The 72089-nt window shown below is 42.8% G+C and overlaps 1 protein-coding gene across 1 annotated transcript; it reads left to right on the top strand.

Moving 5' to 3' along the window:
- The first annotated feature begins 8073 nt into the window (after nucleotides 1-8073).
- Nucleotides 8074-55278, top strand: IL21R (interleukin 21 receptor). Its single transcript, XM_040356714.1, has 9 exons — nucleotides 8074-8281; nucleotides 16845-16932; nucleotides 20964-21078; nucleotides 26167-26351; nucleotides 33730-33875; nucleotides 33958-34141; nucleotides 36044-36134; nucleotides 39234-39318; nucleotides 53273-55278. Exons 2-9 carry the CDS (start codon nucleotides 16869-16871, stop codon nucleotides 54089-54091), a joined length of 1689 nt encoding a protein of 562 aa, XP_040212648.1. The 5' UTR covers nucleotides 8074-8281; nucleotides 16845-16868; the 3' UTR covers nucleotides 54092-55278.
- Nucleotides 55279-72089: the final 16811 nt, after the last annotated feature.

Consider the following 72089-nt stretch of genomic DNA (forward strand, 5'->3'; position numbering starts at 1 on the left):
GACAAAAGATTAATACCAAGGTATTGTAAACAAGCAACATGCCCCACCCTTCAAGAATGGAAAAGGGAAGTAGTTATAATAATGGGAGCAGAAAAATGGATACATGACATCAGGCATAAACAGGAGAAATTTAAAAAACCTGGGAAATCTGGGAAAATCATAACCAGGAAATAAATGGATAAAACCAAAAGCCTTATGAAGCTCGAAAAAAATAAAAATAAAGTAGATTGGAACTATAACAGAAAGATGGGGAACGATCCACAGCTTTTATTTTTAATGTGTATGTTTTTATGTATGTCTTGTTATTATATCTAAGCAAAGAATGTGATACTAGAAGAATATGGGAAGGTGTTTAACGATCCTCCTCACCTATTTTGGGGGGGGGAGAACGTGTGGGTGTTTTTTCTTTTCGTTTTTTTTCTCTCTTTCTCCTCTTCCCCTTTTTTTGGGGGAGGGGGGGATCCAAAAACACATAATTTAGAAGGGAATACTATAATTATAAATAAGAAGACACATATAAATATAACATTTTAAATGCAACCCCTTTTTTTGGGGGGTGTTTACCCCTCAATAAGGGAGGTAAACCTGAATCACGGACAAATAAATATAAGAAGGCAAAGAGGAACATAATAAATAATAAATATCACAAGTATATAGCACTAGGAATACATATATATTAATACATTTTTTATAGTCACAAACATCTTCCTGCATTCTCCCTCCCCACCCCCTCTTTTTTTCTTCTTCTTGGGGAGGACAGGAAACCACCATATAGTAAAGGATGGTAGTATCGATCTGCCTTTTAAGTGTCAAGGCATGTTAAATGTTATATGTAAAGAAAAAAATTTAATAAAGTTTAATTATAAAAAAAAAAGTCTGTTTATTACGATCCTCTAGTCTCCTGGCTATTTCTGTGCTTGTCTGTCTTCTCTCTCATTGACGTTCCAGGTTCTGAACTTTGGTTTCCCTCTTAGATGTCGCTTTGAGTGACAGACATTGTTTCTGCCAGCTGTATACATTGCCCCAGAGCTAGCAGAATACAAACTCCTTGCCCTGAGCAGAATTCCCTTTCCAGCCATTGCACTTAGCAGTATGGTTTATCATATACTTGGGCCATGTGACCAGATCATCCAGTCCCGTGCCAAGTATTAGAAATGAAACTGAATCTCCCTAATAGAGACACTGTCAGTGGGTGAAAGTACTTTATGGTAACTAGCGCAGACAGTCTTTACGGTATATGCCCAGGAAGACCATACTGTATGACTAATAAAACAATCTGAAAATGTTCAGAGATGCTTGTGTTTTAAAGGTCATTGTCTCACTCATTAAGTATCATCACATTTCAAGACTCTGTATTCACAGGTTTTTCTTTCTATCAGAAGACAGACAATGTAAGTGGCTTTCACCTATATGTGGATTATATAACAGCTTGCTCGTCAAGTCAACATTTTGATGTAATGAAGTCTTGTACTGGCATCTTTGACTTTGGATATGAGCACATTCACAAGGTGTCCCATCATTGCGAGTGAAGGTAAGGGCTAATAAAACACTCCTAAAAGGAAATATATTATGGTTTCTACCTACATGTAAAATATTTTCTTTTTCTGTTTGACCAAATCTAAAGCTGTCCATTTGTGCATCAAATTCTGATTTCCTAAATCGGACAAAATTAACTCTGTTGGTGGCCATGGCGGCAACACCCGCATCAACAAATATAACATTTTCAATTAATTAAATGAGCCAAGTGAAAAATTGTTGGATGTTTGGGTATTCTGAAAAGGGAGATTTGTCTTTCCACCCTTTATAGCATAGATGGAGGAATATGTGAATCTTTGGATTTTTTTTTTTTGCTCACCCTATACATTTATGAACAGCTTACATACTGTCTACATGTTTTACTGTGAGGACTGAGACTCCAACTTTGAATACATGTACTTTCTTTTTATTAAACCTCTACCGCTCTGTAAAAAATTAACCTAAATCATATAACTCAAACAATAATAAATAGTGACAAACAAAGTGCTTTTAATCTATAACAGTAAAAAAAAATATCTCCCATGAAATCAAATCAATGCTAATAAATTCCAGAAGGTGCTAGGACAATACTAGAAACTCAAAGCATGAAGTGTTAAAGTCCATTAAAAAGTCTGTCCAAAAGTCCCACACATAATATAACTGCAAATAGCTGTGTTCCAATCTCGCAGGATAGATGATGTGATTATCCTACTCCACAAGCAATCACCTCAATTGATCACCCTATGCAAGTATTCCCATACACCGGTATGAATGATAATCCAGTGGTTCCTCAGATATTCGGTAATGAAAAGGGAACCTGCATAATGTATTATCATAAAAACATTCAAATGTATTAAACATCCAATAACTACTCACAGTCATAAAGATGTTAAAGGAATATCATACTGTATATCCACTTAGTAGTGCAATTGGCTTTCCCACACATCTTCAGCAACACCTTCAGGGTAATTTGTAGTGTCAGTGCAGATTGCCATGGAGCTGCACCCTGACGCAGCGTTTCATCCATTGATTTTTTTTTTAATTACCAAACTTTCTTTTTGTTGTTGCCTGAGCTCTGTTTCTGAATTCTGTCTATATTTTTGTTGACCCATGTGCTGCATAAATACATGCCTCACCCATACCCTCATCTGAAAAATAAAGCTATTATAGGTAAAGAGTGTAGAGACTTCAGATGTGTTTGTTTGCAGTGAGAGAAAGGACTTTCTATTCCAAAGAGATGCTGTCTTTGGCAGTTTTATGATAAATGCATGGGCTGATGAAAACATAAGCCAGCTAGAATGTTCAGATTTTCAGCATTTCCGTAAAGCCCCATACACACTATCAGTTTTCCTGCAGGTTTTTCTCTTTAGGTTTACCAAAACCATCTAATATGAGGTCAAACCTCAAGAGTTTCAATTTGTATGCAATCAGACAGGCCCTTGCACTACATGGTTTTGGTAAACCTGAAGAGAAAATCCTGCAGGAAAACTGATAAGCCTCGTACACACGGCCGAGGAACTCGACGTGCCAAACACATCGAGTTCCTCGGCCAGTTCAGCCCTGAAGCCGCCGAGGAGCTCGGCGGGACGAGAGCTCCCATAGAACAACGAGGAAATAGAGAACATGTTCTCTATTTCCTCGCCGAGCTCCTCGTCGGCTTCCTCGGCCGAAAGTGTACACACGACCAGTTTCCTCGGCAGAATTCAGCCAGAAACTCGGTCGGAAGCTGAATTCTGCCGAGGAAACTGGTCGTGTGTACGGGGCCTTAGTGTGTATGGGGCTTTAGTGTTAGACCATGCTCACCATAGACAAATGATCTTGACAGTGCAGTTTTTGTTATTTGACCTGTGGTTTCCAGCACGAAACTGAATGGGTTCCAAACCAAAAATCTCAAAAGAAGAAGACAGTGCCAGCAGATTAACCACCAAATAAAAATTCTAATTATTGCATCACAAATGATTGCATCACAGCTGTCTCACACTGCCAGCACATTGTGCTATAAAGAACTGCCAAATATAATGAATATTAACAACAATGTATTAAATCATATACAGTAAACAAATTGAAGTGCATCCAAAAGCCCAAACTTTTTAATTTGGTTAAGGGTAGAGCAATAAGGGGTTATAACCTCCATTTTTATTCTTTTTTTCTTTTTTGTTTGCTGTGTGTCCACGCTTGGTAGATTCATCCTCTGATCTGTGACAGTTGTTTGAAAGTGATGAAAACCAACATTGTGGGTTTTCACCAGAAAAAGAAATAGAGGAAAAACCTTCTAAAGAGGACACATGTTCCAATGACAGTTGTCTAGTGGGGGAATTATCTCAATAATATCAAGCAGATAGAAAATGTTTTTTAGTAGTTTTAACCATGTCCTCCTCTATCCAAAAAAAAAAAAAAATTGGTTTAAATATTTCTTAATTACGGGCAAAAATAAAAGTATCCTGGATAATGTCTCAGGAAAAGATGGTCAGCAGGCTTTTGGACTCCATGCAGAAATGTGAAGCCATTTGGGAACCCTGGGCAACCCACATGCATATCTCCTGAAGCCATGATCCATATGCCAGTTAGCTAATACTACCAAAGTCCTATCGGTCGGTCACTTATGGTCCTCTCCCCATTTTCTAGTTTAGTTTCCTCTCTTTCCTTCTTTTGTCTGCTCTCACTTCTTTTCAACCCCCCTACTGGGTTTTTGCTGTCCACTTTTCTTTTCATATTGGATCAGGATTGCTTTAATTTGAGTTTTTGACCATAAATAGTCACTAGTTTTTAGGTCTATCAGGTCTGCTATGTCCATTGAGTGGGATCATTAGGGACCATGTACTATATGTCTTTTTTATGGTTGTAGGCTCAGCATAATACTGATCCACACAAACTTGCCACATTTAGTTCCCTATTTGTTTGGAAATATTATTTTATTACGTTAAATTTCTACTCAAAACTCTGTTATATAGCTGATCTATCTTCTTGCCGCTTCATTCTTGGAAAGTCAAAAAAAACCTGTATTTGTCGCTCCGAGAAAAGCATTACTCACCCTATTTTCGATATATCAAACCTGGTTTGATTTTGTTTTCATATGTCTGTTTCATATTATTCTCAATAAAAACTTATTGGAAGTAAATATTCCTTAATGACAAAATTAGGGATTACGGTATATCTTATGAGCAGAAAATCTATATCAAGTTTATATAATATCCACATGTGGAAAATATACATTTCAATAAAACAATATAAATAACAAAGAACTCCAGATAGAATACAATTTACTGGCTGGCAGAATTGTGAATGGTGTGTTTGTGTCACTTAGGTTTCTCATATATATTTTCTCCAGGGGTTGATAACTAATATAGATGATATAGAATCTTAATAGAATCTTAATAAGTTCTGATTGGGTCCTGGATCTCAATGACTCTGTAGAGTTCGGCCCAGATCCACGAAGATCCACAAAGAACTTACGGCGGCGTATCTATTGATACGCCGTGTAAGTTCTACGATGCGCCGGCGTATCTTTGTTTTGAATTCACAAAACAAGATACGCCAGAATGTAGGCTAGATCCGACTGACATACGTCTTAGTACGCCGTCGGATCTTAGGTGCATATTTACGATACGCTACGCCCATTTAAATTTACACCTATCTACGTGGATCTGGCCCATTATGTATAAGAAATACAACAATTCATAAATATTCTTTTGGTTAATTGGTGTGACCATTTTTGTGCAAATAATAATAATATGATAAGCCTTTTTACACTGACTGTTAAGTGGTCACAAGCACAATCAGTTAATCATCTTTTGGTGCACCCATCATATTTGATTAAAAAAATCTTTAAATATGCCCAAATATAAAATATATAATTTAGATAGGATTAAGAATACAATGCATACGATATTGCAAATAATATATTGCACATTTTTAAAGGTTCTATTAAGAGAAGTGATATGAAATTCTTTGCTAAAATATAATTGTCTGTACATCTAAAACCATAGTTATAAGCAGTGTTTGCATACGGTTCTTTTGGATGTTCCCTAACCTGTTCTACAAAATGACTATAACATCAATGTCACCCAATCAACCCTAATCAACTCTTTTTAAGCTATCAAACAGCTACCTGAGCAGTACGTGATTTGCTTTGCCACAGATATCATCTTTAGCGCCTATGAATGAAGTAGTTGCAAAATGAATCACTCTTGGTTTGCTAATATTTAGACAGAATTCACCCACTGTTTCTCATTTATAAAGTGATCATTATAAATAAGGTAACCTATTCCAGTTAACAGGAAAAAGTCCAGATTGTCTGGATAAACAATTGCTGACTTTATACAAGAAAAGGGAATGGCCTACTCTACACATAATTACACATATAAATAGCCTTTTTCTTGATAAATCAATCTAAAGTCACAAAGCATTTTTTTTTCATTATAGCAATGTTCTGTGCATTGTATCTTTTAAGTTTTGAATTCTACCCTTATTAGGTTGTTTTTTTTCAGGATAGATTTTAACGTTTAACTGGATAGCAAATTTGGATTCATATGTTTTTATTTTCTAGCTTTTAATTAGGAATAAACAGTAAAAAAAATTTAAACAAATTACGTTTTCTTGCAACCTTTACCAAAACAGAGTTGACGTAATTTGCAGGCCACCATATATTCACCCCAAAATATAATCAACAAAATATGCAGATTAAAATGTTTTCACATTAGTGTGATTTTTATGTAATGTAGCAGAATGGTAAAGTACAAAGTAAAAGTATGTGTTTTTCTTTAGGAGAGCTTTATTCCTCTTTTGTTGCTACGTTATGATGAATATTAAATCAAAAATTATTTACAGTTGTATTTACATTTACTTCTACAGCCACTACTGTGAAGCAGTCTGTAGAGGCATTAGAAGTCAAGGAGCTGATGGTATCAGCCTCGGGTCTTAGCTCTGGATGCTGGCCACAGGAGTCAAAAAAGTCCAGCTACTGTATCATTTTGAAATGGCAGCTAGGACATAAGTAGGTAATGTTGCAACATTTCCAAAATCCTGATATGGGGCATCTCAGTAGTGAGGTAAGCGGCTGCTGACCATGCATTGAAGATGCCCTCTCGCTTGATAAGGAATAAGACATGGAAAGGTGCTCGTGGCAGGACAGGGCCAGTGCTAGACTATTTTGTGCACTAGGCAAGACCAGCAACTTGCGCCCCCCCCCAAAAAAAATAAGTCTTCTATACCTCTAAAATATCATTTCTATACCTCTATACAGTAAAGAAATGGTGCAAAATAGTCTAGCAGGGCCCTGTCTTTGCTCCCCTGTGATGTTTGTTGCCCCCTCGAAGAACTGCCGGACACAGCAAGCATAGTATTAATGACGGCTTCACTGCCCGATTTCCTATTGTGCATGCGCGAGGATCGCGGCTCGCCGTCACTGGTCCCCGCTCTCTCCTGGGAACAGTGTTTCCCAGAAGACAGCGGGGGGGGTGACGTCACAGGCTGGATTCCCCGCGGGGATCAGACCCAAAAGTGGTGCAAATACCTGTCTCAGACAGGAATCTGCACCCCCCTCCCCCATGAAAGGTGCCAAATGTGTCACCGGAGGGGGGGAGGGATCCAAAAAGCGGACGTTCACTTTTTGTGTGAACCTCCGCTTTAAATAATTTCCTGGGATTTTTTTTTGTTACTCTCCTCCGCTATGTGCTTTTGTGTTCTATATTAACCGCCCAGATTGCACCCTTACATTTCTTATTGCATTCTTTATAAAGTTGGAATGCTGAAAATGACCCATCCTCAGCTTTGTATTTTTTTGAAGGCCTTTTCCTTTGTTTTTATATTTATTTTTACATTGCAGTTTAGCCACCCAGGATTTTTATTAGCTCTTTTAAATGTATTTCCCATTGGAATGCACTGGCCGATAACTTTATTTAGAATTCTCCTAAAGCACTCCCATTTTTCCTCCGTGTTCTTTGTTCCTAGGATTTTATACCATTTAATATCTTCTATTAAGGGAAACTACTTCCGCTAAGTGGCACCAGGGTTTTAGTTTAGAGACTGCATGGAAGGCTGTGAGTTTGGAAATGTTACCCCATTTTAAAATTAAATATCTTCTAAGACACAGAGGACCTACAGTCTAGCAATAACAAACAAAAATCTTTGCCATTTGTAAGGCTGGCCAAATTAGACAAGTGCCACTCTGGGAAAAGGAAGACGTTTGCCCATTCTGATTTGCACCAGTACCCACCAACAATTTAGTGCATTCCCCACTGAAAACGGGGCATGAGTAGCCAGGTTGCGCAGATATCTTCCGTTAAACATTGGAAGGACTCATGATAGATTTTAAAATACTTTTAAAACTTAGCTGTGGATTAAGTACTGTCAGCCTTCAAAGTTGTGATAAGTAAATAGTACTATACAATAAAACCTTCTTTGAAGGACAAAATACATCCCTTTGCTGAATTATATTTATTGCTAAAGTAAAAAATGTACAGTATTCATTAATTAATGTTTAGCTGTAAATTTGGTTAATTGCTCTGACGTCATCATGAATATGTATTTTTTTTTCACCCACCTTCTCAGAGACACAAGTACAACATGTTGGTTCAGTTTTGTCTACACATCCCACACCACCACATCCTTACGTATGACACCAGCGACATATGTAACAATTACATAGATGCCTACTGATATGCAAATCATTTTTTGTCTCTTCAGTCGGCTGTCTTGTGTTTGTAGAGTCACTACACTTGCCTGTGATCATCTAAATAGATTCTCCGTGATGGACAATTAAACACAGGTAATTTTTGAACTTGTCACCAATGACCCATCTGTCTTTTGAATGAGTATGATAAACTCTGTATTTGTTTAGTTGGTTATCATTTATTATTTATGTGTAAAGCTGTCAATATACTAGTAAAATATTGTTGGAAAATTCTTGTTTTTAGAACATTTGTTCAATTTTTTAATTGTTATTAAGCTCAAATCAGTGTTTGCTTTGGACTGAACTGGCAAGAGAATTTGAAAAAGCAGGATAGACCATTGCCCTTACATGATTTATTTCCTAAGCGTTTATGTGGTTTTTATTTTAGAAAGTCCATTCATTCCAAAATAAAATCCAAAAAATGTAATTTATTTTTCTTAACTTAGCTTTTATTGAAATTTCAAAAAGAGTATGCATTGTACAGACAGAAATGTGCATCATAAGTAGCAAAAAATAAAATGGCAGATGATATAGTAGGTGAACAATTAGTAATAGTACAGTGTACAAGGATGAACTTAACCGTTATGGTAAAAAGTTTAACAAATGAGAAACTGCTGCATTTATATAGTGGGATGGATTGGAAGTCAGCTAACAGTAAGGTAAAGTATTATATCAGACGGGGTGTTCAGATTGGGTTTGGATAGAATGGGAAGGCTGTAAAGCAGGTGTAGGTCATGTGAGATTTATGCCCTGTACACACGATCGGTTTGTCTGATGAAAACGGACCGATGGACCGTTTACATCGGACGAACCAATCGTGTGTGGGTCCCATCATTTTTTTTCCATCGGTGAAAAAAAATAGAACCTGTTTTAAAATTTTCGTATGGTTAAAAAACCGATAGAAAAAAACGATCGTCTGTGGGGAAATCCATCGGTCAAAAATCCACGCATGCTCAGAATCAATTCGATGCATGCTCGGAAGCATTGAACTTCATTTTTCTGTGCACGTCACCGCGTTGGACACGATCGGATTTTTAATCAATGGTGTGTAGGCAAGACAGATGAACGTCAGCTTCATCGGATATCTGATGAAAAAATCCAGCGGTTTGTTTTCATCAGACGAACCGATTGTGTGTACAAGGCATTAGGCTTTTTGGGTCTGTCATCCAAAGTTCCCAGTGATTATGAAATTTAGGGAGTTGTAGGTGAGCTTTGGCATACATAAATTCCTTCAGGCAGTTGTTAATGAGGAGTGTGATCACTTCCGAAATAGATGGGGGAGTGGGGATTTCCACTTTCTAACAATTGCTAGGCGGGCAGCTATAAAAACATGGGTAATGATCGTGTGTGATTTCTGGGGTCAAGTGTCAATATCCAGATCCAAAAGAATAAGGATAAGGGAAAAGAGGTTGAGATGATAGAAAGGATGAGTTTAGATTGGACCAGTAAAGAGTCAGGCCTCGTACACACGGCCGAGGAACTCGACGTGCCAAACACATCGAGTTCCTCGGCCAGTTCAGCCCTGAAGCCGCCGAGGAGCTCGGCGGGACGAGAGCTCCCATAGAACAACGAGGAAATAGAGAACATGTTCTCTATTTCCTCGCCGAGGTCCTCGTCGGCTTCCTCGGCCGAAAGTGTACACACGACCAGTTTCCTCGGCAGAATTCAGCCAGAAACTCGGTCGGAAGCTGAATTCTGCCGAGGAAACTGGTCGTGTGTACGGGGCCTGAGTGTGGGGGGGCAATTCCATCATATGTGCAGGGGAGATCCATAGCTTCCACAGTTTCTCCAGCATGTGTTGGTTGTAGAGGGGTAGATACATGCTACATTCTAATTTAGCAGGTGTGAGGTACCAGTCATGGAATATTTTCTGGACAGATTCCCAGTGAAGTAGGCAGCGAGAGAACTTTAATGGTGCATAAAGAGAGTGATACCACTGCTGGGGGTGTAAGTACGTTTTAGTAGTACTTCCCAGAGGTCCATTGTTGGCTTCATGAGGTCACGGGAGATGGTGGTGAGAAGTTTGTAGATATAGGAAATACCCCTGTGGTTTGGACAGATTTGTTGGTAGAATTGTAACAAGTGCAAAGGTAAGAGACTGTTTGACCAATTCACATGGGAGAGAACTGAGCAAAGTCTGATTTTTTTTAATGTCATTAAAAATGATCGCGTGTGGCCTCCAGAGCATTTTTCAAGATGTAAAAATGGGCATTAAAAATTTCGAACATGCTCTAATTTTTCACAACGTTTTTAACGTTGTAAAAAATGGTCGTGTGTAGGCTTTAACAACGTTTTTTTTCCACGATCTTGTGTAGGCAAGGCCGTTTTAAAGATCGGGTTGAAAAAACCTTCGTTTTTTCTAGACCATTAAAAATGTCATTTTTTACAACCCGAAAAACGGTCAAGTGTACGCGGCATCAGATATTTAAATAAATCTTTGAAAGTGCTGTTGTGATAGGTCCTTATTTGTTGAAATGAGAGTAATAGGGAGTCTTTGTATAGGTTTCCGACTGTTGTTAGACTTGAGGTTGTCCAGTCCAAAAAATGTTATGAAAGTACTTTTAAACGACACTTGTCAAGTAATCAGATGAACTGATGAGAATTTCCGTACAGTAAAACCTTGGTTTGAGAGTAACTTGGTTTGAGAGCATTTTGCAAGACAAGCAACATTTTTTTATAAATTTTGACTTGATATACAAGCGATGTCTTGATATACAAGTAGTGTCATGTCACAACTGGGTATAAAAGAGAAAAGAGGTGCCTCTAAGTGTAGCAATATGGTTACATTTAATGAAGGTACAACATTTAGCACCATATTGCTACACTTAGAGGTGCCTCGCTTCTCTTTTTGGCTTCATTTCCATGGACGTTTTTACAGCCACTTTTTTTAGCCTTTTTTACAGCTTAAAAACGCCTGTCCATGTTTAAAAAACATTTTTTGAGCGTTTTTGATTGTTTTTTAATGTCTGGCGTTTTTACAGCTCTAGGCTGGAGCTTCAGAACGCAGTGGTCCTGGTTTTTTTTTTGCAGCTTAAAAACGTCTCAGACATCTACAGCTCAAAAACGTCATGGTGGGCATGAGGCCATAGACTAACATGGAGAGCTGTTTTTAAGCTGCAAAAAACGCTCAGAAAAGTGGCTGTAAAAACGTCCAAAAACATTCATGGAAATGAAGCCTTAGGCCACTTGTGTTAGCCTTTTTTACAGCTTATAAACGCCTGTCCATGTTTATTTTGTAAAAAAAATAAAACATTTTTTGTGTGAGCTGGAGCTCAAAAACGCAGTGGTAGCGTTTTTGAGCGTTTTTGCGTGTTTTTGAGTGTTTTTTAAAGTCTGGCGTTTTTACAGCCCTGGTCCCGCGTTTTTTTTACAGTTTAAAAATGCCTATGCCATTTGCAGCTCAAAACCGCCTATGTGGGCATGATGCCATAGAATAACATGGACAGGCGTTTTTAAGCTGTAAAAAACGCTCAGAAAAGTGGCTGTAAAAACGCCAGTGGAAATGAAGCCTAATACTCTGTAACTCCTGCTGGATTTTGCTTCTAATCCCCTTGTGGAGGCTTCCATTTGTAGATGGACATTTTATGGTTGCATAACCTATCACATTGCTATAATCTTTTTATATGGACTATAAACTGAAGGACCTATGAATAAATGGTTGTGGAACGAATCGTTTGAGCTTCCATTATTTCTTATGGGGGAAGTGCTTTGGATTACAAGAATGCTCGCAATCCAAGGTTTTACTGTATTTATGTTTGTGCGAACATTCATTCAGAAATCCATTAGTGTATGGCCAGCTTGATTCAATTCAATAATGTTCTTTACATTTGATTGAGCACAGAAGAGTTTGAACCCTTTTTGGCTGTTTATGTTGTCTATTTTGCCATTGGTGAAATCTCCCCTCACCGTTTGTCCAGCTGTGAGTGGAATGCCTCCAACAAGAACACAAACAGCAATAAAAACTGGGGTTTAAAGGGTTTGTAAAGGAATTTTTTTTATCTTAATAGCTTCCTTTACCTTGATGCAGTGCTGTTTTCATGTCCTCATTGTTCGTTTTTGCTCTAAGGTTGCTGTAATTCTTCTCTGATCTCCACACTTCCTGGTTGTCTGTTTCCTGATAACCACAGTACTGTTTTTTTTTTAAATCTCTGTGGTCACTAATCAAGCAGGCTGCTCTGCGTGTCCATTCACACACAGAGCCACTAATTAGCCCCCCCCCTCTCTCTCTTCCTTGGCTCACTGGCTGTGATTGACAGTAGCGGGTAAGGCTGATGCACACAGGTTTGCACCCATAATCAGAGGAAACCCTATCCACTGTTACCGGGTGGAAGTATTGGGTAGGTGGGGGTGCTGAAACATCTCCCACTGCCATTTCAAAAGGGATATAAATAAATAAATTACTACACTGGTGGGACATTCATCATATAATTCTGGCACCCAGTCAGTCAGTGATAAACGGGAGCAGTGTGGATTTGAGACTTCAGCTTTTTTTTTTTTTTTTTTTAACAAACGTGTCATACTTACCTGCTCTGTGCAATGGTTTTGCACAGACCAGCCCTGATCTTCTTCTTCTTCTTCTTGGGTCCCAGCTGGTGCTCCTAGGTCCTCCTCCTTGACCAGTGCCCCTAAAGCAAGCTGATTCCTATGGGGGGCACTGGTGGGAGCTCGCTCCCGAGCCTGACTCAATGCGTCCATAGAGCCGCGGCTTGGTCCCACCCCCTGCTCACTCCTCATTGGCTCACTGGCTGTGATTGACAAGCAATCAGGAGTAGAGAGACCTGGGACAGCTGAGGCTCCAATATATATTGCTGGATTGAGAGGGGGCTCAGGTGAGTATTGGGGGAGCTGTGGGGGGGAGCCACACACATTTTTTTTTTTTACCTTCATGCATGGGATGCATAAAGGTAAACAAATATTAACCTTTACAACCACTTAGCGTTAGTGTGGTGCGTTAATGCGCATGCATTACTGTGCATTATGCCACATTGGTCAATGACAAATCCGTGGTCTTCCAATACACCAAAACGTCCCTTATATTTCATTAGTGCATTGTGGTGCTATTCAAAATGAATGGCACCGTAATGTGTCAACGCATGTAAGGCGTGTTGATTCACATTGCGGTAACAGAGACTAGATGTAAAAGGGGGCCCTACTCATAAATTCCTCTCAGCTACTGGAAAATAGTACTGGGGCAGTATGAAACCTGCCGTGACAACTTCTAAATCTGTTTTGAGTAAAAATCTGTCTCATTTTGATAAAAAATCTGTCACATCTTGAGAGGAAAATTCGTCAAATTTTCGTCATATTTGTTACAAAGGCATTACTGAATCTGACCGTACTCTAGTAGAATTTTGTTAGAAATTTTTCATTTTAATAATGTTGGTTCAACTTTCTAATGGTTAGTGGGATCAGATTGATGTTCATTGTCAACTGCAGTGACAAGAAAGCTCAAAGGAACAGGATAGAACATTTTTCTCAAACAGTGAGTGTGGTTTTCGTTTGGGAAAGTCAATTCGTTCCAAAAACAATGGTAAGAGCAAAGGAAAATTTGAAGCACTTTCGAATAACATTTGTCAAGGCATCAAATGTACTTTTTTACGAATGTTCAACATAAATCTACAAGTATATTGCCAGGCTGCTAATTTGTTTCTAAATTTGATGCTAATTTTCTTGATAAATGTACCTCTGTTCTGGGCACTTTTGAAGGTGTCTAAGGAAGAACAAATAGTGAAGGGTCTTGCTATAGCAGGGGTTATCAGGTCTGACCGTAGACTGTGGTCTTACAAGAATAGAGTGTCCACCTCATTGTGTTGTAGGCTTTGTTTTAACCTTCCACTCCATGTGGGGGTGTGAAGATATATCAGTGGTGATAGACAGTAGCCACAATTCACACTACATCTGTCATATTTCCTGCAGCCCATTATTTTACATTTAGTATGCTATTTTTGAAATATACAAAATTTGTTTTACAAAATTTGCCTTATTAATGTGGTGCTACCCTCATAGGAGTTGCTAGATAGATGCTCAGGGTTCATTTTCCCAACAATTGCCCCACAGCCAGGCACACGGTCACAGTCACTCTTTGGCTCAATGAACAGTCCTGGGGTTTTATTTTTGGTGTTTTTCTTTTTGGGTAACTTGGATGGGGTTAGGGAATTGAGCGAGGTACTCCAGAAACTATGTAGAAATGAGAGGACACTTATCTTCCATATAACCTGGTCCAGACTGGCCATAGGGCATACCGGGCATATCCCCGGTGTCTGTATGGGCTGTATTGTAGAGGGCGGCTGTAATTTGGGGGGGGGGGTCTGTATTGTAGAGGAGGTCTGTAATGTAGGGGGGTCTGTAATGTAGAGGGGTCTGTATTGTAGAGGGGCCTGTACTGTAGGGAGGTCGGTGTAACATGCAGGGGGTCCAGAACTGTTAGGGGGTGTCCGTGTAACAAACTGTGGGGGGCTGTGTAATGTAAAGGGGTCCAGAGGTGTTGTGCTGTATAATGTAAGAGGGTCCAGAGGTGCAAGGTGCTGTGTAATGTAAAGGGGTCCAGAGGTAAATGGTGCTGTGTAATGTAAAGGGGCCCAGTAGTGCAGGGTGCTGTGTAATGTAAAGGCGCCCAGAGGTGCTGTGTAATATAAAGGGGTCTAGAGATGCAGGGTGCTGTTTAATGTAAAGGGGCCCAGAGGTGCAGGGTGCTGTGTAATGTAAAAGGGTCCAGAGGTGCGGTGCTATGTAATGTTAAGGGGTCCAGGGTGCTGTGTAATGTGAAGGGGTCCAGGGTGCTGTGTAATGTAAAGGGGTCCTGAGGTGCAGGGTGCTGTGTAATGTAAAGGGGTCCAGAGGTACAAGGTGCTGGAACCCCACATCCCATCATTAACCGCCGATGCAAAGCACCGCCGCCATGACAAAGCTGTCGCTCAGACTGACTCTATTTTCTTCTGGGTGTGAAATGGGAAGTCTTTCTCTGTTTAACAGCAGGAACCCAGCACTGTGTACTCTTTTGTAGCGGAATCTACATGGAGTACATACAGTCTTTAGAGCAAGTGCAGCACTTAGCGAAGGAAATAGTACATTTGGACCAGCTTGGAAAGCTTTAAAGGGGTTGTAAAGGTAATTTTTTTATTTTCTAAATAGGTTCCTTTAAGCTAGTGCATTGTTGGTTCACTTACTTTTTCCTTTGATTTTCCTTCTAAATGTTTTTTTCTTTGTTTTCTTTGTCTGAATTTCTCACTTCCTGTTCCTCCTCAGTAAGCTGTTCAGTAAGCTGTTCTGGCTGACTAACCACCGCTCGGATGATGGTGGCAAGTTTACTGAGGAGGAACAGGAAGTGAGAAATTCAGACAAAGAAAAAAAACATTTCAAAGGAAAAGGTAAGTGAACCAACAATGCACTAGCTTATATTAAATTAGAAAATAAAAAACAAACCTTTACAATCTCTTTAAATGTTTTTCAAAATAACAAGAAATTGATGTATGAAAAGTCTGCTAACAGGAACAATTCTTGTTACACGTAGCAACAGTCAGCAGTCACATTTAATTTTCATAACCTAAATTTCAGAAATTACAATTGGAAGCTGATTGGATATGATGGGCATTTCATACAGCACACTTCTTTGTAAATAACTTTGTTTGTTTTGGCGTGTAGAATGGGTAGAGCCCCGCTACGGTTTTTAATTCTGTCTGCAAACTTCCTCTAGTTTTCTCTCTACGCAAACAACAACAAAATCATTTCTTCAGTTGCGTGCATTAGTATTAGAACCGTATACAAGTGGGTAATCTCTAGTGATATATATGAGAAGCTCACTGCTATATCAAAAAAGTGACATATGACGGCCGCTAGGGTGCACCATGCAGCCACCTCAACACCCCTTAACAATAATAGTGATAGTGATTGCAGGGAAAAAAAAATAACATTTAGATCAAAAACCATAAACTGAATTTGAGTTTTAGCTCTGAATGAAAATAATACTAATAAACAGTCCAAAGTATTGACAATAAAAAGTCCATAAATAGCAGGTAAGATGTCAAACACCCGTGCATCTGTACCACATTACAGATTGGTTGTAAACATGTCCAAAAGAAGAAAGTGACATATCCTCCACCAGACTTATAGATTGGCTTCTTACAGGATTTCCACAATCCCTTATGACAGGGGATCAGAAACAGCATGCAATAGGTCCCAATCTCACAGTATCAGATATATGCGGTCCTAATGGATCTCGTTCACAAGAAATTTCACCGGTATCAGTGCCCACCATGTAAGAAACAGTAACAGCTCCACATAGTGTATTAAATGAGTAGAAATTGATTTAAAAAGTTAAAATTGCACTTACAGATATGCAGTTAAAAAATCGCCTTGAATCTAATGTGTCGGCCAGTACACAAAACTCTCAGGTACCCGTCCACTGGGGGAACGTTTAGAGCTTCTTGGGTGACGACAGCGCTTCATTAAATTGAAGGCGATTGAGGGCAGGAAGGTCAAGAAATAATCATTTTCTTTTCATTTGGAATATATTGTGGTGAAGGGATGCTCAACACAGAAGTTTTTTTTTACCATAATGCAGAGAATGCATTAAGGTAAAAAAATAAAAAAAAGACTTTAGAACCACTTTAAACACATGAATGACCTTTTGGCAATAAAGTGGTCCTTTTTTTGGTTTCAGGAAAAAACAACAGCCATTAAAAAGATGAAGAGGAGAAGTAAAGCAATAATAGTCCTGTTATTATCTTTGTGCAGCATAACAATGACAGGTAAGTACAGTTATGTATTTTGTGCTTTCAGCGCGGTGTTACTTGGGTTCTGATACTTTAACCACACCTACACTTTAGACAATTTTTCCCCATTAAGCCACATCAATACAAATCCTCTAAGCAAAAACCAGTGCTGACTCAGAAACTGACAGCAAGAAATGTTTCAAAGAAATGACTCATTGCCAGTCATTAAGTTAAATCCATATTTACTGTATTAACTCATTTGTCACTGTTAAAATAGAAGGTCCTCTTCATGAAAAAACAAACAAAAAAAAACTGCCATTTTAAAATATCCTAGGAAACTTACCATCAAGCCAGTAAAAAAAAAGAAAAAAAACACTGTTCAGCTTTTTGCACTAAAAATAGAGATAGAAATCTTTGTGGATCTGCCCCAGCGCAGCGTATCTGAGATACGCTACGCCGCCGTAACGTACTTTTTTTGGTTTGAATCCTGAAAGAATTTGCGCCGTAAGTTACGGCGGCGTAGTGTATCTCTCACGGTGTAACGGCGCCTAATTCAAATTGGCGAGTAGGGGGCGTGTTTCATTTAAATGAAGCGCGTCCCTGCGCCGAACGAACTGCGCATGCGCCGTCCCTAAATTTCCCGCCGTGCATTGCGCTAAATGACGTCGCAAGGACGTCATTGTTTTGACGTGGACGTAAATTACGTCCATCCCGATTCACGGACGACTTACACAAATGAAAATGTTGCCATTGTATCTTGTTTTGAGGATTTAAAACAAAGATACGACACGGGAAATTTGAAAGTACGCCGGCGTACTCTCTTTGTGGATCTGCCCCAGAGGTTTTAGTTGCTAATATTTGGCTTGTGGGTGTATGCTGATCATATCTTTTTTGAACTTTGCTGGAAATGTTTTGCTGCCAGGTTGACTGCCTCTGCACACCCCTTACGTCTTCTGTTGAAATTGTTATTTAAAAAAAAAGTAAGCCCCTTAGATATTGGCTGCACTGTATAATAAGGCAAGATTGGTCATACTAGCACCCACTTATATTTAGAGTTCATTCAAGTGCTCTGTCCTATAATGCATGAAGAGCTGCTTTATTTTTCTGCCCTAGCAATGAGATGCATGCAGACAGTTGAGTTTGATGGGTACACAAGGATGGCTGCCATGCAACAGAGGAACTTCTAGATCTCAATGAAGTACAATTGAAGTAACATCATTGTACTCTTAAACAGGGGCGGTTCATTAGGGGCACCTGAGGCTCTAATTGGATTTAAAAAAAGGGTGGGCTCGGGGGGAAAACAGAGCACTGCGCCCTGAGCCCACTCAGTTGTGTGACATAAGCAAAGTCTTAGGACTTCTGGGCAATCGGGTCTCAGTACCCGCTTCCTGTTTGGCTAGGAGGAGAAGCAATGCCTGTTCAGTCGGGAGGACAAGCAACGGCCCCGGTTCTTTCCTTGGCAAGCTGGAGCAAAAAGCAGCATCGGCCTCCTAAGCTAAGGCCACTAATCGCCACCCGTGGGGGACACTGATTGCCACCACCCATCTCCCACTGGGGGGGTGGGGCAGGTTTGTTTGCCGGCCCCCCAAAATTTTGAACACCAGCCTCCAATGCACTTAACACATCCAAGGCGAACAGCACCGCTCCAGACCTGTGCTCTGGGTGCCGTTGTTCTGTCAAAATAACCAATTCATCAAGATCTCCAATTACGTATCGTATCGGAGCGGACTAACAATATCTGTTTAAAATACTGTGTACTGAAGTGTACGCGGTTGCCTGTGTTGTGTCAAAACAGCAAGTCGTCGAAATCTCCAATTACTGACGATTTACAGTAACAGAAATTGACTTAATTGGAGATCTTGATGAATTAGCTATTTTGACAGAACACCGACACCAGTGCTCATGATCCAAGGTACTAATAATCACAAACCGTACATTGGGATTGACTCTTTCATTTATTAATCCACAAGCAGCATAGCCACATACAAAACATTCCAGCCCAGGGACCACCCCTCCTTGATGCGTTTCACCAAATTACGCATATGGCGCAACTAAAGGCAAAACCTTTTTTCCCCATTTTCGAAATCTTAAGTTAGCGTCATAGCCCCTGTCCAATTTTTTTGCCATCTGTGTCCCATTGGCCAGACTTCCCTTGCTTCCTGTCCCATAGCCAAAATGGGAAAGTGAGAGGAACTCACTCCAAAGTATGGGAATCCCTGGTAGTCACCAGGGTCAGCAGGACTAGTTCCTCATTGGAAGATTTCCCCTCTATTACTACTGTTCCAATCCCTCTGCACTCTGCCCAAATGTAAAAAAATGTGTTTTTAACCTGATAATTAAAAACTTTAACGGTGAACACATCAAGAAGGGGCTGTCCCTTCTATTTTGTATGCTTGTGAACTAATAAAGACATATAAAGAAGTCAATCCCAGTGTGTGGTTCGTGATTATTAACCTCACAGGTGATATCTCACAAATACCCCCTATAATTGTAAAAAAAATAAATATATATATAAATGTAATTGAAATCATCAACAATCAAAAAAACAAACATAACATAAAAAAAAACATTAAAAAAAAACATAAAAAAAATATATAACAATAGTGCATCAACAGTGCAGTGCTTAATATTGTCTCTTGTGAATAGTCCCAATTTGTGCGTTAAAGTGATTCTGATATCAAAATCTTCTTATCAACTGTATTCTTGCTTAAGGTGAAACCTTTCCGCCACTAAACATCAATATCTTCTGTCACCCAAAAATGCTCAAACATATGAATGCGCTTACCAGAAATATCTGACTTCTTTATTGAAAAAGAGAGACAGATATGGCTTTAGCAGGATTGTGCCTGCACTCTCGGCGTCCCAGGTTAGATATATATAAAAAAAAAAATAAAGCCCATTGCATAATACTGTTTTTTATTTAAAAGCATAAGAAAAAGGTGCCAAGTGGCCTCTTACATGGGGCTGCAGATATATCACTGCTACTGGCGGTTTCACTTTACTCCCACCTCCGTGGTTTGGCGTGCGTTCCGCCTGGTACTGCCTGCTCCTACAGCGTCTGAGACGCCCCCTGAAGACGTAAACCAATGAAACATACGTCGGTGGCGGTACCTGGTCACGTGATAGCCTGACGTCCTCTCCGACGCTGTAGGAGCTAGCAGTACCCGGCGGAACGCACGCCAAACCACGGAGGTGGGAGTAAAGTGAAACTGCCAGTAGCGGTGATATATCTGCAGCCCCAGTCTTTTTCATGTAAGAGGCCACTTGGCACCTTTTTCTTATACTTTTAAATAAAAAACAGTATTATGCTATAGGCTTTTTTCCCCCTTTTTTTTATATATCTAACCTGGGACGCAGAGAGTGAGGTATTTGAGAGCATTCCTGTCAATCCAGCATGTGTCCAGGCACAATCCTGCTAAAGCCATATCTGACTCTCTTTTTCAATAAAGAAGTCAGATATTTCTGGTAAGCGCATTCATATGTTTGAGCACTTTTGGGTGACAGAAGATATTAATGTTTGGTGGCGGAAAGATATCACCTTAAGCAAGAATACAGTTGATAAGAAGATTTTGATATCGGATTCAATGTAACGCACAAATTGGGACTATTTACAAGAGACAATATTAAGCACTGCACTTGTGTTGATGCACTATTGTTATATATGTTTGTTTTTTTGATTGTTGATGATTTCAATTACATTTATATATATTTTATTTTTTTACAATTATAGGGGGTATTTGTGAAATATCGTCTTGTAGTTGGGCTCCCTCTATATTTACCTTCACACATTGCAAGTATACAATTTGTCACAGAGGAGCAGCTTTAATTTATCTTTAATAATAACTCAATTAATTAAAAAAAAAATTGGCGCTGAATATTTCTACACATATTAACCTCATTTATAATTTTTTTCAAAAGGTGGGCTATGCCTTTATTACAGTTACAACTGACGGATGCTTTAAACCTACCTCAATCTCTCCAAAAATAACATTTTGTCTAAAGTTTTTATAGAACATTTGCATACGCATCTTTTTTACCATGCTTATTTGTATTGCTTTATCTTGCAGTTGCAGGTTGTGAACATCTCCTCTGTTATGTCGATTACATAGACACCTTGACATGTAAATATAACAATGGCAAAGATGGAACCAGCGTCAATTTAAATTCATCAGCTGTAGATTGGTAAGATTCGAAGCATGTTTAACCGGCCTAATTGTCAAAAATGTGTGGGTATCAGAAATCCTAACTTATTTATGTTACACACACACACACTTTTTTGAACAACAAGAAGAATTCTAGGAATTCTAGGCAAAGCAGAAAGGTGGAAAAATGACACACGCTCTCCACTTTGGCCAATCAGAGAATGTTTTGAATTAATTCAGAAAATGCTTATGGCGCCTATACCATGTGGGTGACCTCCTGTGTTCACAGAGCAAACTCCATGGCTTATGCTATTTCCTGTAGTCAAAAAACAGCTAACATTCCAGCACATCATGTATTGTGTAAAGAAGGGGTGCTCAACCTTTTGACGAGCGAGGGCCACTTAAGTAATTTGGTAACCAGTCACAGGCCACATTGAACTATGGGGTTTTATCATCCTCCAAACCAAAAATGTAAACAAACTCTTGGGGCCAGATTCACATAGGTTAGCAGATCTTTAGATCCGCGTAACCTATGTGATTTAAGATCCGCCGCCGCAAGTTTTTGAGGCAAGTGGGTAATTCACAAAACACTTACCTCAAAACTTGCGGCGGCGGATCGTAAATCCCCCGGCGGAATTCAAATTCCGCGGCTAGGGGGAGTGTAGTATTTAAATCAGGCGCGTCCCCACGCCGATTTAAATGCGCATTCGCTGCCCGCGAATTTTCCCGGCGCGCATTGCTCCCAATGACGTTGCTAGGACGTCATTGGTTTCGGCGTGAGCGTAACTTGCGTCCAGCGCTTTTGTGAATCGACGTACGCAAACGACGTAAAAAAATAATTTGACACGGGAACGACGGCCATACTTAACATTGGCTGCGCCTCATAGAAGCAGGGGTAAGTATATGCTGGGAAAACCCTTACGTAAACGGCGTAAAGTCACTGCGTCGGGCCCGCGTACGTTCGTGAATTGGCATATCTCGCTGATTTACATATTCTCTGCGTAAATCAGCGAGAACGCCCCCAGCGGCCTTTTTAAAATTGCAGTTAAGATCCGACGGTGTAACACAGTTACACCTGTCGGATCTTAGGCATATCTATGCGTAACTGATTCTATGAATCAGTCGCATAGATACGACCGACGCAACTCTGAGATACGACGGTGTAACAGGAGATACACCGTCGTATCTCTATGTGAATCTGGCCCTTACTGTCTTGAGCCTCCTATAAGGCTGCTTTCACACTGATGCGCTGCGGTTTACCCTGTGGGTGAACCGCACTTTCAGAAAGTGCACCAAAACTGCAGGATATAATAGAAGTCTGTGTCTCAGTGCAGCTAACCCACAAGTGCACTGCACTGCACCTGCAGATCAATTTGAAAACAGCCTAATAACCCTTTTTTATAAGTGTTAATATGCCAATTGCAAAAGTGCAGTGTATGTGATGGCATCACTCTCCTGGCATACCTCTCCCAGGCAAAGTGCACTTGGTATCACTCTGCCATGAACAGGAGCCGGTTTTCTGTCGAGAAATGCCCCCTTTTGAATAATGCCCGCCCTGGAACTGCGCATGTACAGCGCTTGCGCAGTACGGAGCTGCTAAAAGCTTCCAAACATCGGAATTTACGAGCAGCTGTAGACATTGTGCCACACGCTCCCGATGCTCGTGCAACTCTGCAAGGGGCGGATTTCTTTTTCATGGCCTCGTGTGAAGGGCGGATGCCTACAGAAGGGGGTGTATTTTCTAAGGATGCCCAGTGCTGATAAGATGCGTGTGTAGGAAGAATAGCAGAGATATATTTGTTTAGGAGATGTGTTTGAGTTTCGTTAAAAATTCCACCCCCATCTTAACAGCACTGGCCATCATTAAAAAATATGCCCCCTTCTGTAGGCATCCGCCCCTCTCACGCTGCCATCATGATTAAATCCCTGCGCCGTTGTTAGATACAGGCTAAACCAAGATGGTGCCCAACGTTTATGTCAGAAGACACACTAATTCTATGCCAGGCTTTCTCTAGCACCAGTAGTCATGAGACCACTTTATTTAGAATTGAGAATCAAATGAGAGAGCTCGGGTTAGCAGAGGCCAGTGCTGACTACCTGCTCACCTACCTACACTAATCTAAGAATCAATCTGTTTATTATACATAGCATATACAGTTCCTACAGTCTCATCAACCAATCTACCAGTTTATTAATTGCCATATGTGGGAAAAGGTTTAAAAGATTAAAAAACTCCCATCCTCGGGTGAGTTGTGCCTGTTAGAACCCACCACAACCTTCTTTCAAATTCAATTAATGGGCATTACCAGCACATGTGTGATGTAAGCAACTTTTTTGTTTACATGTGTAGCGCCTGGTTACTTCCAAGTGCCGGTGATTTTTTAAATTTAGAGGGAGATCAGAGATTTAATTAGCTCTGATCCAGTTAATCTATTCAAATTGGGTCTCTGTCTCAGCTTGGCTGTGCTGTGGGCTTATTCTGTTGTTCCTGGGGTGCTATTCCCACCCCAGGATGATAGGTGGCGTCAGTGGAGTCGAGGTTTGGGTGCTTTTCCCCAGAAGCCTATCAGGAGGGTTTTGCCTTGCTGTGCATGCTGGGGGAGGGTATTTATGGGACAGACGCCATTGGTCTGGGTTCTTCTTCTTCGAGTGCGGCACCCACCTTAAGGGTGACTGCATCACAGCGCCCCGGCGAAATGGCCTACCAGGCCGGGGTGCACATGCCACGCTGTGTTCCTGATTCCGGGACAATGTTGGTCTGGAACATTTAAAGTAATCGACTGGATCCCCAATCCCGAGACGATCCCAAGCGAGATAGCTGTTCTGTGGGGAGTCCATCTGAGGAGAGTCAAGAGAGGCTAGCAATCCAATAGGGTCTCGACAATCCACCGGGGATCAAGGGAACCGAATAATGAAAGGATGGACGTTGGTCGCCTGTCAGTCGGTCACCTGTAAACTACCTGAAGGAGATCCAGGCCAAAGTCTTTTAAGGAGGTTTACCTCTGCTACCTTAATCCTAAGGAGGGTCTGTGGCAGAGACTTTTCCTCTAAGTTCCGAGTGATACTCTGGCTGCCAGGTCAGTGAGAGAGGCCTGTCCAGGTATGCTATACCCACTCCGGCTGGAGTGGCAAAGAAGACTAAGTGTTGTTGGAAGCAGGACTGTTTCCCTTTTGATATGCCTGAATCTGCTATTTCTCCTTCTACTATCACCGCAAAGTTTTATTGTTTTTACCCGGCTGGGTAATAAAGAACACAGAAAAAGACACCTATCGTGGACATTCCGTTAATGCTACATCCACCATACACCCTTAGACGGCGGAGGAGCCATGAGGTAACATGCCACCCAAAACAAACCAGCAGCTCCTTCGGGGGTAGTGCTACACATAGGCGACACTGATGGGCACTGAAAGGCTGCACTGATAGGTACTTATGAGTGGCACTAATAGGTGGCACTGCTGGGCACTGATACGTGACACTGATGGGCATTGATATGCGGCACTGATAAATGGCACTGATAGGCATCACTGATGGCACTGGCACACATTTTGGATGGGCACTGATTGGCAGCTGCCTGGGCACTGATTGGCATTTCCCCAGTGGTCTAGGGTGGCATACCTGGCGGTCCAGTGTTGTGGCCTTCCCCGGTGGGCCAGGCATCATCCTGGTGGTCCTAGGCAGACACCTGAGGGGGGCTGCACTGACAAACAATCAGCACAGACCCCCCCTGTCAGGAGAGCAGCCGATCGGCTCTCCTCTACTCGCATCTATCAGAGATTGACGGCTCTTCCTGTTTACATCATGATCAGCCGGGCTGATGGACATGGCTGATCACCTGGTAAAGAGTCTCTGTCAGAGGCTCTTTACCAAGATCGGTGTAGTGGTGTGTCAGACTGACACGACGCACCACCAATTGCCAGCTGTTATCCTGCTGGACGGCCTATAGCAGAATGATGTCCGGGCGGTGGTTCAGTTATCCTGACAGGGCGTCATAGGGTGGGAAATGGTGGTTGTAAAGCTTTGTTTTTACAACAACAAACATGTCATACTTACCTCCACTGTGCAGCTCATTTTGCACAGAGTGACCCCGATCCTTGACTTCTGGGGTTCCCCGGTGGCTCTTGCGGCTCTATCCCACATCAGATAACCCCCTAGGAGAAGCCCTCTCCCAGGGGGGTTACCTTGCGGGCATGCTCCCGAGTCTAGCATTTGCATCCATAGACACGAATGCCAGACTCGGCCCCCGCCCCCTGGCGCCCCCGTCATTGGATTTGATTGACAGCAGCTGGAGCCAATGGCTGTGCTGCTGTCAAGCTATCCAATCAAGAGCTCGGCCCCCGTGCAGAGAGGGACAGCTCGTCTCCACCAAGTGAATTCCAGGGCTCAGGTAAGTAAAACGGGGGGGCTGTCACTGCCAGAAGTTTTTTCACCTTAATTCATAGGACGTATTAAGGTGAAAAAACACAAGGGTTTACAACCCCTTTAATGTAGGGTAGGTAAGGGAATGTAAAGAAAATTTTGATCGATTGCTTAATAACAAAGATTTCATAGTACTTTCTTACTCAGTTTACACCCCATCTAAAGCCTAGTTTTCCTTTTCATATTTAAAGGAGTTGTAAATGAAAAAAAAATGTCACCTTTTTCACCTTCATCTATGCATTAAGGTAAAAAAACATTGCATAACGCCGCCCCCCCCCCCCCCCCGAGCCCCCGTTATACTTAACTGACCCCTCGAAAGTCCCACGCGGTCCCGAGATCCTATTCGCCGCTCAGCCTGGCCACTGATTGGCTAGAGCGGATGGGATTGAGAGCAGCGCAGCCATTGGCTGGCGCTGCTGTCAATCACATACAGTGGCGCGGCAGCTATGGCCACTTTGGCCGCTTGCTGTATCACGGGAGCACGCCCGCAATTAGTGACCACCATGCGAGCTCTCGCATGACTGTGGTTACTAATTGCAGGGCGGACCGAGACAGCCGCCGAGGGACCCCAGAAGACGTGGATCGGAGCCACTCTGTGCAAAACGAACTGCACAGTTGAGGTAAGTATGAAAATATTTTTCCTGTACAAACGCTTTAACTATTACACATGCAAAATATCTGATTGGCTTATATTTTCATGTTTTTTTAAAGGACACTTGAAGAGGAAAATGAGAACTGTGAACTGACTGCATCAGGTGGCAAACATGAGTACACCTGCACCATTGATATGAAAGACTTCACTTTTGACACTGAATGCACAATTTTCATAAATGCATCCATCAATGGAAATGACATTTTAATTCAGAATTGTGAACCATTCATCATAGGAAAAAAATGTAAGCCAGTAAACAGTCAAGCTATATTTATATTGCAGTAGAAATGGACTATGACAAAACATGCTTCTACTATGGAAATATGAGGTCTAGAGGGATTGTTGACCTATTCCTATTGTATTTTAAATAGGGCTGTTACTGATCAAAATGTTTCTGTTCGATTAATCGTTTTTTTTTTAATCGATTAATCGACTAATTTCGATTAATTATAACGCACATACAGATCCAACTACTTTTAGCTGATCTCCTTGCAGGCTGATTCCCAGTGCAGCTACCAACAACTGGAAAAATGGATAGCAGGATACAAAAAACACACACAAAGGCAGCGCTCCATGGGAATAGCATAAAAACTTATAGGGGCAGATCCACGTACAGCGGTGCATTTATCCGCGGGGCGTAGCGTATCTAAGATACACTACGCCGTCGTAACTTACTTTTTCTTTTCAAATCCTCAAAGAATCTGCCCCGTAAGTTACGGCGGCGTAGTGTATCTTTGGCGGCGTAAGGGTGCGCAATTCAAATCGATGTGATGGGGGCGTGTTTTATGTAAATACATTGTGACCCGACGTAAACGACAGGTTTTTTTTAACGGCGCATGCGCCGTCCGTGGGGGTATCCCAGTACGCATGCTCGAAATTAAACCGGAACAAGCCAATGCTTACGACGGTGACGTCATTCTACGCAAATCCCTATTCGCGAACGACTTACGCAAACAACGTAAAAAATTCAAATTTCGACGCGGGAACGACGGCCATACTTAACATTGAGTACGCCACCATATAGCAGCTTTAACTATACGCCGGAAAAAGCCGAACGCAAACAACGTAAAAAAATGCGCCGGCCGGACGTACGTTCGTGGATCGCCGTATCTAGCTAATTTGCATACTCGACGTGGAATTCGACGGAAACGCAACCTAGTGGCCAGCGTAAATATACATCTACGATCCGACGGCGTACTAAGACGTACGCCTGTCGGATCGATCCCTCATTCCGTCGTATCTTGTTTTGTGGATACAAAACATAGATACGATGCGGGAACTTTGAAATTACGCGGCGTATCAATAGATACGCCGGCGTAATTTCTTTGTGGATCTGCCCCATAGTCTTCAAGTAGGTAACCAAATAAATATTGCACTGGAGATAAAATCGATGTAGCTACATAAACTGTAAAAATGGTGCAAGTAATACCAAACGGTACCAAAAGCAGTCATAAAAACATGTAGCTAAGTATGATACTGATATAAAAATGTGTACAACGATGCCACTGCTGAATCCAGATGAGGAGAGGTTAACATCAGTCCGTTGGCATGTAGATGTCCCGTGAAGGGAACTATCACAACTCCCAGTGGATGGCTGTAGAATCCCAGGTTGATAGAGGGAAGTGTAACCGCCCTTGCGTGCGGCAGATAATAAGGTCCCGTCGGCATGCAGATATGAAGGCACAGCAAAGGAGCCCTTCAGATGGACACGGTAAGCCCCGCCGGTGTCCATGAGGTTACTGGATCTCCGACGGAACTCCCTGAAGGCCCAGAAGCCGGCGAAGAGGTAAGTACCAATCAAAAGAATTTTAATCGATCAAAAAAATTAAAGATTAATCGATTAATTAAAAGTTAATTTGCACAGCCCTAATTTTAAACAATTAATTCTTGGAGTGGCAATTCAGCAGAGGGTTATCTATAATCCTTTGGACTCCAAATCAAAGGGCTAGATTCAGGTATCTGCGCCTGATCTTACGGCGGCGCAGCGTATCGTATTTACGCTACGCCACCGCAACTTACAGGAGCAAGTGCAGTATTCACAAAGCACTTGCTCCAGAAGTTGCGGAGGCGTAGCGTAAATGGGGCCGGCGTAAGCGCGCATAATTCAAATGTGTAAGGGGGGCGTGTTTTATGTTAATGTGTGTTGACCTGACGTGATTGACGTTTTGTACGAACGGAGCATGCACCGTCCGTGTACATATCCTAATAGGTGGAATAACTTTAGGCCTGCTAATGCCTTACGGAAACGGCGTAAATCGACTGCGGCGGCCGGGCGTACGTTCGTGAATCGGCGTATCAACTCATTTACATATTCTACGCTGACCGCAATGGAAGCGCCACCTAGCGGCCATCCGAAAAATTGCAACCTTAGATAGGAAGGCGCAACCCGTCTTATCTTAGCTATGTTTAAGCGTATCTCTGTTTGAGCATACGCTTAAACATAAGTCAGTGTAGATTCTGAGTTAGGTCGACTTATCTACTGATAAGTCGGCCTAACTCTACCTGAATCTACCTAAAAGACTCACTATTTAAGTTGATCCCATTAAAAGCAGATACCTTTGTCTGCTTACCTTCTCTATATGCCAGTGCTGGTTGCCACCCTGTGAAGAGTCAATATACCCTCTGGTTAATCAGTACTGAGCAGGTTTCTGTATTTATCCATCTTTGGTTGAAGCAACTCATGTGGGTACCTTTGTGAACTGCCAATGCCAGTAATTGATTTTCACAGTTCATTTCTTTGGCCTACTTGTAAAGTGTGGTGCAACCACTTTCTGTTCCCTTTCTCCACTCATAGAGCTGTACTATAGCCTCCGTGAATGAAAAATAATCTATGAATGGAGGAGACGGATCTTTCCAACGTGAGAGTGGCGTTGGAAGATTATAGCAGCAGGGTTTGGGGGCTAATTGAGTGATAAAAGGTTTAAAAATAAACTACAGCCATTAGCACGAGAAACACATGACATTCATTATAAGTATTGTCCCTTTAAAAAAAATGTTTTTTCACTAAACACGCCATGAAGGGCCCATTTAAATGTGTGTGCGTGTGTGTGTGTGTGTGTTTATGTGTGTGTATGTGTGTAGAGGTGCATTTTTGGCTGGTGTGTTTCCTTTGAACGTTGACATGCATTTTGATGCACATTTCCAAAGCATTTTTCAATTTAAAATATGGGGTGGATATGGTTATCAGCCATTAATCAAAGCTGGTATTGTCATTTTGATGTGCTGACTGACATCTATGGGTCTCCCAACACACTAAAAAAAATTGAAACATGTCATATTTTCCAAAATGAGATAGGAACAGATAATTTTTTTTATGGGGACGTTGAGACTTTGCAAAATGTGCATTAAAGCACAACAGTGTACATTGACCCCAAATAAGGAGGAAGGGTCCCTCACTAGTAGGGGGCAGCGCTTAAAGCAAATGTAAATTATATTTGAAAAAAGACACAGCAAAAGCAATCAATATTAGAAAAAAGACAGGAAAAGACCATCATTGAAATAAAAAGTAGCACCTCAAACATTTTAGCAAGTTTAGTGGAGGTCACGTGATTGCTATATATTTTTTTTTTCTTTGCAACAGCTGTGAGTGAAGACTTCCATCCATCAATGTCATCATCCATCTAGTGCCCGTAGTATACATGAGCCTAGACCAGTGATGGTGAACCTTGGCACCCCATATGTTTTGGAACTACATCTCCCATTATGTTAATGCACTGTAGTGGGGGATCATGGCAAATGTAGTTCCAAAACATCTGGGGTGCCAGGGTTCGCCATCACTGGCCTAGATTATAGACTAGAGAGCAGTAAATATAACTGTCTAACTTCACACAGACAGACAGACATTGAACGTTGGTAGACAGAGGAAATAGGTCAGTGGTTTACTACAGGCAGGTACATTGTTTGCTGATATATATTAGAAAGCTATCTTCCACAAACAGTACAGCCGTGGGCAAAAGTTTTGAGAATGAAACAAATATTCATTTTCACAAAGTCTGCTGATTCAGTGCTTTTAGGGCTTTTTGTCAGATGTTACTATTGTATAGTGAAGTATAATTACAAGCATTTCATGAGTGTCAAAGGCTTTTATTGACAATTACATAAAGTTTATGCAAAGTCAATATTTGCAGTGTTGACCCTTATTTTTCAAGACCTCTGCAATTCGCCCTGGCATCCTGTTAATCAACCTCTGGGCCACAACCTGACTGATGGCAGGCAATTCTTACATAATTAATGCTTGGAGTTTGTCAGAATTTGTGGGGGTTGTTATGTCCACCCCGCCTCTTGAGGATTGATCACAAGTTGTCAATGGAATTAAGGTCTGGGGAGTTTCCTGGCACAGGACCCAAAATTTCGATGATTTGTTCCCCAAGCCACTTGGTTATCACTTTTGCCTTTTGGCAAGGTGCTCCATCATGCTGGAAAGGCATTGTTCATCACCAAACTGTTCTTGGATGGTTGGAAGAAATTGCTCTCGGAGGATGTTTTTGTATCATTCCTTATTCTTAGGCATAATTGTGAGTAAACCCTCTCCCTTGGCTGAGAAGCAACACCACACATGAATGGTCTCAGGATTCTTTACTGTTGGCATGACACAGGACTGATGGTAGCGCTCACCTTTTCTTCTCTGGATGGGTTTTTTCTGGATGCCCCAGGGGATTCATCAGAGAAAATGACTTTACCCAATTCTCAGCAGACCAATCCCTGTACCTTTTTCCGAATATAAGTCTGTCCCTGATGTTTTTCCTGGAGAGAAGTGGCTTCTTTGCTGCCCTTCTTGACATCAGGCCATCCTCCAAAAGTCTTCGCCTCACTGCGTGTGAAGATGCACTCACACCTTAAACAAACAATAAAATAGTTGACTTAGGTACACCTCTAATAAGTGTATATAGAGGTGAGGGCTTGATAGACCAGTAAGAGCCCATTTAATCTGTCAACATCCCAAATAGCGACTTCAAAGAAATGTAACCCCAACAAGGACTTTATAGACAGGGAGGGTGTGAGTAAGATTTTTTTTTTAATAATAGCAATTAATAAAAAAGTATGAAAAATGTTTATTGGTTACAATTAGGGATGAGCCGAACACCCCCCCTGTTCGGTTCGCACCAGAACCTTCGAACGGACCGAACGTTCGCGCGAACATTTAGAACCCCATTGACGTCTATGGGACTCGAACATTCAAATTCAAAAGTGCTCATTTTAAAGCCTAATATGCAAGTTATTGTTGTAAAACATCTTTGAGAACCCGGGTCTTGCCCCAGGGAACATGTATCAATGGAAAAAAAGTTTTAAAAACGTCGGTTTTTTTTCAGAACTCCTGAAAAAATGACCTTTTCAAAACTTTTTTTCCATTGATACATGTTCCCTCGGGCAAGACCCAGGTTCTCAAAGACGTTTTCACAGGCCTACTATAGACACCCAGCAGGTACAATATTTAAAGGAATTTTTCATTTTTGATTTTCTTTTTAAATTAAGCATCATTAAAATCACTGCTCCTGAATCTTTAGGTGCAAACTACAGAGCACACGGCCAGTACACACCAAGTAGCTTTAGGTGCAAACGACAGAGCACACGGCCTGTACACACCAAGTAGCCTTAGGTGCAAACTACAGAGGACACAGGCAATAAACCCCGTAAGAATACTGCAGCTAGTACAATCACCTACCTGCCAGTAAATTAGGAAGAACTGATCTAGCTAAACTATACAGTGTATAAATATATGTACAACACCTGGGATGTATATATATCCTCTACACACTGTAACTTTAACTGACTAGCCTGCCTGCCTGCCTGCAAAAAATGACACTCTCTCTGTCCTCTCTTAACCACCGCAACACACTACACAAGGCCGACCTGCAGGTAGCCTTTTATAGTGTGGGGCGTGTACTAAACGCCCTGAGCCATAATTGGCCAAAGCCACCCTGACTTTGGCCAATTATGGCTCCCCGTTTTTTGCAAGCTGTGATTGGCCAAGCATGCGGGTCATAGTGCATGCTTGGCCAATCATCAGCCAGCGATGCCGCAGTGAATTATGGTCTGTAAAACGTAACTCGAATTTGGCGCGAACGACCCATTTTGTTCATATTTCGACGAACGATCGAACATATGATGTTCGAGTCGAACATGAGTTCGACTCGAATACGAAGCTCATCCCTAGTTACAAACAATAATTTTCCCAAGTGTGGGGACATGAATACATAAAAATCACAACATGATTCAACATATATGCAAAAGCATCCTGATCATGAGGTAGGCTGGAGTACCAAACTGGCCTACATGGAGTAAAAGGCCACCAGGGTTACGAAGGTGTTCACAGCTGGACCCGAACCCAATGTGTTTTGGAAATGTAATGTAATTTTCCTTCCTCAGGGGAGAGGATGAGGGTGCAATATGTCTACAAAAGTAACCATCATAGGTAGGTATAAATAACAGATGTATGTTAGTAGTATGTTCCAGCACTATATCCAGACTGGTTTAGCATAACAGAGGTAGATGCATCCAAGGAGACCAACTGATGATTCTCCATCAGCTCCAGACTAGGCGAATTAACATCTCTCCACAACTTGGTGGCCTTTTACTCCATGTAGGCCGGTTTGGTGCACCAGCTTACCTCATGATCAGGGTGCCTTTGCATATATGTCAAATCATGTTGTGATTTTTGTATTCATGTCCCCACCCTTGGGAACATTCTATATTGATTGCAACCAATAATCTTTTGTCATACTTTTTTATTAATTACTATTATTACGCTTTTTTTGCTTACTCACACCCTCCCCCTATCTGTCTATAAAGTCTGGTGACAGGAGTTGGCAGGGAGAAGAACCTAATGGTTAGAAAGGTGGACGTGGGCTTTAGGAAAACTGTACACAGTGAGGCACGATGCCAAAAATACTGAAGGGTAGATTTGGGGTTTACATACCCTTTAAATAGAAGCAACAGATTGTCTACAAGTGTGTGGGGTGGGAAAAACATGTCTTGGCCAGAGTTCAACTAGAACTCTCACAGACGAAGTGATGTCGCTGTCTGGCAGAGATCTATCAACCACAAAAGTGGCTGAGCGGAATTACAAATCTTTTGGTAGATGACACCATTCCCAGGGCTCTAGTCCTGCGGGAACGCGGGGGAACGGAGTTCCTGCACTTTTTTCACAGCAGGAACGCAGTTCCATTTGCAGGACTAGAGCAGCCGAGCCGTCCGAGCCAATCCTTCACTAAGCGGCGATGCCCAGCTCGAGTCACTGTCAGGGGCAGGCGAACCTTAGTAATCCTTTATGTTACTGGCCGCTTCCTGTATATGGAGTCACTTCCTCTATGCCGCAATGTCTCCTGGGAGCTTTTGTCATTGTTCCCAGGAGACATTCCAGAGGTCTGCCGCGAGTTATCTCGGGATTTAGAAAGAACTTGCTTAAAAAAACATGCGGTTTAGTAATTATGCATATGAGCGTATCATTTTTTTTTTGGTGGGGGAGTGGATCTTGGGTGGGAGTTCCCACACTTTTTTCCCCAGGACTTGACCCCTGACCATTCCCATATATTTATTTCTATAGTGTATTTAGCCGTTTGTTTTGAGATCAGCTTTAGTTGAATATTCACATTTTATTTTCTATTACCTTCTTTGATCAACAGTTAAACCACGGGCACCGCTCAATCTCACCGTCTCTTTTTCTGAGAATTACAATTTTTCCTGGAGAACACTCTATGACTCAGATACATATAGAAGTAATACGCTGGCCTATGAATTGAGCTATAAGAAGTATGCTGAATCTTGGCTGGTAAGAGTATTTGCATACAGTGAACTTGTCTGTGGTTGAGCAGTGGCTACAGAGCAATTCTTCTATTACTGTGTTTTTATAGAACCAAAAGACTGTCCAGGTTTACGAAGATGAGAAAAGCTTGGTCCTCTTGCGATCCCTATTTGAAGATGGTGAAATGTATGTTGCCAGGATCCGGGCTCAACCAAAGACCTTATATGCTGGCCATTGGGGTAGCTGGAGTACACCAGTGTCATGGAGAACCCCAGCAGATCTCATCAGCACTGGTAATACGTAGTAACATATATACAGATTATAGCTCCTCCTGAAAACTAACCTACTTGATTTTTTTTCTGCACCGATGGCTTACATTGTAGCTGAATTCCTGACTTTAGTTAAAGAATATGTAAACCCAACATTCCATATTCCTTATATGTGCCTGCTGTACCATGTACTTGTATGAAAAATGATCCTGTTTTCTTTGTACAGTATTGCTTCCTTTGTGTGAAATCCCCGGTGTTCCTGCCAGTCCCTCTGCTTTCCTATTAAAACTGACCGCACTAAGCAGGAGAACACACCATGGTCAGTTCTCTAGCTGTGCTGGAAACTCAGCCTGCTCTCCTTCAATGATCCCACCTGTCCTGACACACATCCTCTGCATGGTCCTTCACTAGAAAGAGCAGTGTGTTGCTGTTTCTCCTCCCCTAGCTCTTATGCAGCTAAGAACAGAGGGAATGTGATCACTTATAAAAAAAAAGGAAAAAATATATTTATGATGTTTTTTATATCTATACACAAATGTTTTGCCTTACATTTCTACTTTAAACCGAATGGGTTGTTTTACAGGGTGATCATTTAAGCCCTGTACACACGATCGGTCCATCCGATGAAGCTGACTGATGGTCCGTCACGCCTACACACCATTGGTTAAAAAAACGATCATGTCAGAACGCGGTGACGTAAAACACAACGACGTGCTGAAAAAACTAAGTTCAATGCTTCTGAGCATGCGTGGATTTTTAACCGATGGTTGTGCCTACTAACGATCGTTTTTTAACTATCGGTTAGGAATCCATTGGTTAAATTTAAAACAAGTTGGCTTTTTTTAACCGATGGTTAAATAACCGATGGCGCGCACACACGATCGGTTTGGACCGATGAAAACGATCCATCAGACCATTCTCATCGGTTTAACCGATCGTGTGTACGCGGCCTTTTAGTCACTTTAAGTGAATTAAGAAATAAAGCGCCACAGTGTAATATTCACGTCCAAATATAATTTTCTCCAGTTATATATTGGAATAAAATGGCATACAATCTATCATCGTGACAAATTTATATGTGGACTTAAAGGGATTGTAATGGTAAAAATGTATTTTCCCTAAATAGCTTCCTTTACCTTAGTGCAGTCCTCCTTCACTTACCTCATCCTTCCATTTTGCTTTGAAATGTCCTTATTTCTTCTGAAAAATCCTCACTTCCTGTTCTTCTGTCTGTAACTACACACCGTAATGCGAGGCTTTCTCCCTGGTGTGGAGAAAGCCTCTTGAGGGGGGAGGGGGCGAGCAGGAGTGTCAGGACGCCCACTAACACACAGCTCCTTTTTCTATCTGCAAAGTAGAGAGAGCGTCCTGACACTCTTGCTCACCCCCTCCCCCCTCAAAAGGCTTTCTCCACACCAGGGAGAAAGCCTTGCATTACTGTGTGGAGTTACAGACAGAAGAACAGGAAGTGAGGATTTCTCAGAAGAAATAAGGACATTTAAAAGCAAAATGGAAGGATGAGGTAAGTGAAGGAGGACTGCACTAAGGTAAAGGAAGCTATTTAGGGAAAACATTTTTTACCTTTACAAACCCTTTAAATATCATGGTGTGGTGCTTCAATTCTAAATTCACTTATCCACAACCCAAAGTGATTGTGGAAGCCCTTCAGTGTATAGAAGCTGCCAGACCAATGTTCAGACTTTTTATATTTACTACTACATGATAGCAATAAACAACATATAAAGAATCCAGCTTTTTATCCACCTTCCCAAACTTTTTATTTTCAGTTGGGGTGTGTCATCTCAGTGTAATAAAAATATTTATATGGTATATAAGTAAAAAAAAAAAAAAAAAAGTTTTATTCATTTGTTTTAAGTTTTTCTTAAAACCTTAAACACAATCCTTTATTTCATTTTTTTGTTTCAGAAAACGCCTTGAAAAAATGGCTCATTATAATAATGGTGCTGTGTTCTTTGAGTGTTGCAATTATTGTCGTTGCTTGCAAATGGCCAAAGTGGTACGTTTTTTTTTTCCTATTTTTTTAAACAGTATCAGGTGTGATTACAACTGCAATAAGTATTTGTTCTGGGTTGTTTGTAGAGAAGCATTGATGATCTAGGAGTGATGTGACAAATTTCCAGCCTACATATGGTATAAATAAATAAATAAATGATTGGTGTATTTAATCATGCTGCATCTGGAAGCATGTAATGCCGATTGCAGTAAATACAATAAGGGCCAGATTCTCAGCAGAGTTACGACGGTGTATCTCAGGAAACACCGTCGTATCTCTGTTTTTTGGCCCGGGTATCTATGCGAGTGATTCCTAGAATCATTTTCGCATAGATACGGCCAAGATCCGACAGGTGTAAGTGACTTACACTGTCGGATCTTAAATGTAATTCGCCGCCGGCCGCTAGGTGGCGTTTACGTTCAGGTCTCATTTGTTTATGCAAATGAGCCTGATACGCCGATTCCCGAACTAATTTGCGTCCCGTAGCCGTCGCTTACGTCATTTGCGTAAGCGTAAGGTTACCCCTGCTATACGAGGGGTAACCTTACGCCAGCCCGCTGTATGCCATGTTAAGTATGGCGCCAGGTCCGTGTCGTCTTTTCCCGTTGGGTACGTCGTTTTCCTAAGTCGTTCTTGAATACGACTTTACGTCAATGACGCACACGTTGGCGTCATTGACGTTTTCCGTCAAGAACTGGAGCATGCGCACTGGGATATTTTAAGCCCGGCGCATGCGCAGTTCGATCGGCACGGGGGCGCGCTTAATTTAGATACAAGCCGCCCCCTTGAATTACGCGGGGATCCCCCGGGCCTTTTACACTACGCCGCCGCAAACTACGGAGCAAGTGCTTGAGGAATACGGCACTTGCTCCAGTAAGTTGCGGCGGCATAGTGTAAATGGCTTACGCTACGCCCGCCGCAAAAGTACGAGAATCTGGCCCAAAGTACTTAAAATATAACTAAAGGAAAAAATGATTTTTTTTGTTTCGGATAGAGTTGGGAGGGATTAGAACGCTGTCAGTTTTTATTGCTGTCTGTGCCCCTCTGTTAAGGAGATCCTCTGTTTCTATGTTTCCTGTTTACCATTATCATTGAAAGTGAAAGTAGAAGAAAACCCCAAATTTTGGGTTGTCTCCAGAAATGTGTAATAGAGGGGAATCTTCCAATGGGGACACTCGTTCTGGTGACCTGAGAGTCCCCAAGCAATTACCTCAATTTGTAGGGTTTTCCTCACACTTCCTGTATGGCTATGGGACAGGAAGTGAAGGGAAATGTCTACAATGGGACAATGGCGATATTCTGATAGGGGTTTATAACCCTCTCTTGCTCTATCCAAAATGAAGAAAAAAAAGTTTTGCCTATAGTTCTACTTTAGGTTGCATCTTATCATTCCTTATTGTAGTAGTAGAACGTACTGGTGGCCTTTTGGAACCCCATTGAGCAGTAAAAGTCTAAAACCTTAGCTGTGGTGCCAGTTGTCTCCGGAAACCGGGGGTGTCTAGTCACCCTACTTTAAAATGTATAATTAAAGCGGTTGTATACCTGCATGTACCCTCTCCCAGCATGCCCAGCGAGGACACTCCCTCCTGATTGGCTGCTGGAAAAGAACACCCAAGTCTCGACTCCTGCTGCTGCCACCCGTCGCCCTGGGGTGGGATAGCACCCCAGTAACAACAGAATGAGCCCACAGCACAGCCAAGCTGAAACAGAGACCCCTATTTGAACATTTTAACCACTTCCCGACCTCCGCATGTAAATGTACGTCCACAATATGGCACGTACAGGCACATGGGCGGTAATGTACGTCCTTGCCTATTAGCGGGTGGGGGGTCCGATCGGGACCCCCCCCCCCCCGCTACATGCGGCGGTCGGGTTCGCTCGGGGAGCGATCCGGGACCACGGCGCGGCTATTTGTTTATAGCCGCTCCGTCGCGATCGCTCCCCAGAGCTGAAGAACGGGGAGAGCCGTATGTAAACACGGCTTCCCCGTGCTTCACTATGGCGGCGCATCGATCGTGTCATCCCCTTTATAGGGGAGACACAATCGATGACGTCAGTCCTACAGCCACACCCCCCTACAGTTGTAAACACACACTAGGTGCACCCTAACTCCTACAGCGCCACCTGTGGTTAACTCCCAAACTGCAACTGTCATTTTCACACTAAAGAATGCAATTTAAATGCATTTTTTGCTGTGAAAATGACAATGGTCCCAAAAATGTGTCAAAATTGTCCGAAGTGTCCGCCATAATGTCGCAGTCACGAAAAAAATTGCTGATCGCCGCCATTAGTAGTAAAAAAAAAAAAATTTTATAAAAATGCAATAAAACTATCCCCTATTTTGTAAACGCTATAAATTTTGCGCAAACCAATCGATAAACGCTTATTGCGATTTTTTTTTACTAAAAATAGGTCGAAGAATACGTATCGGCCTAAACTGAGGGAAAAAAATGTTTTTATATATGTTTTTGGGGGATATTTATTATAGCAAAAAGTAAAAAATATTGCATTTTTTTCAAAATTGTCGCTCTATTTTTGTTTATAGCGCAAAAACTAAAAACCGCAGATGTGATCAAATACCACCAAAAGAAAGCTCTATTTGTGGGGAAAAAAGGACGCCAATTTTGTTTGGGAGCCACGTCGCACGACCGCGCAATTGTCTGTTAAAGCGACGCAGTCCCGAACTGTAAAAACACCTTGGGTCTTTAGGCTGCATATTGGTCCGGGGCTTAAGTGGATAATTAGCACTCTGATCACCCTCTAAATTTCAATAGCACCGGTACTTGGAAGTAACCAGGTGCTACACTTGCATTAATGCTAATCCAAAGATTCAATCTTTTTTGAGTCACTGATTTAGAACAAGTATAGCGGATACGAAATTCATTGATTTTTGTTTCTAGCATATGCATTATGGGCAGTGATTCAGAAGTGTTGAACATCTAAATTCAGTGCATGGGTATTTTCAGAAGGCAGCAACAACAGTTAAAATATTTCTCTTGTGACTGTGAGGAGTGTACTTTATAACAGCGGAAATTACCTTGCGTCAACTTTGCTAATAATATAAGTAAATGTCTTTATCTGCTTTCTGTTTTTTATCATTAGTCTATGGAAGAATGAGTGGGTATTCATACCCGACCCTGCATCTTTCTTTAAGCCACTCTACATGGTTCATCACGGAGATTTCAAGGTAACAAAATACATATTCTAAAATGTTCCATTAGTCATTAGTAGCTTTAGAATCCAATGACTTTTTAACACTGAGAACAGTTTTATATATAGAAGAGGTCTGTGGGTGTGAGATGATGCACAGGGTGGGTGCAAAGGTCAAAATGACGTAAGCCTGCTAGGGTTCTGAGGTTTGCTGCTTAGCTCATTCTTGCTGTATATTAATGATTCTATAAGTGGACCCACATGCATTACATACAAGAAATCACATGATCTGTAATAAGTGAACATCTACTTCCCCATTTCACGAGCTTTGTGTGGAGTATAATACGTGGTTTGATGAAAATAACCTCTGATGTTACTCATACTACATTAGGTATTAATTATAAAACTGAAAGAATTCATTGTATATGTATTCAGACACAAACTAATTGAAAAGACATGTACAAATCAATGTAACAGTGGGGTGCCAACCTGCCTTTATTCCATTATCATATCAAATGCTGTTCCTAAACTGCGAGAAATAAACAATAAATTGCCCTTTTAGTATTCTGTGCTATATACTTATCTTATGCTACATTTTGCCTGTAGCCTCATGGCTAGATTCAGATAGCCCTGCGTAATGTTGTGCGGGCGTAATGCGCTACGCCGCCGTAAATTAGGGCGCAAGTTCCGTATTCAGAAAGAACTTGCGCCCTAAGTTACGGCGGCGTAACCTATGTGCTCCGGCGTAAGCCCGCCTAATTCAAATTTGGATGATGTGGGCGTGTTTTACCTAAATTTAGTGTGACCACACGTATTTGACGGTTTTTACGAATGGCGCATGTGCCGTTCGTGAAAGAATCCCAGTGAGCATGCTCGAAATTACGGCGCAAAATCGTCAATGCTTTAGACGTGAACGTAACTTACGTACAGCCCTATTCGCAAACAACTTACGCAAACGGCATAAAAATTTCAAAATTCGACGCGGGAGCGACGTCCATACTTGACATTGCGTACGCCTCATATAGCAGGAGTAACCTTACGCCGGAAAAAGCCTAGCGTTTCTGGAGATACGCCGTCGTATCTCGTACCTGAATCTAGCCCTCAGAGTTTTAATTGTAGGTATTGCACACCTCCCAAACACGATGCCATGAACAATTTATGGCACCCATGTTTGTCTCACTAGGGCAGCATGGTTGCTTGCAGTGCGGGAAATGTACAAAGACCGTGCCTTTCCTGCACATTGTTCCAGTGTGAACCAACACTTAGTGAGAGAGGGAAGGATAACTATGGTACATGGGAGGCAGGAAGGAGGGATCACTATGGTACATGGAAGACTGGCAGGAATGATTACTATGGTGCATGGAAAAATGGTAGGAAGGATTACTATGGTACATGGAAGGTAGGAGGAAAGGATCACTGTGGTACATGGAAGAAAGGAAGTATCACTATGATACATGGAAGGAGGGAATCACTATGGTACATGGAAATCAGAAAGAAACAATCACTATGGTACATGAAAGAAAGGAAGTATCACTATGGTACATGGAAGGCAGGAAGGATCACTATGGTATATGGAAGAAAGGAAGGTGGGGTCACTATTGTACATGGAAGAGAGGAAAGAGCACTATGGTGTATGGGTGGCAAGAAGGGTAACTATGGTATATGGAAGGCTGGAAGGATCACTATGGTACATGGAAGGCAGGAAGGATCACTATTGTATATGGAAGGCAGGAAGGATCACTGTGACACATGGAAGGAAGGATCACTATGGTACATGGAAGGCAGGAAGGGTCACTATGGTTTATGGAAGGCAGGAAGGATCACTATGATATATGGAAAGCTGGAAGGATCACTAGGGTACATGGAAGGCAAAAAGGATCACTGTGACACATGGAAGGCAGGAAAAAAAAACTATGGCACATGAAAGGCAGGAAGGATCACTATGGCACATGGAAGGAAAGAAGGGTCACTATAGTACATAAAAAGCAGGAAGGATCACTATGGCAAATGGAAGGATCACTATGGTATATGGAAGGCAGGAAGGATCACTATGGCATGTGGAAAGCAGGAAAGAATTATTACTATGGCACATGGAAGGCAGGCAGGAAGGAAGGTTTACTATGGTACTTGGAAGTCAGGAAGGATCACTGTGGTATATGGAAGGCAGAAGGGATCACTATGACACATGGAAGACAGAAAGGATCACCATGGCACATGGACGGCAGGAAAGATCACTATGGTGCATGGAAGGCAGGGAGGATCACTATGGCACATGGAAGGCAGGAAGGATCACTATGGCACATGGAAGCAGAAAGGAAGGATCGCTATAGTATATTGAAAGCAGGAAGGAAGGATCACTGTAGTACTGTACATGCAAGGCAGGAAGGATCACCATGGCACATGGGAGCAAAATGAAAGGATCGCTGTGGTAAATGGAAGGCATGAAGGATCACTATGGTGCATGGAAGGCAGGATCACTATGGTACATGTGCACACCTGGCAGCTGGATTAGTGGAATCAAATACAACACAAAAAGAAGGGGTACCAGCTAGGTAACCTTGGGTCGGACTTTTAAGGCACAGTAAACAATTGAAAATTAGAAAAAAATACAATGTTTTGCTGCACATGCCGTCTCACACTTCATTGATCTGCACAGAACGCTGAGCGTGTATGTGTTATGTATGTAACCCAACACAGGGCCGGTGCAAGGATTTTTGCCAACTCAGGCGAAGGTGCATTTTGCCCCCACCCCCCCCCCCGGCGCGCACGCACACACAGGGCACAACACATCAGGGTACAGTGAACATCAGGGCACAGGGCACAGCACATCAGGGCACATGAGGGCACAAGTGAACATCCGGGCATAGCACATCAGGGTACAGCACACCAGGCCACATCAGGGTAAAGGGCACAGCACATCAGGGCACAGGTCACAGTACATCAGGGCACAGCACATCAAGGCACACGACATTGAGGCACAGCAGACTGGGGCACAGGACGTCAGGGCATGGGACATCAGGACACATGGCACATCAGGGCATGGGGCACTTGGCGCACATCAGGGCATACTGGCACACATTGGGGCATATTGGAGCACATTGGGGCATATTGGGGCACAGCGTTTACCTGGCAGCCAGTATGCAGGAAGCATCTCTCCTCTCTTCTCGTCCATCCCAGATGATGTCACAAGCAAATGAGGATGGACGAGAAGAGAGGAGGGGCCGCCGGGGCAGCGTGACATGAGAGAGAATTTATTACACACACTGCCAGTGTGGCTGCAGCGCTCCCCTCCCTCCCTCCTTCCTCCACTTCACACACAGCAGGCATCTCGCGCTGTGTGTATCGGAGCTTAGTGTGAAAACTTTGGCCGCGCTGTGAGAAAAGTCCCGCCCTCCTCCTAGATCAGCTTGTGTGATAGACGCATTGTTCTGCCTATCACACGGGCTGATCTAGGAAGAGGGCGGGACTTTTCTCACAGCGCGGCCAAAGTTAACACACTAAGCTCCAATACACACAGCGGGAGATGCCTGCTGTGTGTAATCCTGGGACAGAGAGGAGAGTGACACTGACACAGTGACACTGTCAATTTTCCGCCCTGTTCCCTGGCGCCGTAAGGCAAGTGCCCATGTTGCCTTGCCGACCCTAACCCAACACAAAAAAAATAAGGGGGGGTAATGCGGTGAGAGTGCGGTTCTCCCTTAAAGCGGGGGTTCTCCCTAAAACATTTTTTTTTTCTAGCATCTCATTCAGCATAGTAGCGTGAGCTACAGTATGCCTTTATATATTTTTTTGGCGCCGTACTCACTCTGTAATCGCGTAGTAAAGTTTCAGGGGAATGGGCGTTCCTATTCAGAGGGCTCGTGATTGACGGCCGGCTATGGCGCATCACGCTTCACGGAAATAGCCGAAATAGGTGTTTGCTCTTCACGGCGCCTGCGCAGTCAGCTCCGATGTCTGTGCGCAGGCGCCATATAGCGCCGGGAAGAGCCGAGACCTACTCCAGCTATTTTCGTGAAGCGTGATGCGCCATAGCCGGCCGTCAATCACGAGCCCTCTGAATAGGAACGCCCATTCCCCGCGGGGAGTCTGAAATTTTACTACTCGTTTAGACAGTGAGTACGGCGCCGAAAAAAATATAAAGGCATAATGTAGCTCGCGCTACTATGCTGAATGAGATGCTATAAAGTTGTTTTTTAGGGTGAAACACCGCTTTAAGATAGAAGGATGAGAAATTTAGTGATTACACAGAAACCTATGTTATTGTGTATAATAACTAGGGTTGTCCCGATACCACTTTTTTAGGACCGAGTACAAGTACCGATACTTTTTTTCAAGTAGTCGCCGATACCGAATACCGATACTTTTTTTAAATGTGTCCCCAAATGCAGCCATGTCCCCCCCATATGCAGCCATGTCCCTCACATATGCAGCCATGTCCCTCTAGCCATGTCCCTCACATATGCAGCCATGTCCCTCTAGCCATGTCCCTCACATATGCAGCCATGTCCCTCACATATGTAGCCATGTCCCTCACATATGCAGCCATGTCCCTCACATATGTAGCCATGTCCCTCACATATGCAGCCATGTCCCTCACATATGCAGCCATGTCCCTCTAGCCATGTCCCTCACATATGCAGCAATGTCCCTCTAGCCATGTCCCTCACATATGCAGCAATGTCCCTCTAGCCATGTCCCTCACATATGCAGCCATGTCCCTCTAGCCATGTCCCTCACATATGCAGCCATGTCCCTCACATATGCAGCAATGTCCCTCTAGCCATGTCCCTCACATATGCAGCAATGTCCCTCTAGCCATGTCCCTCACATATGCAGCAATGTCCCTCTAGCCATGTCCCTCACATATGCAGCAATGTCCCTCTAGCCATGTCCCTCACATATGCAGCCATGTCCCTCTAGCCATGTCCCTCACATATGCAGCCATGTCCCTCACATATGCAGCAATGTCCCTCTAGCCATGTCCCTCACATATGCAGCAATGTCCCTCTAGCCATGTCCCTTGATGTGGCGGTGCGATGCAGCGGCGGGGGGGAAAGGGGGGGGAAAGTATTCTATTTAGGTATCGGGGGTATTTGCGCCAGTACGAGTACTCCCGCAAATACTCGGTATCGGTACCGATACCGATACTGGTATCGGTATCTGGACAACCCTAATAATAACAGCACACTTTTGTGTAAAAGCTCATTTGTTTTGTACCTTTTGCACACAATAGTTTCCTGCCACTTCCTAAAAGGAAGTGATTAACCAGAAGAAAAGAACAGTTGCATGCCTACAAACCTTGCCACTTAACCATACTCAAATATCTGATGAGGCACTTTTTGTTAGCATTGTTTTATTTAGTCATGTCAGTTTTGTAAAGGGAACATAAGATTTACTCATTAATCATAAGAAATATAAGGCAGAAAATACTATTGCGGAAACTATCGAAGAAATCAAAATGCTCACACTGTGCGATTGATTTACTAAAGGCAAATAAACAATTGCTCCTTAATAAATGAGGTAAAGCTATACTTTGAAAAGAATACCCAATCGTGAACAAGGTAAATAAAAAAAATAACAGCATTTTTGCTTGCACCTGATTGGATGATAAAATCAGTAGAGCTCCCACTCATTTACTTTGCAAAGGGCACTGTGGGTTGATTTACTAAAGGCAAATAGACTGTGCAATTTAAAAGGCGCAATTTCTCCAGAGCTTAGTAAATGAGCAGAAACTCTGCTGACTTCCATCATCCAATCATGTGCAAGCAAAAAATGCTGTTTTTTTCTCCCTTGCATGTGATTGGGTACTCTTTGCAAAGTGAAGCTTTATCTCATTTACTAAGCTCTGGATCAGCTGCACATGCAAAGTGTACAGTCTATTTGACTTTAGTAAATCAACCCCTGTATATCTAAAGCCATAATTGTTTGGAGTGGGACGTGTTGACACTCCTGTAAGGTTATTATTTCCATTTGTGTTCCTGCCGTGGAGATTAATCCTGTTACCAGGACATAAAGGGGTTGAGTTACTAAAGGCAAATAGACTGTGCACTTTGCAAAGTGCAATTGCCCTCTGCAAGTTCGGTTGCTCCAGAGCTTAGTAAATGAGCAGAATTTTTTATTTTATTTTTTCCTTGCACATGATTGGGTATTTTTGGCAAAGTCAAGCTTTACCTCATGTGCACAGTCTATTTTCCTTAACCACTTCAGACCCGCGTTATTGACAAAAGACGTCAACAGCTTGGCTCTCAAGTGCCAAGTGGACGTCTTTGGACGTCTTTTTAAAAGCGCGTAGCGGGTAAACACTGTCCCGGCGCATCGCTGAAGAGCCGAGTGACACACGCGATCGGCGGTAACACAGCAGGTGACAGCAGGGACGTGGAGCTCTGTGTGTAAACGTGCTGTCAGAGGAGAGGAGACCGATCTGTGTCCCTTGTACATAGGGACACAGCATCGGTTACCTCCCCCAGTCAGCCCCCTCCCCCCACACAGTTAGAACACACCCAGGGAATACACATTTATACAGTAATTAGTGCATTTTTATAGCACTGATCGCTGTATAAATGTGAATGGTCCCAAATTTGTGTCAAAAGTGTCCGATATGTCCGCCGCAATATCGCAGTCCCAATAAAAATCGCAGATCGCCGCCATTACTAGTAAAAAAAAAATAATAAAAAAAAATCATAATTCTGTCCCCTATTTTGTAGGCGCTATAACTTTTGCGCAAACCAGTCGCTTATTGCGATTTTTTTTTTTACAAAAATACGTAGAAAAATACGTATCCGCCTTAACTGAGACAAAAAATAGTTTTTTAAAAAAAAAATGGGATATTTATTATAGCAACAATTACAAAATATTTATATATATTTTTTAAATTGTCGCTCTTTTTTTGTTTATAGAGCAAAAAATAAAAACCGCAGAGGTGATCAAATACCACCAAAATAAAGCTCTATTTGTGGGGAAAAAAGGACATCAATTTTGTTTGGGAGCCACGTCGCACGACGGCGCAAATGTCAGTTAAAGCGACGCAGTGCCGGAAGCTGAAGTGTTTAAATAAATCAACCTTAAAGTGAGGGGAAATCCAACATTTTCCAGCCGTCTCTGGAGGGGAGATAGAAGAGAAATTTTCCAATGGGAATACCTGTTCCTATGACAGCTATCTATAAGGGGATTTTCTTCACTTTAGAGAGATTTCTTCTCACTTTCTGTCTCCCCAGTGCGGGAAATAATATATAGCAGAGATTCCTGTACTGTTCCTGTGCAAATAGATTCCTGTGCAAAGAATCAGATAAATACAATATATCTTGAATAATAAATATAAAATTTCCTTGGTGCATAAAAGCAAATGTAAATGAGTGCAAAATATTAATAATAATAATAATAATAATAATAATAATAATATTAAGTACTAATAAATATTTCTTCAGTGCCAATAAGCAAATGCCAAATTTAGGTGCAAAACCAAGCACAAAAAGTGCAGCAATAATGTGCAAAGTAAAAAGCGAATACAAATTAAAAGTCAGAAAATAAAAAATAATTATTATTTCTGTACAAAAAACATTCAGTGTCAAAACAGTCTTAAAGCGGTGGTTCACCCACACTAACAACATTTGAGCATTCAATTAGGCATAGTAGCGCGAGCTACAGTATGCCTGTATTGATTTTTTTAGCCCGGTACTCACTGTGCAATCCTCTATAGAAGATTCCGACTCCTCGCGGGGAATGGGCGTTCCTATGAAGAGGGAGGATGATTGACGGCCGGCTATGGCACGTCACGCTCCCCGAAGATAGCCGGAACAAGTCTCGGCTCTTCACGGCGCTATACGGCGCCTGCGCACAGACTATGCGCAGGCGCCGTGAAGCGCCAAATCCTATTTCGGCAATTTCCGGAGAAGCGTGACGTGCCATAGCCGGCCGTCAATCATCCTCCCTCTTGATAGGAATGCCCATTCCCCGCGGGGAGTCGGAATCTTCTATAGAGGATTGCACAGTGAGTACGGGGGCTAAAAAAATCAATACAGGCATACTGTAGCTCGCGCTACTATGCCTAATTTAATGCTATATAAAAAAAAAATGTTTCATTAGGGTGAACCACCGCTTTAAGTACAAACAAGCAAAAAACGTGTAAAAAAAAAAATCCTCCTTGCTGGAAAATTTCTGAAACAGTCCAAACGATGTGCATAAAGATCCAAGTGCAAAATTGCAACAAATCAACTTTGAAAGGAAATATTCTCCAGCTGCCAAAAAAACATGCAAAGTGCTTCAATCCTGTGCAGGTGCCCTAGTTTCCCCCAGCCTCTCACCTCATCTGGCTTAAAATTGAGCCTTTTTGCTAGTCTCCAAAAGCTGAGTGCTCTCTTTTTTTGTTCAATCGCTCACGAACGGGTTTGCCATTTTAGGTACTCAGATAAAATTCAGATGATTAAAAACTGCATGACACAGTGTGTATTCCAGCTTCCAGACTCGGCCGTGCCTGGAAGTGATGTCACCACAGCTCTGTACTCTGACGCGTTGCGTGACTGCTCAATGTAACTTTCTCAAAGGGGAACCTTTTTGCCCATCAAATGATGCCAGTTTTCCCTATAAAAAGCTGCCAGTTTGCCCTATCAAACGCCGCCAGTTTGCCCCATGAAATGTTGCCAGTTTGCCCCATCAAATCCTTACATTTCATCCAAAGCTTTTATTTTAGTTTTGCATGGAATAAACTTATGTAGTGTTGGTATAGTTAGAATAATGTATTTTATAATGACTTTTGTAATAATAGTTCCCAATTGATGAGATCTCCCCAGTCATTTCCTGTACTGGGGAGATGCCGCCAGTTTGCCCCATCAAATGTTGCCAGTTTGCACCATCAAATGCAGCCAGTTTCCCCAACCCCCGCCCGGCACTTACCTTTCTTGGGTCAGCGCTGTCCTCCACGCTCCCTCCGAGTCCTCAATGTCTTCTCCCGTGCTCTCATGTCATCTCTGCTACGATTGGACGCCCAGCACCTGTCGCTTCAGCCAATCAGGTGAACAATAACCAGACCCAGTGCACCTGATTGGCTGAGAGGCGGGTCAGTGTTAAGGAAGCAAGTCCCTAACACAGCACTGTGTAAACAGCGAACGCACAGCAGTGTGCCGCTATTTAACAATTTGGAAGCCTATTATTTGCATTTGCAATGCATGAATCTATCTATTGTTGATTGACGGGTGCAGGAGAGAGGGGGAGGCGCTCCTGTGCCCACTATGGACGGACCGCCACTAGTTAGATCCCTCAGAACTCAACAAACCATACCAATAGCACACATTTTTTTTTTTCGTTCAGCCAGCTGAAAAAAAAATAACAGATTCCTGTAGCCACACAAGCAAAGTGGGTGCATAAACACCCCCCAGCCAGGACATTGTTTAGGGTGTTTCAGAGGGTCCATTGATTGGCATCATTGGCTTCTGTCGAACTGAGAGGGCTACACACAGATTGAACTTGATTGAATGGTCACTGCTGAATCAGACGATTTTCGGTCTGTATGCACCCAAGCTTTAGGTTATTTTCTGAGCTGTCTGCAGGGGAAGTAGACACGTTGGCTTAGTTTAGTGATCCTATCACAAAGTTTGAAAATGAAAGTAAAGCTTCGCTGTAAAAAGTAATTTTGTATATTTACCTTTCCACCAGCCCATGCCTTAAAATTTCCCAGTGTTGTGATCCCCATCGGCTGTAGGTAGCCACATCTCCAGGGGTGCCAAATACCCCCCCCGCACTTGCTGTGGTTCCTTCCTCTAGCTTCTACATAACTACTAGAAAGTGGGAGGAACCACAACATGCAGCAGGGGAGTTGGCACTTGACACAAGAAGGGTAAGTATGCTTCAATATTTCTTTTTTTTTTTTTTTTACAGGAAGGATTTAATTCATTTCAACCCCATAACAACTTTGACCACTTTAATACAAGGAATGATTACCGTATGTACTTTTGTCATTAAATAGTCATGGTTTGGCAGTAAAATCCATCATGCAAGTCAAACTGCCATCTAATGTTTGTGGTCAGTACTGGAAGTTTGGTTCGACTTTCTAAAGGATAATGAGCAGAAAGGTTAAAAAAAATTATATTTTTCTCAAATATGCAACAGCTACTATATTACGTGTAAATAACTAACCAGACCACAAAAAAAATGTTTAAGTGATACATTTTCCACCCACATGGTTTTTATTGTGAATGTCACTTCTCACATGGAGGATGTGGTTTATCAAGGTAGTACAAAATACATACTAACAGTAATCATTAACCATATCAATTGTATTTGTTTTCTATCAGAAAGAAAGATAAAAGGCTGCATTGTACACCTGCTTGATGAGCAATAAAAATATATTTCCTTCGTTTGGGGTTTTTGATAAATGTACAGTAGTAGCGTTTATGTCTTTAAGAAAATTTAAGAATTTTTTTTTTTTTTTTTTAGCTAGGTAAATACAAAATACTGCATATAAATAATTTATATATTAAGTACTCTTTCTCTTTCTGTGTTTACCAGCCCAACCCTAATTGTTTTCCCAATATACAATAGAATAGACTGTAGCACTACCCCCGGAGGAGCTGCTGGTTTGTTTTGGGTGGCATGTTACCTCTGTGACTCCGCCGTCTAGGGTAGTTGATGAGAGCCGTAGTAATGGAATGTCCACACAGCAGGTTTCTTTTTCTTGTGCTTTTATTTACCCAACAAGGTAAAACAGTTGGACTTGGTGAAGAATAGAGGAATAGCAGAGATGGAGAATACAGATTCAGGTGTAGGTAAGGAAACAGTCCGGCTTCCAAACGACAAACTTTACTTCGCCACTCCAGCCGGAATGGGTATAGCGCACCTGGACAGGCCTCTCTCACAAGCCTGGCAGCCAGAATAACACTCGAACTTGGGGTTAAGTCTCTGCCACAGACCCTCCCAATGGTTGCATAAAATAGTGGTCTGAAGTCCCCTTGAATGGACTTAACACCTGGATATCCTTCAGGTAGTTTAGATTTGGGTAACGACTGATAGGTGGCCAACATTCAGCCTCTCAGTGTCCGGTTCCCCTTCTCCCCGATGGATGGTCAGGCCCCTATTGGAACACCAGCCTCTCTTGGTACTCCTCAGGCAGACTCTCCACCGAACAGCTTCCTCCAACAGGACGGACAGCCCGGGACCTCTTTAGGTGGGGACCCAGTCGATTACTGAGTCCCAAGCGGCAGATCAATTTCTCCGGGCCAACGTGGCCCAAAGCCAGGATCTCTGCGTACCACATAATTTTTCAGGTTCTGAAAAATGACAAAAAAAAAATTCGAACATGCTGCATTTTTTAACGTCGTTTTAAACGATGCCGTTTTTCGGGTTGTAAAAATGATCGTGTGTGGGCTAAAACGACGAAAAAAAACTGCAAGAAGCAAGTTATGAGACGGGAACGCTCGTTCTGGTAAAACTACCATTCATAATGGAGTAAGCACATTCATCACGCTGTAACAGAAAAAAAAGTACCCCGTGACCAAGTCTTTCTGAGACGAAACGTTGGGAGGAGACGTGCTGACGTCACCGCGATTGAGGACAACTCGTTCTGTTACCGGCCGGATTTTTATGCTGTTTTTTATCGTCGAATTTGTAAGTGTGTTACTGTTTAACTCATTAAATGCTCCAAACGTTATTATGCCATTGTGAGTTTTTCTTCTTCATGATCTTTGACTGCCTGGTGAGTCCGAGGACCGCTCTGTGAGAAGATCCTTTTATCTGCTGTTCACATCCCCTCTGCCACTTCTGATCCTTAGGGATCCATGGCTCTGGTAAGGGTCAGTGTGTACTCTGGTGGTGGTTTTTATATGTCACACTGTTCGTTTACCAGTCACTGGGGGATGTCCTGTGTATAGGTGCTATACAGTATTACACTATTTTAGTTTATTTGTTTTTCTGGATACTCCGCTGGTGGACTATTGGGAGGATCGTATCAAGACTCTGATCCCCTGTGCAGCCCAGGTGTTTGGCTACTCGCTCGGCTTGATCCATTAGGATCTTATAATTCGGTAAGGGCCAGCATTTTCAGGGAGCTGTGATCCAGATTTTCCTTCACTTGTGTGATAGTTCCCCACCACATGGAATTTAAATTATTATGGGACTTCATTTTGATTTTGATTTTTTCACTAGAATTATTTGATATATATTTTGTTGGACTCTCACATTCATTTCCACATTGTTTATGACCCAATAAGTCATACTTATTCACTTATTTATTTATTTTGTTTAGCGCAACTCCACCTCCTTGACCAGAAAAAAAAGTGCGAATCGTCTTTTACTAACACAGAATCAGCTAAAGCAGCCCAAAGGCAAATGGAACTTCCCTTTTAAAGTGCCGTCGTACGTGGTGTACATCACTGCGCTTTGCTAGATCATTGTTTAAAAACGATGGTGTGTGGGCTATGTCGTTTTAATGATGAAGTTGGGAAAACGTTGTTTTTTAAACATGCTGAAAAACAACGTTTTTTTTTTCATGCTGAAAAATTATCGTGTGTACGCGACATTAGGCTTCAATACTAGATATTATCAGCAGGCAAATTCTGTAATTGCAGATAGGGAATTAACATTTTCTAGAAATTCCCTTTACGTGTGAAAGATTTTTCATTAGCTAAATAATTATAATTGACAGAAATAACTAGGGTTGTCCCGATACCACTTTTTTAAGACCGAGTACAAGTACCGATACTTTTTTTCAAGTACTCGCTGATACCGATTACGATACTTTTTTTAATGTCATGTGACAGTGACGCTTTGAAACCTGTTGTCTCAGTTTAGAAGTCCTTTGATAAAAGATACCAGCCAGTCTGCAGCCCTAATAGCAGGACAGAGAAAAAGGAAGTAATATTGTGGTCCAACACCTAGCATGACAAATGTTTTACTGGTTGGAGTTCTTAGAATACAAAGAGATTTGAAAACATTGTACTTAGCAGCACTCATCTAATGCCCCATCTGCACACTATCAAGGGAAATGTGACATCTGTGATGAATAAAGTGCACTTGTTAGCATACTTCATACAAGCAGTTGTGCTCTACTGTAATGCAATCTCCAGCAGTCGGCATGGGGGTGAAGTCAGGCTTGGAGTGACCTTTTTATTTATGAGGGCAAGGTTTTAATGGCCTGTATTGTTGTCTGCAGCATGGAAGTGTATGCTGACCACTGATGGGCACAAGGTGAATATCATGGTGGTGTTTTATTTTTTTTAATGTGGTTGATGTCCTTTGTGGCCCTTTTTGGGAACATGGATCTCTGTGGTTACTGTATATGTCACTATTCCATTATTATTTTTTACTGTGTGTTAGTACCATTTTGGAGAACCACGACCTACCCAATCCGATACCTGGGAGAGAGAGAGGCCAGTGTGTAATGCCTGTGTGGATACCTGGGAGAGATAGAGAGGCAGCGTGTAATGCCTGTGTGGATACCTGGGAGAGATAGAGAGGCAGCGTGTAATGCCTTGTTCCTGTATAATGCTCAGACAGCAGCCATCCAGTGTACAAAAGCTGCGCCTCCTCCTCCTCCTCGTCCGTGATAGGGGAACTCAGTTTCCCATCAGTGAGTTAGTGTTCCGCCTATCACGGACATCCTCTCATCCTTGTCCATGAGATGAGGATGAGGATGAGAGGGTGTCCGTGATAGGCAGAACACTGACTCACTTGCTGGGAGTGTTCCCCTATCACAGACGAGAAGGAGGCGCGGCTTTTATACACTGGATGGCTGCCGTCTGAGCATTATACAGGGACACAGGAATTACACGCTGCCTCTCTATCTCTCCCAGGTATCCACACAGGCATTACACGCTGGGCTCTCTTTCTCTCCCAGGTATCGGATCAGGCATCGGGAGGATTTGCGCCAGTACAAGTACTCGCGCAAATGCTCTGTATCGATCCCGATACCGATACTAGTATCGGTATCGGGACAACCCTAGAAATAACCAGAAAGTGCCTTCTACTGCCACATAATCAGTGATTTATATATTAATTTTTTTCAGAGCTGGCTGGGTTCTTCTTACTACCAAGCAACACCTTTTGATAGCATGGCATTCCCAGAAATCTTTGAAGTCTACAGCCAAAGTTTGCTGAAGAATGCATCCAAGCAGGATCTCAACAGCTTGGAAAAACAGAAGTTTTTACTTACCAAGCCAAGCCCAAGTAGAGACAACCAAAAGTGCAGGAAGTGTGACTGTAATAAAGCAGTTCTAGACAAGGTCTCTGAAAACCTACCCATGGGCACTCAGCCATGTCCTCACTTCAACACCAGGGGGGATGGTCTGGAAGCTGCCATGGATAAGAGTGGAGATGACAGCTACCCTTGTGTTAACCTTGACAGCGACAGCAGCAAACTGTTGAACCCCATGCTTGACCAGATATCAGATTCTCAAGCTGCCACAAACTTTTCAGCTCACTCTAATGTCCGTCTGCATGAAGGTTTCCTGGGACCAAATATCAGTATTCTGGACCTGGTTCCAGCTTCACCAGAAGGATGGGAGTTTCAAGATTCTCCAAGCCATGATGATGATGAAAATGTTTTTTACAATGACAATTATAATGCATTTTCTCCAGACTCAGGGGATAGCGCTGATTTTGGCTATCCTAGGATTTGCCTAGATTTGGACACCATTGACAGTGGTTTCTGTGATTCTGAATGTGGGAGCCCAGTTGACAGTGATTTTGGAAACAAAGACACACTGCCAAAACCACTTAGCTCAGACACCAGAGAAGAAGAAACGTATGAAAGAAATTATGTGAAACAGTGGGTGCCAAGTCATTCTGTATTAGCTGAATCAATAACAAAAAACCTAACAGAGTAAAGTACCTCATCTGGGTCTTTAAATACTTGTGTATCTTTGGATGGAATGGTTTGATCTATGCAAACACTTTATGGCAAACAGCCAAAGCCACTTTCTTTAAAGTTCCACCAGCAAAACAATGGAAGGGTGGGATTTGGTGACACTGATAGTCAAGCTAAGGTCACATTTCGATAAAGCCTTTGGTCCCTTTCTCCCACAATCCATTTGGAAATCGAAATTGCTAAATTGAATATGGATATTGGGATTTTGGTCAGGACTTTTGAATTCATGAAATTGTCATCCAAATTTGAGAATCAACTCTACTCCCAACAGGGGACACAGACAACAATTAAAGCCTAATAGAGGCACTTACCCTTTTGCAATTTATTTAAATCAAAATATTTCAGATATAGTTCCACTTTTAAGCTGAAAATACATTAAGCATAAGCCCTCTCACTTCAAATATTTAAAATCTATAGGATGGTCAGAGTATTGGATCAATAATAGCTACCTATAACTAATTTCTGGTGTTCCTGCCTTGATGGCTATTGTGTCAAGTCGGACAAGGTAGCCAGACTGGAGTTTGGGAAAAAGTGGAAAAATAACAACAATAAAACTGGAGTGCTTGCTAACAGTGAGCAACTCTATTCCCTAATTGATTTTCCTAGGCAATAATAGATAATACCTCATTGGTCACCATGTGCAACAACTGTTCTTGCGTTCCTACGTTACTTCCTCCACTCTTTATAAAAGGGCTAATTAAGCCTAGTACAGTACACACTGCAGGCTGAACGAAAAAAAAACTGAGGGGCTCGGGAAGAAGGTCCTGTACAAACAATCCTATGTTAGTATGGTGATCGGCAGACCTTTTTTGGTCATGCCCCTTTGACAGAAGCCACACATTTTAACCAGCTTCTGTCGAACTGGCTGCTGTACACATGGGCTAAATATCGTCCGTTTTCTATTGAACTGCTCGATATTCCGTCTGTGTGTACAGCCCATTATTGTGGCTTACTTATCAGTGGTGCTGACTGGTTGTTTTTGGAGTTGCATGGATACTTATTCACATCTAGGAATACCAATAGCAGCATCTTCCCTAACAACTTATTCATGTTAGCAGGGCTGATTTCAGGTAAGGCCTCACAGTATAAACAGCCTTTGGTAATCCTCAGATTTCGTGATGCCTTGCAGACATTCAAGGCACCCAGTGCCAGAGGCAGCAAAACAACCCCAAAACATCATTAAACCTCCACCATATTTCACTGTAGGTACTCTGATCTTTTCTTTGTAGGCCTCATTCTGTTTTTGGTAAACAGTAGAATGATGTGCTTTACCAAAAAGCTCTATCTTGGTCTCATCTCTCCACAAGACGTTTTCCCAGAAGCATTTTGGCTTACACAAGTACATTTTGGCAAACTGTAGTCTTGCTTTTTTATGTCTCTGTGTCAGCAGTGGGGCCCTCCTGGGTCTCCTGCCATAGCATTTCATTTAAATGTAGATGGATAGTTCTCGCTGACACTGATGCTCCCTGAGCCTGCAGGACAGCATGAATTTCTTTGTAGTTATAGTATGTGAATTGCACTCCCCTAGTGGTTCATCTATCACCACCTACTTTTGGGCAATGATTTTAATTATTAGCCCCCAATACATATCACTTCCATTTGATAATACACCGAATATGTGTATATATATATGTGCCAAGTGCCAAATACAAATATTCTTCTCAGGAAAATTGTAAAAACTCAAAGAAACACAAAACCACAAAAAAAGTGCATATATCTACTTATACGCTTATGATATGGTGCTCATATAAACCTTGGTGCCCCTATCCCAGATACAAGGGGTCACTGTCTCCAAGGCAAATAAGTGTTATAATAGAAATCTATATATGGAAAAATAAAAAAATATAAACATACAAATATAAAATATAAAAATATGTATATATAGTGAAAAAATATAAATATGTGACAGTTAGGTAGAGGATTTCAGAATTGGTCCTCTACTCATTAAAGTCCAAATATACTAATCAGGTGCTTGTATAAATGCTTCTCCAGTGAGGTGTTATAACACAAGGAAATGTCACCACTTCTGTGATATTCCCGTCACCGCTAGAAATGGCCACTCACCAGATCTCAATCAAATAAATGCCTTTGGTTCATTCCCAGGATAACCACTCCTCTTACACGTCTTCTCACCAATTGCCAGATGCCTTGGATATGCCAATGGGATCTCTATCCCTCCTACAATAGCTCATAAAAAAAAGAGTGCCCCTCATGGTGTAGTACGTAAAAAATGTATTGGAGCTTAAAAACAAATAGGTATTGCACTCACATTTGGTTGTGCCCGTATGCCGGCACCAAGCTTCTCCAGCCGTGTATGCAAAACAATTGGAAGGTATGAGCCGTTCCTCTCGAGTTCCCCCAGCGTCTACCTCACGATCAACGCGTGGTTCCGTAGGTATCAGCAGCCTCTACGCGTTTCGCAAATAATATTGCATCCTCGGGGAGCTTCAGTGCCATTGGCTACAGTGCCATGGGTTGCAAACTTCTTTATAATGTTGCGCACTGTGGACAAAGGCAAATCTAGATCTCTGGAGATGGACTTGTAACCTTAAGATTGTTCCACAATTTTGGTTCTCAAGTCCTCAGACAGTTCTCTTCTCCTCCTTCTATTGTCCATGCTTAGTGTGGCACAGACAGACACACAATGCAAACACTAAGTAAACTTCTCTAGTTTTTATCTGCTTTCAGGTGTGATTTTTATATTGCCCACACCTGTTACTTGCCCCAGGTGAGTTTAAAGGAGCATCACATGGCTTGAAACAATCTTTTTTATCCACAATTTAGAAAGGGTGCCAAGAATTTTGACCAGCCCATTTTTGGAGTTTTGTGTGACATTATGTCTAATTTGCTTTTTTCCTCCCTTTTTTTGTTTTGTTCCAATACACACAAAGGGAATAAACATGTGTATAGCAAAACACGTGTTACTGCAATACTTTTCTGTGAGAAATACTTGGTTTTCTGGATACATTTCTGGGGTGCCAACAATTTCGGCCATGACTGTATGCGCAAATACTTTAAAGTGCACACTTGCATTTGACATCAGTTTCTGAGATCATTTAGAATTCTTTGACAGGTGCACTTTACATGTATTTGACCTCTTTCTGGACTATACTTTTAAGCTGCATCTCCCTGCCCCAAACTACATTTGCTTTCCACACTTGTTTGGGGAAAGCAGTTCTGATCTAAAAAAAAACTCTTTCCCTAAAAGTCTTTTTTAAAATGGACATGTAAAGTTAACCATACACAGGTAGAATTTAATTAAATAATGTAAATAATGTTCATTTTCAGAATGCTTGAGTGTATAATGGTTAGTGGTGTCAAATCAACAGTTGTTTTAGTGATAAGAAAAGCAGGATGGAAAAATGTTATCATATCTTATCTGAACAAAGAAAATTCTAACTGAATGTGATTTCCTTTTCAGAAAATGTTTACAAATTGTATTATGTGCTAGGCACAAAAGAAACATGTATATTACATCTGGAATTCCATCCTACTTAGCAGATCTAGATGAAATGTTAAAGTGGTGGTTCACCCTTAGAGGGCACTTTTTAGCCTTAGATTCCTGCTCGTTTTTTCTAGGGGAATCGGCTATTTGTTTTAAAATATGAGCAGTACTTACCCGTTTACGAGATGCATCCTCTCCGTCGCTTCCGGGTATGGGCTGCGGGAATGGGCGTTCCTTCTTGATTGACAGTCTTCCGAGAGGCTTCCGACGGTCGCATCCATCGCGTCACGATTTTCCGAAAGAAGCCGCAGTATAGAGCTGCACCGACGTTCGGCTTCTTTCGGCTACGAGTGACGCGATGGATGCGCCCGTCGGAAGCCTCTCGGAAGACTGTCAATCAAGAAGGAACGCCCGCTCCCGAAGACCCATACCCGGAAGCGGCGGAAGAAGATGCATCTCGAAAACGGTAAGTACTGCTCATATTTTAAAACAAATAGCTGATTCCCCTAGACCAAACGAGCAGGAATCTAAGGGGAAAAAAAAAAAATTTAAGAAATGGGTGAACTCCCGCTTTAAGGTCTTTAAACAAAATAAGTTGTTCTAATGATGGCAAGATCCAATGTTCTGATGAATGAGTTTGCAGAATTTTGAACGAAAATTTGAGTGAAAATTTTAGTGAAAATCTACTGGTGGATGGCCAGCTTTGGACTTGGTAAAGAATGTGTTTTAAATTAGTGCAGCAACTAAATGCACAGATGATAATATATATATATATATATATATATATATATATATATATATATATATATATATATATATGTATGTATGTATATATATATATATATATATATATATATATATATATATATATTAAGGGTTGTTTAACCTGTCAAAGGATTTGGTCTGCAGGGGCAAAGCACAGGTTTGCCATAAACTAATAGCAAATGTGTCTCTAAGGCCTTGTGCACACGGGCAAACATGTACGATGAAAACGGTCCGCCGGACCGTTTTCAGCGTACATGTCTGCCCGGAGATTTCTGTATGATGGCTGTACACACCATCATACAGAAATCCGCGCGTACTCGATACGCGGCGACGGCCCTGCCAGTTCAATGCTTCCACGCATGCGTCGAAGTCATTCGACGCATGCGAGGGATGGCGGCCGCTCGGACATGTACGGTAGGTCTGTACAGACGACCGAACATGTCCGACGGACAGGATTCCAGCGGGCTGTTTCTAAACATGTTTAGAAATATTTGCCCGCTCGAAAAAGGCCCGGCGGGCAAATGTTTGCTGGAATCCTGTCCGCTCGGCTGTACAGACGACCGAACATGTCTGCTGAAACTGGTCCGCGGACCTGTTTCAGCAGACATGTTCGGTCGTCTCTACGGGGCCTTATAGGGATGAACTTGTATTCAGTTTCGTTTTGGTCTGAACCCATGTTCGTGTGATCCCGGAAGGAAGCTGTCAGTGGCAGGCCAACTAGCTACAGAAAAATTATTCCCTGCCCCACAGCTGCCCATGCACAAAGGGATAGGGATGCTTGTGACATCATTCACCTAATATAGCAACATGACTGATATGCCTGGCTGTTGGGAATCAGCAGGGTTAAAAGAGCCCGCAAAGCGCTGCTGCCGGATCGCTTTGCAGGCACTTCGGCAGTGCTGGCCATTGATTTCAATGGCAGGGGCGTTTTAGGAGCCATGTATTCACCACTCCCGCAACGCCCCAAAGATGCTGCTTGCAGGACTTTTTTTCCTGTCCTGCAAGCACACCGCTCCAGTGTTAAAGCACTCAGGCCCTCACACTGGAGCTGCAGGGGGTGCATTTTTCAGGTGCTTTACAGGTGCTAAGGTTACAAATATATTTTAGTTTTAAGAAATGGAAAGCCCCTGTAAATAGCTACTTGTGAATATATATATATAAGATGAGAAGGAAAATATGTAAATTCTCCTAATGAATAATTGAATTATAAAAAGATTTTCACTGAAGAGGGAGAAAAGAGAAAATTCTAAACACTTAAGTAGGGTTGTCCCGATACCACTTTTTCAAGAACGAGTACAAGTACCGATACTTTTTTTCAAGTACTCGCCGATACCGAATACCGATACTTTTTTTTAATGTCATGTGACGCACTGATAGATGGCACTGGCTGATGGGCACTAAAAGGTGGCACAGACTGATGACTGGCAGTGGCACGGATAGATGGCACTGATTATGCAGCACTGATAGGTGGCACGCACTGAAAGATGGCACAGATAGGTGGCACGCACTGATGGCTGGCACTGACAGGTGGCACGCACTGATGGCTGGCACTGACAGGTGGCACGCACTGATGGCTGGCACTGACAGGTGGCACGCACTGATGGTTTGGCACTGACAGGTGGCACGCACTGATGGTTTGGCACTGACAGGTGGCACGCACTGATGGTTTGGCACTGACAGGTGGCACGCACTGATGGTTTGGCACTGACAGGTGGCACGCACTGATGGCTGGCACTGACAGGTGGCACGCACTGATGGCTGGCACTGACGGCTGGCACTGACAGGTGGCACGCACTGACGGCTGGCACTGACAGCTGGCACTGACAGGTGGCACAGATAGGCGGCAATGATGGGCACAGATAAAGTAGCACTTATAGGGCTGCACTGATATGTGTGGCACAGATAGGCAGCACTGATGAGGGGGGCATTGATATAAGGTGGGCTGTGAGCTAATGGGGGTCTCCAAGGGGGGTGCTGCTGATCTAATGGTTGGTTACCACACATTATATCAGCAGTCAGTACACCCTCTTAGAGACCCCCATTAGCTCAAAGCCCCCTCCCTTCCTTAGAGACTTCCAGCGATCAGAGAGCTTCCCTCTTTAAGACATCATTCATGTCTTATCAGCGTGACCCGGGAGGGAAGTGTGAGAGTTTAGCTGGGGGAGGGGAGCAGAGCCGCTCTTGGGCTATGCAGACAGTGTGTGTGTGTGTGTGTGAACAGATCGGCATGTTGTGTTACTCACATGCACACTGTTCCCCGCAGCTTCGGCAGCACTTTCTTCCTCTCCTCCCAAACTGCTGAACCATGTAAAGACGGGGCGGCACTAGAAGGCATCTGTCGGGCGGGGAAGAGAATATGCTGGGTGCAGGAGGAGTGCACACACACACCGCTGCCATCCCTGTACACTACAGTGAGTGATTTCCCCTGCGCGCCCGCTGACTTCCTGTTGTTCCCGCCTCTCTCTCCTATCTCTCCCATCCCAGGTATCGGATCAGGCATCGGCAGCATTTGCGCGAGTACAAGTACTCGCGCAAATGCTTGGTATCGGTCCCGATACCGATACTAGTATCGGTATCGGGACAACCCTACACTTAAGGGTTGATTTACTAAAACTAAAGTGTGCAAAATATGGTGCAGCTCTGCATAGAAACCAATCAGCTTCCATTTTTTTTTTGTCAAAGCTTAAAGAGGATGTAAACCCTCACATATACCCAGTGAAGTGAACAGCCTCAGATGATACACAGAGATGAAACAAATCCACCTACATAAGTTTTACATGTATATCTGCTGTCTTCAACTTTATATACTGTTTAGAAACTTCAGATCGTGTTAGGAGATTTTCTCTTCCTGTTTAAAGCGGGGGTTCACCCTTAGAGGGCACTTTTTCCCCTAGATTCCTGCTCGTTTTCTCTAGGGGAATCGGCTATTTGTATTAAAATATGTGCAGTACTTACCCGTTTTCGAGCTGCATCTTCTTCCGTCGCTTCCGGGTATGGGCTTCGGGAATGGGCGTTCCTTCTTGATTGACAGTCTTCCGAGAGGCTTCCGACGGTCGCATCCATCGCGTCACGATTTTCCGAAAGAAGCCGAACGTCGGTGCGCAGGCGCAGTATAGAGCCGCACCGACGTTCGGCTTCTTTCGGCTACGAGTGACGCGATGGATGCGACCGTCGGAAGCCTCTCGGAAGAATGTCAATCAAGAAGGAACGCCCGCTCCCGAAGACCCATACCCGGAAGCGACGGAAGAAGATGCAGCTCGAAAACGGGTAAGTACGGCTCATATTTTAATACAAATAGCCGATTCCCCTAGACCGAACGAGCAGGAATCTAGGGGAAGAAAAAAAAAATTTTTAGAAATGGGTGAACTCCCGCTTTAACACTGAGTGTAAAGTCTGGGCATGCAGCCAAGACAGCTGATTGGAAGAAAGGCACACACGCCCTCTCCACATAGGCAAAGACTCTCAGAGGTGTTCTGTGACACGGTAAGCTGTCTGCTAATCTATTTGTAGCTCCCTCCAGGACACAAAATTCAACCTGCTTTTATGTCATGTGTCAGAGAATTTGTCAGAAGTTATCAGGCTGATAACAGAAGAACAGAGCAGGAGAAAGCTACAGGACATATGGCTTTTAAAGAGAGATGAGAAAACACTGCAGATATATAAAGCTCAAATTTCTTGAATCAGGTTTACATCCACTCAAGCTGAAGTTAGAAGCTGATTGGCTACCATACACAGCTGCACCAGATTTTGCACTCTCCAGTTTTAGTAAATCAACCCCTTAGTGGCAAAGTCTCCAGAAGCAAAAGTATTAAATGATTCTTTATCATTATTTTCTTTTTACCTACATTTGATTTCTTTACTCTTTGACTTGCTTTATAAAGTGGCTTGCTTTTTACTTGTGCAATAAAGACTTATACCTGCCATTACATAGAATGGACTTATGTGACAGAAGAGAACAATCCAAATAAAAGATTGTATGTATAAGTGTTGCTGCTTTTGTTGTTGTTTTAAATAATCACCAGAACCTAATTTGCGGATGAAAGGGAATGAGCACAGGAAGCTGTAACTGCTCTATGCTATTCGTAAGTGGCCATATATATGTGTGTGACTTATACCAATGGCATATATAAGTGCAACTGAGGGGCAGAGAATGCTTGGCTTGCTTATGATTGGCATAGAATGGTGACAGATTCTTGGCGGGCTATTTTACATTACAGTTCGGACTATGACCCGAACACATGCAAGCTCATTCCAACAGTTGAATCCTACTGATCGTTTTTGGCCTCATGCATATGGATGTTTATTAGCTCCAATGTACTCAAGCATAAAACCCACCACTTTTTCCCACCCAGGGAGCTGCATGTTTTGTATACAATTGCCAATACATGTGAATTGCTGTACATGGCCAAACTCATGTAAATGCTGACCGCTTCTGCATCAGCATTTACATGGGTATGGCTACATACAACCATTCACTTGTTTAGCTCCCTGGGTGCACGTAAGCCCCTGGATGTTTCATAGTTCCCAATTGTCCTTGATTTTAAAGGAATGTCTCTGATTTGGAACAAAGTTTCTCTGTCCCTCTTTCCTGCTCATTTGTTCCTCATTTTGGTCTAATATATATAATTGTAAATAAAATACACTTTTTGGCCCAGATTCACAGTCAGTGGCGTAATTTTGTGCGGGCATAATGTATTCCGCTTTACGTTACGCCTCCGCAACTTAGACGGGCAAGTGCTGTATTCTCAAAGCACTTGCTCTGTAAGTTGCGGCGGCGTAGCGTAAATCGGCCGGCGCAAGCCCGCCTAATTTAAATTTGGATCAGGGGGGCGTGTTTTATGTAAATCAACTGTGACACGACGTGATTGACGTTTTTGCCGAACGGCGCTTGCGCCGTCCGTGGAATTTCCCAGTGTGCATTGCTCCAAAGTACGCCGCAAGGACGTCATTGGTTTCGACATGAACGTAAATGACGTCCAGCCCCATTCACGGACGACTTACGCAAACGACGTAACTTTTTCAAATTTCAACTTGGGAACGACGTCCATACTTAACATTGGTATGCCACACTTAGGCCTCATATAGCAGGGGCAACTATACGCCGGGAAAAGCCTAACGTAAACGTTGTAACTTTACTGCGTTGGTCGGGTGTACGTTCGTGAATTCGCGTATCTAGCTAATTTGCATACTCGATGCGGAAATCGACGGAAGCGCCACCTAGCGGTCAGAAAAAATATGCAGTTACGATCCGACGGTGTAAGAGACTTACGCCTGTCGGATCTAATGGATATCTATGCGTAACTGATTCTAAGAGTCAGGCGCATAGATACGACGGCTCGGATTAGGACTTACGACTGCGTACATGGCGTTGCGCCGTCGTAAGCCCTTTGAGAATCTGGCCCTTTATCTTTAAAAAAAGAGTTTCACAGTGCTAAACCTTTCATCCAAGTTCTAAATTGCCGCATTTGTAAATTACAAAAGCCAATATAAAGGAATAGTAAAAATAATAGTAAAAACACTTGTGGGTTTAACTCATAATTTTTTGTATATTTCTCCTTTAAGAGCATGTGGCAGAAGATGTGTGCTATGTCTACATACCTTTGCTAATAGATGTCCCCCGTTCCCATCTCAAAAAGTTGAGAAGTATGATGTTTACGCTTGAGGACTTTAACCACTTCCTGACGGCCGTACGACTATATACGGCCGCAGTGTGGTTCTAAATTTTCGGGACGCCACTGGGGGGGCGCGCGAGCGCCCGCCGCATCACTGAGATGCCGATGCGCGTGCCTGGCGGCCACGATCGGCGGTTACATAGAAAAGGACGTGGATCTGTATGTGTAAACACACAGATCCACGTCCTGTCAGGGAGAGAGGAGACCGATCTGTGTCCCTTGTACATAGGGACACAGATCGGTCACCTCCCCCAGTCAGTCCCCTTCCCCCACAGTTAGAAACACTATGCAGGGTACACATTTAACCCCTCCCTCACCCCCTAGTGTTAACCCCTTCAATGCCAGTCACATTTATACAGTAATTGGTGCATATTTATAGCACTGATCGCAGTATAAATGTGAATGGTGCCAAAAATGTGTCAAAAGTGTCCGATGTGTCCACCATAATGTCGCAGTTCCAATAAAAATCGCAGATCGCCGCCATTACTAGTAAAAAATAAAATAATAAAAAATAATAATTCTGTCCCCTATTTTGTAGGCGCTATAACTTTTGCGCAAACCAGTCGCTTATTGCGATTTTTTTTTTTACCAAAAATATGTAGAAGAATACGTATCGGCCTAGACTGAGAAAATTCTTTTTTTTTTTTTTAATTGGGCTATTTATTATAGCAACAAGTAAAAAATATTATTATTTTTTTCGAAATTGTGGCTCTTTTTTTGTTTATAGCGCAAAAAATAAAAACCGCAGAGGTGATCAAATACCACCAAAAGAAAGCTCTATTTGTGGGAAAAAAAGGACGTCAATTTTGTTTGGGAGCCACGTCGCACGACCACGCAATTGTCAGTTAAAGCGACGCAGTGCCGGAAGCTGAAATTTCACCTGGGCAGGAGGGGGATATATGTGCCCAGTAAGCAAGTGGTTAAAGCTAATAAACTTCTGTGTGTTTTCAAAAACTTCCAAACCTAATACACTTCAAAAATAGAAAAAAATCTGTGTGCATGATGCCTTAATTAGTGTAAACCTACACAAGAGGACTTAGCTCTAATATGGGTCCCAGCAACAAAAGGTCGTACTAAGAACAGACACCACAAAATGTCTACTATTACCTTTTTTAAGCCATAACGTTTCCTATGTACCCTGCTCTGATTTAGTTCCCATTTTTACTGGGTTCTCTTCGCTTTACATGATTTTGGGTTTGAGATTTCCCAAATGCCACACCCATGTCCAGTGTCAGAACCCTTACTGGCCAGTGGCCACGAATGTAATCTCATTAACAGTAAAAAGACAGATCACAGGGATCAGCCATCAGGTCTGTGAAAGTTTGACTATAGCAACAAAGTATAAGGAGCATCGAAAATACTTTTCTGTACGGATTTCTAGTAAAGGTGTAGGCATAGTGGGACAGTTGTTCTTCGGCAGGGCTAAACATGTAAAATGAGAATAAAATGGAATACAGAAGATTCAGATTTCTGCTTCCACACAGAGTGTAGCAGCCAAAATTTCCAGTGGTTCAACACACCCAGTGCACAGTGCTCCAATGAACAACATTCTGATTCTATAAACAGCCTAATTGTATCAGATATGTTCATCTGAATTTGGCCATAGATGCATTAAATCTTCACCGGGTTCAGCAGGGACGGGTTGAGATTCAATCCATCTGTGAGCAGGCTGATTGTACTCAAGTTGATCCATCAATTAACTTGGGTACAACCAGCATGTTGAAGCTTTAGCATGCAATTATTGCCAGCAGCTATAGCGGTTAGCAGTAATCACTGGCCCAGATTCAAGAAGCAATTGCGTCTGCGTAACCATAGAATGCTCCTGATTCAGGAACCTTGTTACGCCGACTGCAGCCTAAGATATGACTAGCATAAGGCTCTTATGCCAGTCATATCGTAGGCTGCATTCTTACGATGGCCGCTAGGGGGCGTTCCCGTAGTGGTCAGCGTATAGTATGCAAATTGCATACTAACGCCGATTCACTACCCTACGCGAGCCCTGCGTACGCAGTTTACATCGTTTCCGTTCGTCGGGTTTCGCGTAAGGCTGCTCCTGCTATTAGCAGGGACCGCCAATGCTACGTATACCCGTCGTTCCCGCGTTACAAAGTTTAAATTTAACGTCGTTTGCGTAAGTGAATCGTGAATGGCGCTGGACGCCATTTACGTTCACTTTGAAGCAAATGACGTCCTTGCGACGTCATTTGCCGCAATGCACGTCGGGAAAGTTTCGTGTTTCGGGAACGCGCCTAATTTAAATGATCCACGCCCCTACGGGATCACTTAAATTGCGCGCGCTTACGCCGGGCATTTTGCCGGCGCGCCCGCGCAATTTACGGAGCTACTGCTCCATGAATCGAGGGCAGCGCAAAAAAATTGCGGGGGCGCAGGGCAAAAACGTTGCCCTGCGCCTCCGTAAAGAAAGCGTAATTGTTACTGAATCCGGGCCACTGTGTTCTCTCGGCAGAGACAGATCCCTGTACCTCCCTGCTGGAAGAATACAATAGCTCTGTGGGAGGGATTCCGTGATCAACACAATCTATGGCCTGATTAATGCCTAGTACACACTAGCAATTATTATTTTGTTCAACCGAGCAGGGTGAATGAAAAAAAACTGAAGAGTTTGGGAGGAGCTGCTGTACTAACTATTTTAGTAAAGCGATCTCCCTGTTAAGCTATTGTGTTCTGACAGGGTGATGCCCCAACGCCCCCCTCCCCTGCCAGAACACACTGGTTAGCACTGAGAGTGCTGATTTGATGCCCAACGGCAAACCCTTTTGCAGTCATGCCCCTTCGACAGAAGACGAACATTTGGCCAGCTTCTGTTGGACCAGCTGCTGTACACACGGGCCGAATGTCAGCCTGTTTCTGTTGAACTGGCCAATACTGCCCGATATTCGGCCCGTGTGTATGGGGCTTAAGATAACCTGTACACAGGTAATAAAACAATGCTACCAGAATAACTGGTAAAAACAAAAACTACTGTATTAATGCTGACAGATGGTACCGTATACGTTTGTAACACACTGCACTGTTACTGATTGCAGGATGTAAAATTGACCACAAGATGGCAGTGTTCTGCAGTTTAGTTAGTAAGAGTTTGGTAAAGTACAGAAAAGCATTGCTGAACTTGTACGGTATGCTGATAACAGGACTTCTGTACCCAGGCAAGCTGAATGTAGACTACATTTCCCAGAAGATCTGGCAAAGGGGTGGGAGCCTATATAATCTAAAGCCTGGGAACTTTCGGGGTAAGAAGGAAGGACAATGTGAGATTGTCAGGATGTGTGTGGGATGGCAGTGTGGGATTCGGACTCCATCCTGGTTGGGTTGCATCGGACAGCCAGAAAAAGGGACTGCATTGCTAAGAGGCAGGAGAGTCGACCCTGCAGACAGTTGGATTGTGGTATCGGCATCGCTTCTACCACAGAGGGACTAAGAGAACCCCTCCTTCGCTCTGCTATGTCTACAGACTGGGTGAGAGGGTTCCATAACCCAAACCATCACAAGCTACAAGTGGTTCTGTTGTTTCCAGTTGTTTCAGTTTAGTACATCTTGCATCACAGCAGGTCTGGTGCAAGGATTTTTGCCACCCTAGGCGAAACCTCATTTTGCCACCCCCTCCTTGGCTCCACCCCCTTTTTCCTGCCTATGTATACCCCACCTTTTTAATGAAGCGCCCATAAAATGCAGCCCCACCAGCGCCCATAAAATGCAGCCCCACCAGCGCCCATAAAATGCAGCCTACTCCTGCCCATCAATGCAGCCTACTCCTTCCCATCAATGAATGTTTGCTTGCTTCCATTCATTCAGGAGTTGGGACACAGACACAGTCCTCCGCCGCCACTGCGTCTCTGACACTATGTACGAACAGAGTGGTGGCTGATGCTGAGACTTGCTTGTTGCAGAGAGAAAAGAGTGTCCAGGCGCCCCCTAGGCAGCAGTGCGCCCTAGGCGGCTGCCTAGTTTGCCTAGTGGTAGCACCGGCCCTGCATCACAGTTTGCCACACTGAGAAACAGACTTCCTAGCCCATTTAGTACCCGCGACCTACTGCTTATTGGCTCCCTATTGCTCTGAAATTGCAGGAATCTTGCTACAGCACATGTTTTGCTGCAGACAAGAATACTGTTAATCTCTCATCTCAAGACTATTTCATCTGTAAAGGAATTTGCTTCATCAGCATACCTCCCAACTTTTGAACTTGAGAACAAGGGACATTTCAGGGAGACAGTGACCTAAATGCGCTTCAGCAAAAAGTGGGTGTGGCAAAACATGATAGTGGGAGGGGCTTAAGGGCAGTGGTAAAAACACAACCTGGTCTTCTTTGTACCTATAAAATATGCTTTGATTGCTGTACGCAAGCTGGAGTCTCAGGGATACATATTAACCTCAACACAATAAATTAGAAAAACATTTCCAATACATATGATTTTGTATATACTGAAAATAGACAGAGAGCTTAAAATAGAGTAATATTAAGGATCTGAGGAACCCTGGGATGGAGCCAAAAAATATATACTGCAGTATGTATAGCACATAGTAGCAAATTATGGTCATGGTCAAGCTGCGCCTAAGAGTGGGAGTGGTTTAAAGAGGGAATGATTAATCAGAAACGGAGCCTAGTTACTGTATACAGTGCAGCATTGCTTGAACAAATGAACATCAGAGAGAAAACGCATCTAAATTGTCAGAAATATGCAACATAACACTTAGGGCTCATTCACACTAGTGGTTGCAGGGGTAGTAAAACTGTTGCTCAACCACAGGGTTTTACCACCTCGCCAAGTGCTCCCCCTTTAGCTGCAGAGGCAGCAGCTGGGGGTGTACATATTTTTCAGCCGTGATGCTTTGCATTATTTCCTATCTGCAGAAGGAATTATATACCCTGATGCTTTGGTGGGCCTACTTCCCACCGACCATGACCCACTCAAGTGAATGGGGACTCTCTGCAAAGCCCTACTTTTTCAAATCTTACCACACCAAACCGCATAGTACTGCAGGACCATGTGGTTTGGTGGCCAGAAACACACTGCCATTAACAATTAATGGCACCCACGTGTGTTTCACAAGGGCAGCATGGCTGCATGCAGTGCAGGAAATGCACACACCTTTCCCACACTGTGTTCCAGTGTGAACTAACTCTTAGGGAGAGAGAGATGGAAGGATCACTATGCTATATGGAAGAAAGTAAGTAGGGATCACTAGGGTACATGGAAGGCAGGAAGGATCACTATGGTACATGGAGGAAAGGAAGGGGGGGGGGGGTCACTATGGTACATGGAAGGCAGGAAGGATCACTATGGTACATGGAAGAAAGGAAGGCGGGGTCACTATGGTACATGCATACCTCCCAACCCGCACAGACTACATCTTCCTTCAGTCCCGCGCAGGGGTTAATTTTCCCGCACAGGAAGATGAAGGTCAGAGGGGAGACATGCTCTTACTGGAGCGGAGCGCTGTGTGGTCTGCGGCAGCTGAAGAGAAGAGGAGAACCCGACAGGCTGTGTGCACAGGTAGGAGACAACAGCACAACAGCAACCCCCCACCCGCTCAACAATGTTGATCACGGCAATCACCCCCCCCCCCGCTAAACAACTGTGAATCGTGGCAACCACCCCCCGCTCAACAACTGCGATCCGCGGCAACCCCCCCCTGCTCAACTACTTTGACCCCACCCCCGCTCAACAAGATGTCCTGCAGTGGATTTTTGAAATGTTGGAAGGCATGAAGGAACACTATGGTATATGGAAGGAAAGAAGGAAGGAGGGATTACTATGGTACATGGAACGCAGAAAGAAAGGATCACTATAATACGTGGAAGAAATTAAGTATCACTATGGTACATGGAAGGCAGGAAGGAAGTATCACTATGATACATAAAAGGCAGGAAGGATCACTATGGTATATCGAATAAAGGAAGACAGTTTCGCTATGGTACATGGAAGAAAGAAAGGATCACTACGGTACATGGAAGGGAGGAAGGATAAATATGGTACATGGAAGGCAGGGAGAAAGGATTACTATGGCATATGGAAGACAGGAAGGATCACTATGGCATATAGAAAATCAGGAGGGATCACTGTGGTGCATGGAAGGAAGCGTCGCTATGGCACATGGAAGGCAGGAAGGATCACTATGGCACATTTTCACTAGATACACCTCTGCGTAAAAATGAATGGTTGCACTACACTCATACTGCATTATCACGAAATTCACACTAAACTGACACTCTACACTCACAAAAGGGATCCCATTAGCACACTATAGCACACTAACTTGCTAGTAGCAATGAACAGAGCCCTGTTCTATATATCTCTACTCCAACATCACACTGCAAATGGCTGTTGTGGGAAGGGGGGTGGGACTATAATCAATGAGCAATGATTGGTCGTCATTTCCTTCTCCAATCATGGCTCTGACACTGTTCTGTGCCCTGACTGGGCAAATCCTTAAGTGATTCATCCAATCTGGGCTTCCAGAGCACTGTGCGGCGGGCAGTGCATTGTGGGGCGCTCGATAGGGCGAACAAACGGACGAATGCATTGACAATTCGAGCATTTGTCAAACAGGCGAACAGCTAAAGTTTGGCCCAAATTTGTGCTCGGAACAAACCGTTCGCCCAACACTAGCCTGTACTTGCAGGAGTTTGTCCATCATTCAAACTAAAGTATATTCCCTTCTTGTAGACATACAGTGCGGAAGACTGGGCACCGGTTAATTGCCTAGAATAAAAGAATCTTTGAGGGAGAAAAAGATTTAGCCACAAGCCAACATCTTTTAACCCCCACTTTAGAGAAGGATGCCTCGAGGATGATGTCAATACGCTGGAAAAGTCTGAAACTCTTTTTCTGAAATTTCTCACATAAGACACCAGAGAAATCAAAAAAGGCCTGAAGCCAATTGTTAAAAGTCCTTGACATAGGTCTCCTCCTGTCATCACCAGCCTTGTTATCTTTTTTTCAGTTTTCAAAATAAATTCTTTGGCGGAAAGGGAGAAGAGATAGAATGTCAACAAACTCTCCCCGCCAAATATTTTCCTACAAAGAAAGATAATATCCTAACAGCAAAAGTTTGCAAGGCAAATATTCTTTTAAACATGTCTAAAGAATATTCTGAGACTTGGCTAACTGAAAACTAGAGGAGACATTAGATGAAAGTTCAGGCTCAGAAGTATTGAAAGAGACCTGAGCGTCATTAGCAAAAAGGCCACTAGATGGCACCCAAATCTCTGCAACAGCATTATCACTAGGCATAATAACCAAAGCTGGGACAGCCTGTGCATTAGTAGATAAATAGCTACATTCACGTAGTTTACCGCAACTTTGCGGCGACAAAACGCTGCGATTGTGAATGCAGCTGTACCTCCTCTATGGAGATGGTTCACATCTCCTATGCCGAACGCCGAAAGCCGCCTGAAAAAAAGGTCCGGGACTTGTTCTCAGGCGGCAGGCGTACGGCGTACGGCGTTTGGCGTGGAGATGTGAACCATCTCCATAGAGGTGCATGTTAAATCATCCCTCCAGCGTCTCGGGGCTGAAGCGGCGTCGCACTACAGGCGTATATACGCCTAGGTGTGAACGGGGGCTAAGGCGGTGTAGCGTATCGTATTTATGCTACGCCGCCTTAAGTCAGAGAGACAAGTACTGTATTCTCAAAGTACTTGCCTCCTAACTTACGGCGGCGTAGCGTAAATGCGGCGTGCGCAAGCGCGCCTAATTCAAAATAGGCTGAGGGGGCGTGTTTTATGATCATGAAGGTGGTTCTCCCAGGGCGAGGCTCGGCTATTGCACTCTGGCCGTGCTGATTGTGGTGTCTTCCCTGCCGCTTCTCGGCCTTTTGGCTGGGACTGGGTGTGGTATCTGTCCTTATCAGTTGTCAGCGGAGCGCTGAAGCACCTCCTACATGGGGAGGGTGGATGCAATCCAATGACGTCATTGCACCTGGAAGGATGGTTTCAGCAGGGACTACGCCGTGCTGCCCGACAGAATACTGGGGGCCGGCCCATGGTTGAGTCTGAGCCATCTGGAAGGGTGCTCCTGGTGAGGATGGGTGCTGTGCTTGGTCTTGGTCTTTT

The sequence above is a fragment of the Rana temporaria genome, chromosome 6 (assembly GCF_905171775.1).
Source record: "Rana temporaria chromosome 6, aRanTem1.1, whole genome shotgun sequence".
NCBI lineage: Eukaryota > Metazoa > Chordata > Amphibia > Anura > Ranidae > Rana > Rana temporaria.

Excerpts from the sequence above, each read along its gene's own strand:
- IL21R (XM_040356714.1), top strand. The coding sequence starts at position 16,869 with ATGAAGAGGAGAAGTAAAGCAATAATAGTCCTGTTATTATCTTTGTGC. Across the intron at positions 16,933-20,963 it reads GTGCAGCATAACAATGACAG|TTGCAGGTTGTGAACATCTC; the intron begins GTAAGTACAGTT and ends TTTATCTTGCAG. Across the intron at positions 33,876-33,957 it reads AGTATGCTGAATCTTGGCTG|AACCAAAAGACTGTCCAGGT; the intron begins GTAAGAGTATTT and ends GTGTTTTTATAG.